The sequence below is a fragment of the Microtus oregoni genome, unplaced genomic scaffold, assembly GCF_018167655.1.
Source record: "Microtus oregoni isolate MIOR12 unplaced genomic scaffold, Mior012 000090F_ref0000504, whole genome shotgun sequence".
Taxonomy (NCBI): domain Eukaryota; kingdom Metazoa; phylum Chordata; class Mammalia; order Rodentia; family Cricetidae; genus Microtus; species Microtus oregoni.
In genome coordinates this window covers 4,369,276-4,433,516 of record NW_024544599.1, presented here as the reverse complement: position 1 = coordinate 4,433,516, position 64,241 = coordinate 4,369,276, and the positions used below count along the sequence as shown (strand labels likewise).

At 42.0% G+C, this 64,241-nt stretch overlaps 1 protein-coding gene across 2 annotated transcripts; it reads right to left on the bottom strand.

Moving 5' to 3' along the window:
* Positions 1–12,067: 12,067 nt before the first annotated feature.
* On the bottom strand, positions 12,068–38,270 carry Pi4k2b (phosphatidylinositol 4-kinase type 2 beta). 2 transcript variants are annotated; one of them, XM_041643769.1, is made up of 10 exons: positions 37,894–38,270; positions 29,927–30,063; positions 26,903–27,103; positions 26,189–26,320; positions 24,454–24,607; positions 22,954–23,012; positions 20,918–21,017; positions 17,144–17,277; positions 15,075–15,134; positions 12,068–13,978 (listed from the first exon to the last, which is right to left on the bottom strand). In XM_041643769.1, exons 1-10 carry the CDS (start codon positions 38,141–38,143, stop codon positions 13,805–13,807), a joined length of 1,401 nt encoding a protein of 466 aa, XP_041499703.1. In that variant the 5' UTR covers positions 38,144–38,270; the 3' UTR covers positions 12,068–13,804. The 2 variants fall into 2 exon arrangements, with proteins under 2 accessions (XP_041499703.1, XP_041499704.1); XM_041643770.1 differs by having other exon boundaries at positions 24,454–24,592.
* Between the last annotated feature and the right edge of the window lie 25,971 nt (positions 38,271–64,241).

The window sequence follows — 64,241 nt, the reverse complement described above, 5'->3', positions numbered from 1 at the left end:
GGAGAAAAAAGCCCACTCTTTATGATTAGGCACATGGTTTTCACCAGTTTACAACAGGCAGGCTTGTATCTAAGAACTGTGCCACTAGGAGCTTTTGTCACAGAAACGTTAGATTCAACACAACTGGGGAGGCTACAATATCACCAAGGTCCTAGTTTTCTAGAATTTTGCTGTGTGTATATCCCATCAATGACTGGAATGTTGTTATGAGAAGTTAACTACGATTGATTGACTATATAAATATTGGTTGAGGGGGTTATAATCATTAGTAAGTTATGATTGTTTTTATTGCCTAATAGTGTCTTTAGTTCATACTGGAAAATCCTGGGTGCACAGATACACTGAAAGCCTTGGGAGGATTCTGATGGAAAAACTGAAAAGAGACCTGAGTGCTGGAATGGACTCTGGCCATGTGTCCCATCATTCAGAGTGGAATCCTAAAGCTAAGACCCAATGAATTCAGAAACTCTTCCCACAAAGGCTCTGGACAAAGCAGTGAACTCCTACAAGCACCAGGAAGTCTAGCCCATCGTCCTTAGAGAATTACAATCCCTAAATCTCCTTCAAAAACCATGAATAAAGCCGAATCATTTTGTAGAGGATGTCTTACCATTGTTTCTATTTTCTGGTAGAAGGAGGTTGGTCCTGTCCCTCACAACCAGCCGTCAGTGACACTACAATCACATAGTGGAGGTGTGTAGCCACTACTGTGACACCCTTTTCCAGTCAAGACCCATACCTTTTTTTTTTTCTTTTTCTTTTTCTTTTTTTGGTTTTTCGAGACAGGGTTTCTCTGTGTCAAGACCCATACCCTGACTGCATTCTCTGCCATAGGTAGCTCTGCCTGTTAGCCTCCCTCAAGTCTTCTAGGTTCTTGGGAGAATGTGGTCTTCTCAGAAGTCTTTGCTTTACTACCCCAATCTCAGATCTGAGCCCTGATTCCCTGCTGAGTTGGCCAGGAAGCCCCCTAAATGCCTTTTCTCTGCTTTCCCTCTGCAGCCCTGAAGAGCTCCAACTGTGGAAATTTAGCTGGGAAGACATGGGACCCAAAGGGACTATGGGAGACTTCTGAGACCTTTGGAAACAGTGACAACACCGAAGAGCTACACACCCTGGAACTGTCACTGGGCTTTTTGTGGATGTGTTTTGATCGTTTTTGTGTTTAGAGTCAAGGTCTCACTGTAGATCACTGATTGATCTGGAATTTACTATTGCAAGCAGTTTGGCCTCGAACCTATGTTCATTTTCTTGGGGTTTTTTTTTTGGGAGGGGAGGTGGTTGGGGGGTTTGAGACAGGGTTTCTCTGTAGCTTTGGAGCCAGTCCTGGAACTAGCTCTTATAGACCAGGCTGGCCTCAAACTCACAAAGATCTGCCTGCCTCTGCCTCCCAAGTGCTGGGATTAAAGGCATGCGCCGTCACCACCGGGCTTATGTTCGTTTTCTTGCCTCGGTCTCTAAAGCACTAGGATTCCAGGCATCTGGCCTTTACCTAGCATGTCTGATGTGCTCTGCAAAAGTCCCAAGGAGTGGGTCTCCAGGAAGCCAGAACAGCCCCGAATCTGAGTCTAGGTCAGGGGCAGAGTTATTGCCTAGTGTGCAGGAAATCCGGTCTCCCACACAGCAAAACACAAACAACCCTGCAGATCTGGAAGTTTCGAAGAGCTCTTTTATTAAATCTGGAAGAGAAGGCCAGCCCCTTCTTCCTGCCTTCAAAGCCTTTCTGGCAAGAAAGCTAGAGAAAGGCGGGAGGAAACAGGACGCATATATGAAAGTGACTGTCGCCTTAAAGAGTATAAAATGGAAACCTTGAGATGAAGCCATCTGTTAGAGAGAGCTGCACAAACAGTGGCCGAAGGTGTTCTCCAAGATTCCTGCCCAGCTGGAACTCCCATTGCCTTCCTGTGAGTTAACCTTTAGGAAATACCAGATTGTTCTTCAAGCTGAGAATATGGTGGTAGGTTAGAAAGGCCCTAATCCAATGATTCTAAGGGTATCTGCCATGGTTTGAATGAGAATAGCTCCCACAGCCCATATATTTAAATAGTTCTTCAGTTGCTGGAACTATTTAGGAAGGATTAAAGGGTGTGGCCTCGGAAGAAGATGTGTCACTGGGAGTGGGGTTTTGTGCTTTGAAAATCCCATACCAAAGCTAGGCATAAGGCAGGCGGATCTCTGTGAGTTCGAGACCAGCCTGATCTACAAGAGCTAGTTCCAGGACAGGCTCCAAAACCACAGAGAAACCCTGTCTCGAAAAACTAAAAAAAAAAAAAAAAAAAAAAAAAAAAAAAAAAAAAAAAACAAAAAAACAAAGCTAGGCATAGTGGTACACATGTTTAATACCAGCACGTAGGAGGCAGGAGCAGATAGACATCTCTGTGACTTTGAGGCCAGCCTGGTCCTCATAGTGAATTCTAGGTAGAGAAACCCTGTTTCAAAAAACAAAACCAAAAAGAAAAGCCCACACCATTCCCAGGGTCTGTCTTGTGAATCAGATGGAAGATTTGCACACTGCTCTGGCACAATACCATGCCTGCTGCCATGCTTCTGGCCATGACGGTCATGGACTCTATTGCCCTAGGGAACTGTAAGTTCCAAATGAAATGCTTTCTTTTCTAAGGTGTCTTGATCACTGCATCGTTACAGCAATAGAAGAATTCCTAAAACACCTAGAAAAGAATACTAGAGGGCAACAGGGAGATTATAGAGCTCAAGGCCATGTAGAGACAGAGGTAGTCTAAGCTTAGAGTCTCTGTTTTGAGTCAGGGAACTGATAGGGGTCTGTCCTGTCCCTTTAAGAGACAAGCCCCACCCACTCCCCCCATTCCACCAAGGCAAGCAGATCTTCCTTCCATTTCCAGCCTGTACTCTTTCTTTCTCTGCCCAATCTCTCTTCCGAAGAGGTGGCTGAGGCCTCTTCTCTCTCCCTCCCCTCTCCTCTCTCCCTCTCTATTTCTCTCTCTGTGTTTCTCTATCTCTCCTGTTTCTCTCTCTCCCTTCTCCCTCTCCCCTTCTTCCCTCTTTCTCTCTCCTTCTCTCCCCCTTTGTTTTCCTTCCATAACCCACTAAATAAATGCTCACTCTGCATGGTGTACCTATCCATCTCTGTCTCTCACTGCTGAAGCTCCCCCAGACCCACTGAGGTCTCTCACCCGCCACCTCCCGGGGACCCACAGAGGCCTCAGGTAGTGGGGCCGGCTGTCCTTCCTGGCCTGCTGCTGCCCCTCAGGGAACTGCAGCGGTTTATCTAAACCATAGCAGTCAGGATGGGACAGATAAGGATATTTTTGCTCCCCGCAAAATGGGCATGGCAGCACAAGGCTGTACCTCCAGCATTTGGGAGGAAGAGGTAGGAGAATCAAGAGTTCAGGGTCATCCTCTGCTACCCATTGAGGTCAAAGCCAACCTACGTTAGATACAAGACCTTGCTTAAAAGGGGAGGAAGAGAAGAAAAGAAAGAAAAGAGAAACATGCTGCTTCAAATGGACTGTTCTACAGTAACTCAAGGAGGTTTGAAAATCATTGCTTTATAAAGAGGTACCCAGGGCTAGGAACCTCAGCCAAACCAGTATAGTTCAGGCAGGAGAAACAGTGGGGCTAAGTAAGAGGGACCTCAACCTACATCCTGTTCTCCCACATGTAAATTATAAATTATATAAACTTTAGGCAAGTATTCTGTCTTGAGCTTTTGTGGATGTAGATGGGATAATAACACACAGCTCTTCTGAGAAAAGAATCAAATGACATCACCTGTGTGGCATGCAGGCTGCTGGCTGGAATCAGAAGACACATTCAAGTGGGGTATTGAGGGAAGTTTCATAGAGGCGCTGTTTTCTAAATTGTGTGTAAAGTTAAACTAAACCACCACGAAGCCTGATTGACCTTGGCATTGTTGACAGTGTCACTTCCTTCCCATTCTACAGATGTTAATCCCACTGGGTCAAGAATAAGATCACTTGTATGCAAAATTCAAGAAGTCCTTGTTTTTTACTGCTGAGTAATACTCTAATATGTATATATTCCATACTTTCTTCATCCATTCTTCCGTTGAAGGGCATCTAGGTTGTTTCCAGGTTCTGGCTATTACAAACAATGCTGCTATGAACATAGTTGAGCATATACTTTTGTTGTATGATAGGGCCTCTCTTGGGTATATTCCCAAGAGTGGTATTGCTGGATCCAGGGGTAGGTTGATCCCAAATTTCCTGAGAAACCGCCACACTGCTTTCCAGAGTGGTTGCACAAGTTTGCATTCCCACCAGCAATGGGTGAGTGTACCCCTTTCTCCACAACCTCTCCAGCAAAGGCTATCGTTGGTGTTTTTTATTTTAGCCATTCTGACAGGTATAAGATGGTATCTTAAAGTTGTCTTGATTTGCATTTCCCTGATCGCTAAGGAAGTTGAGCATGGCCTTAAGTACTTACCTTACTAGACATGGATAGAGGTGGGCGGTCCTTGGACTTCCCACAGGTCAGGGAACCCTGATTGCTCTTCGAGCAGATGAGGGAGGGGGACTTGATGGGGAAGGGGGAGGGAAATGGGAGGCGGTGGCGGGGAGGAGGCAAAAATTCTTAATAAATAAATAAATTAAAAAAAAAGAAAAAAAAAGAACAAGATCACAACCACAATTTTTTTGAGCCAAATTTGAAGCAAGCTTTATTAAATACTGGCCAGGACCATGGATGTTCAGGAGTCTCAGAATATGGTGCTGGATTACATTAGTTAGGGGCTTTAAAAACAAAACTTGCGCGGTGGTGGTGGCACACATCTTTAATCCCAGCACTTGGGAGGCAGGGGCAGGTGGATTTCTCTGAGTTCAAGGCCAGCCTGGTCTACAGAGCAAGTTCCAGGACAGGCCCCAAAGCTACAGAGAAACTCTGTCTTGAAAAACCAAAACCAAAACAAAACAAAACAAAACCTGAGTCAGGTGGATCTCTGCATTTGAGTCCAGCCTGGTCTACAGAGTGAGTTCCAGGACTGCCAGTGCTACACAGAAATACCCTGTCTAGGAAAAAAAAAGAAAGAAAGGAAGGAAGGAAGGAAGGAAGGAAGGAAGGAAGGAAGGAAAAGAAAAACAAACCCAAATGGCTATGTCCTTTGCATCTTCATCCAATCAGGGGCAAGCATCCATCCTGACATACCTCCTGCCTAAGTGTGATCAAGCACACATCCTGAAAAAACATGCTTGTTTACAGAAGTGAAAACACTGGGCTTGTTATATGAACAGCTCCCAGCATTCCAGGAAGTCCTTAGACAACTGGGGCTTACCAGTTAGAGGCATTTTTTTTAACTAATTTTATTTTTATTTATTTATTTTTTTTAAAGATTTATTTATTATGTATACAGCGTTTTCCCTACATATATGCTGCAGACCAGAAGAGGGCACCAGATCTCATTACAGACGGTTGTGAGCCACCATGTGGTTGCTGGGAATTGAACTCAGGACCTCTGGAAGAGCAGTCAGTGCTCTTAACCTCTGAGCCATCTCTCCAGCCCCCGGCATTTTTGTTTTTTATAGATATCTTAAGCACAGTAATTTAAACTTAAAACATAAATTAGCCATCACATAGAGCCAAGGAGAGACAATAGCTTCTGGAAACTGCAGCAGGGCAAGACAGTGCAAGAGATTCCTCCATCTTGTCTTTTTCCTGGGATCATTTTAGGTTTGACTAGAATTTGACTTCCTGATGGAAAGCCCCTTGGAAAATTACTCAACTCAATTCTAGGAACAAGACGTCAAGATGCCCCAGCTAACTTTATATTGGCTTCTGTTAAACTGCCTGTTTATGCAAAATCTTCCTCTTAAGCTAACTGCTTATCTTACCTTCTGTTAAACTGCTTGCTTGTGCAAAACCTCCCTCTGCAATTGCTACTCGCTCAAGACAACAGAAGGAGGTTTTGCTTTTAAAAGCCCCTTATCTAAACATCCAGCTACACTTGGGTTCCGAATACCGGAGTGTAGTCCCAGCCAGCTGGAAGAAAGACTTCCAGTTGACTATAAACTGTGTCTGAGTGGTCTTCTCTGGTGGGCTCCCCAAAACCAAAGAGAATTATGACAAGGATAAACCTACAAGGTCTTCCAGAGGGCTCAGGAAACTATGACAAGCAAACAGGGCAGAAGCTTTGGGTAAAAATGACTTTGTAATGGGGACACACAGGCACACAAATGAGCATTGTTAAAATGTGTATGCTCTCCAAAGTGGTCTACTGAGACTGGAGGGTAAAGATTGGTCCTCACCTCTTTCTTCTGCCGTGTCTGCTACTGCCAGAAAGCAACAGAAACTGAGAAGTATCGAAGCTTTCAACACTGCAATGATGATCAGCCAGCCAGGACAGAGCAGGGAAGGAGGGATCTATAGGAGAATGGACAGTTTTCTGGGCAGCCTGGGAAACTAGAGCATAGCACCTGGGAAAATAAAAGAGCGACACCAGGCAGCACTTAGGGTAGGTACAGAAAAGTGTGTTTTCCCACATGCATGCACATTTACAATCCACATACCGATATGTGTACTGCAAACCCCAAGTCCCTGGCTCCACTGTGCATAGCTCCACCGTGGTCGTTTTAGCTTCATGGCTCAGTCAGAGGCCTTCTCCTTGGCAGTCCTTCAGAGCTAACACCAAATTCCTGCACCAATGCTGACAACTCAGCCTGCACTGTGGGCTTTTGAGATTTGACATCAGGGTCATAATACCTGCTGTGCAGACAAGTGAAGCAGAGACTGTCCCAGGAAGATAATGGCACTTTAAGTTAGCCATCTGGGGCAGTATGCACTCCCATCTCCTCGAAGGGAGCAGAGAGCAAGGGCGGCCAGATGCTGAATTGTTCAGCAACCAAGCCAGGCAGTTGCCACTCTGGCCTGAAACAGCATGCGGTTTCAAAACACTTCTCCGTTTCCAAGTACTACAAAACGTTCCCCAAACCACAGGAAGATGAAAGGCAGTGTTATTCACCCCAGTGGCAAGAGGCACCCACCATCTGGTTAGACCAGTTTCCTAGGCCTTGTTCCCTGGGTGTTTACATAACCCTCTCACCTCCGAGGCAGGGGAGGCTGCCTGTTTTTTGCTGATACTGGCTACTGTCGCTACTGTCCGGAGCTTCAGAAGCCTTCAGGTGAGACTTCTGCTGCAGGAGTCAAAGGAAAAAGAAGTATTTCTTCACTTACAGGGATTAGCTGCTACTTTCGTGCTTTTGAGATCACGTGCTTTTGGTGTTCAGATCTAAAAGACCAGCAAGAGGACTCTGAGAGGCCACAGACAACACAACTGCCAGACCCAGGCATGAGAAACCTGAACCAGAGATGTCCCAGCATCTCTTCCCAGTGACCGCAGGGGCCTTTCCTTTCCGGGTTAACTTCCATTGCTGGGTAAGAGAACACGTTGACAACAGCTTCGCTCTGTTTTGTCACCCTACTCCAGAAATCTACCTCCTCCAAGGATCTGCTTGTACACATACTTCCTTTTATGCAATAACCAAAATCTTAAGCACAAGATGCTTTCCTGCTAACTTCTTCAGTGATGGCCTGTGATGTGGACATGGAAGACGAGATAAACCCTTTCCTCCCTAAGATGTGTTTAGTCTTATCACTGCAACAAAAACCTAAGTAAGATGGTCAACAAGATCCCCCTATTTGCTTCTAGAACTTTCAGTTCTCTTTTATCGGTGGTGAGAAGGTCCCAGTACAAAGCCCAGGATGGCCCCTTTGAGCTGAGGATCCCTCTGCCTTTGACTCGCAAGGCTGGGATTACAGAAATTTTCCTCTATGCCTTTATAAACTTTCCTGGGTCTATCCATGTGGCTAAAAGCATCTGGGTATTGACTGATGTGTGCGCCTGTCTGTTATCTGGTTACTACCAGATGTATCCTTTGTTGAGAAGACTCTTTCCCTCTGAATTACCTTGGTATCTTTGTTAAAAATCAGCTTACCACGTGGTTAGGGTTTCCTTCTGATTTCTACTGGAAACACCAGTCAGTGTCTCTATCAGTATCACACTGCCTGGCAACAGCTTTCAAAGTTTTGAGACCCAGTAAATAAAATATTTCTTCCAACCATTTTCTGGGTATTTTGGCCAAAACATTTTCATATGCACTTCATAACTACCTTTTCAATGTTAACCAGAATTTCTCAGTATTTTGGGTTTAATCGATAAATTTGAGAAGCCTTTAATATTTCCCAGTATAAGCTCTCTGTTCATGCATTTTGTGTGATGGTAGGACTTGAATCTAGAGCTTTGGTCATGTAAGGTAAAGCTCCAGCACTGAGCTATAATCATCCCCTAAATCCCTATTTTTAGCACTCTCGCAGCCTGTTGTGGAAATCCAGTGTGTCTTCAGTTTGGGTTATTCCTAAGATCTAATGTGTTTGGATGCTACTGACAAATAGCGTTATTTGAATTTTTCTTTTTTGTTTTGTTGTTTTTCGAGACAGGGTTTCTCTGCTCAACAGTTTAATAGCCCTGGCTGTCCTGGAACTCACTCTGTAGACCAGGCTGGCCTCAAATTCAAGAGCTCTGCTTCCTCTGCCTCCTGATTGCTGGGATTAAAGGTGCACATCACCCCCATCCAGTGAAATTTTATTTTTCTAATTAACCTTCCAGAAATTACTTCATTAAAAAAAATTGTTTTTGATCCTAATAGATCTGTGTAGATCTTGAAATTTTCGGCATAATTAAGTCCTCTTCAAACGGTTAGCTAGCTGACTTTTACCCAATTGATGAGCTTGTTCCAGTGAGGTTCTGTCTCAAAAAAGGTGGAGCGCAACTGAGGAAGACATCTGGGGCCAACCTCCAGCCCCCGCATGCATACCTGTGCACATGTACCGGCACACACGAGCACGCACGCAAAGAATACAATTCTATCTCCATGGGCCCTTTGCAGTCACAGGGTCTTGTGAACTGTGAGCCACATTCTTGCACTCCCAGCTACTCAGAGACTGAAACAAAAAGGATGCTAAATCCTTTTTAAGGCCTGCCTGGGCTACGACAACATAAGCACCTTAGTGAGATCCTGTCAGTCAAATAAAACAAAAGCCTGGCATGGTGGTGCACACCATTAATCCCAGCACTCGGGAGGCAGTAGTAGGTGGGTCTCTGTGAACTCAAGGCCAGCCTGGTCTATAGGAGCCGCAGGACAGCCAGGGCTGTTTGTTACACAGAGAAACCCTGTCTCGAAAAAGCTGAAAATAAATAAAAAAGGGGCTGAAGACATTACTCGTGGAAAAGAACTTGCCTAGTATGTAGGAAGGCCCGGGTTCGAGTCTGAGACCACAGCAGTAGTAAAGGGGAGGGGCAGACTACAGCTAAGGAACACTTGGAGCTACTGCCTATTTCTCTGAAACCTGACAGGACTTGCGAGCTGGAGATGTTCGGCTAATAATCCAGGTATTTCAGCACTCACTGTGATGCTCTTGTTCTGGTCTTTTGTGTTGCCCACGTGTGTTCTATTTTATTTTGGAGGCATGCTTTTATCTCCAGTATTTCCTCTGAGCTCTGTCAGCTCTCATGGACTTGCCTCTGTGGCTTCCCCACTTCTCCTTTCGTCTGATTTTAGTGAGATGCTATTCTCCTTCAGCATGTTTTCAAATGCTAGACTGAACTAGGTACGGTGGCATGGGTACCTGAGGACCCAGCTACTGGGGAGACGGAACAGATCACTGAGTGCACAAGGTGGAGACGAACCTGGGCAGCATAGAAACACATTCCTAAAAAAACAGATTACTGTTTGTTATGCTTCACTGGTCAGCTTCCGTGATGTTCTCATAGTCTGTGGCTTTGTTATAAGAACCTGTGTTTTTTGCGAGCATGCTGGAAGTTGTAGGTCGTGTTTAACTGAAGACAGTTTCTTTTTTTTTTCCCCAAGCTTTCCGGGCAGGGGGGGTTGGGGAGTGTGGGCCTGGGCCAGGACTGTTTCTTGGCATCGCAGTTTCTTCTCTCCTTACTACAGTGCTTTCTTTGTCACTGTGAATTTGGGTTTACTTGGCAACTTCTCTCATCAGCACAGACCCTTTCCTTTACCTGATGAGATGGTTCTCTGCCCAAAGCCTACATCTCAGCACCGTTGTTCCATTCTGCAGATCCCTCTGCTGACTGTCAATCCCCCTCATCAGAGATCAATGCCGCCATCAGAGGCTCTGAGGACCATCACCTTTCTGTGACCTTCTCTCTGCTGCTCCTCCACAGCTGTTTCCACGTGATCTTGCTGATGGACTGAACTGCTCACACGCCAGGACTCAGGAATAACCTATTACAGGCTTTAGAGAGGGTGTAGAGGCAAACTCTTGCTTTGCTCTCCGGGTTGCTATGTGATGACTTAAGGAGACTCAAAAGTCACCCGCTGCTGCTTCCGTCTTGCCCCTGAGCATTTTCTAAATTTTAAAGTAATGTATAATTTTCTTTTTACATTACAACATATTACTATAACTATACTTGTTACAGACAAGACTGTTTATGCTATAGTAATGATTAAATTTTAAATTTCAGGGACCAGTCTTTCCTGCTTACTCCTGTGACCGTCTCATGCCTCAATCAACTTTCTGGGTGGCTTTCCTTCAGCAGAAATGCCTGTGCCCAGGCTACTTCCACTCCGCAAAGTCCCTGTTTATAACCAAATGAAGACAAGATCATGCTCAAACATGGCACTTTGTTGCTGGCTCTGGAATTTATGCACCACTCTACATCTCGCTGGCCAGAACTGAATCACCTGTTCTGCACTAACTGCAAGGAGGATGTGAAGGTACAACAGCATTAAGAATCTCTGCCCACATCTGGACAGCTGCCCAAGCGACCTAAGGCAGGCAGCTGGCTATACGAACCTTCAAGCTGCAGCCTGTCACGTGTTGGTCTGGACCCTGAGGATGTCACTTCATCAAAGTGGTCTTTGTTTTCCTCACTAGCACAGTACTGAATTAAGGACAATCATATCATTTTCATGAACAAGTCTAAAAATATTTCTTTTTCCGAGACCTCATTTCTCTGTAGCTTTGGAGCCTGTCCTGGAATTCTATAGACCAGGCTGGCCTTGAACTCACAGAGATCCGCCTACTTCTGCCTCCCAAGTGCTGGGATTAAAGGCCTGCACCACCACCACCTGGCTCAAATTTAAAAGTTCTAGTTACACACACCACTACTTCTACCTTTTGGCACAACAAAGGGTTAAACCCTATACCTAGTGTGAAAAGTAATGCTTTGCAGTATGTAGTTCAGGGGTCCAATCCTGCATGTGCAAGGCCATGGGTTCCACCTTCAGAATCACACGAGAAGATCCAAAGTAAGAAACAAAGCGTACTGTTGTAATTGAAGTGGGATTCCCCTCTGTATGCTGTAAACCACCAGATAATGAATAAAGCTGCTTTGGTCTACTGGAAGGGCAGAATTAAAAAAGGTGGGAAATATAAGCAGAGATAGAGGAGAAAGTAGGCGGAGTCAGGAAGAAGCCATGTAGCCACTGAAGAGGCAGATGCCCGGGAACCTTACTGGTAAACCATGAGCCTCATGGTAAATATAAAATAATAGGAATGGGTTATTTAAGATGTAAGAGCTAGCTAGAAATATGTCAAAACAAGCCTTTTCACCCTTAGTAACTTCCTGTCAGGTGTCTGCAACACAAAGGTACTAATAAAGTCATTGGCCAACCAGAGCTGCAATTAGTATAGTTTTTGTGTGATTATTTTGGGTCTGGGCAGCCAGAAAACAAACGAGCAGTCTCTGCCTACAGTAATTTAATGGCAGTGTTGCCCCACAGGCTCATGTGTTTCACTGCTTTATCTCCAACTGGGGGTGGGTCTTGAGGATGGTCACTTGGATAGGCCTTGAGGTTTTTTAACTCAGTCCCCTTCTTGTCCAGTTTCTGCCTCCTTACTGTGGGTACAGTGTAACCAGGTGCCTTACTTGCTTCCATGCTTCCTCACAATGATGGACTGAGTATCCTGGAACAGTATGTCAAAACAAGCCTTTTCACCCTTAGTAACTTCCTGTCAAGAGTCTGACCAGAGCAACACAAAGGTACTAATACGTATGCCACACTTTACAAGCATAACTATAAGTATTCTAGAAATATAATACACAGGAGCAAGGTAGCCTCAAGACAATGATTTTTATTCCTTTTGCTTATCACATTTGACAATATAAATATACTCATTTAAAAAATTCCACAGTTAAATAACAATTAAGTTCATGAATGTTTACAAAACACAGGCTAAGTACTTTCTCTTGTAATCTTTAAATATCTCAACCCTTCTAACATGGTCAGACATTTAAAAATATTGTTGAACTATTAATTTTAGACTATAAAACAGTAGCAATTTACTAAGTTCTTTGTTATAAAAATTAATATAGCAATTCTCAAAATACTGAAAAAAAAATCATTTTGTGAAAGCCATACCACAGCACAGGCAACTATGCCATCTCTTGCACAAGACATCTTAGAAAGGCACATTTAATGACTAACAGGTGGTGCCCTAATTTGATATTCCACTCAAGTTTCCATTACCTCAAACCTGAGCTAACAGAAGGTCGGAAGAGGTAGGAGGACACAGGCTTCCAACTGACCACTCGGGCAGTGGTGTGCTCACTCATCACATCGCCGAGAATAAAGACATGAAGAGGAGACTCCGAGTTTGCTAATTTAACCACCTGGATACACTTTTCATACAAGAATAGCTCCTTAAAAATCCTAAGACAACCAATTTACAAATGAAAGGTTTTGAGCCTGAAGCAAGACACCAAAGCTTTCTTTTCTGCAGTCACATTTTTCTTTGGGCTCATTTCCATGTACATGCCTTGGTGACTAAACAGCGCTACAAATTCCAAAGAGCACACAGATGCTCAAGATGCAATGAAGAACAAAGGTTTAAATCAGTGTGGATGGTCGGAGTTACCTTCCCTTCCAATTCAGAGGGGTCTACTGTTTCCCAGCTTTCTGACCCTGGCCCCCAACTGAAATTCAGTATACACTTAAGGGTATGGTTTACTTTGCAGGGATGTTCAACACTAACTGAAGTACTAAACTGATTAAGATAGTATTTTGAAGTACTACTTTTCAATTATTTGATACCATATGAGAAAAAAAAGGGAATTTTTTAAGGCAATGTTGTAATTTTAAAATATTGGAGATCTACCTTAATTTCACATTATTTCATTTAACTCTCAGTTATCTCCTTTTTTGAAAAGGAGGGGAGATTACCTTAGATTTTTCTCCCTCACTACGACAGAATAGTTCACTAGCAAATATACCAAAGTACAAAAATTATACGGTCGCTTGTCTGTCAGGCCCCAGTAATGGCCACCTTTGGGCACGTACTCCAGTTTTAAAACAGCAGCTTTCAAATGAAGCTTCATTCTTACTGTTTCCCTACTGACTGCTCTGTTAAGAGTCTACAAGAGCAGTTTCCGGCTTGGCCACCCTCAAAGACCTTTTGGAATGAATGGAAGAAGAGTCTTCTCATACTTAAAAAGTATATAATATGTTACAGTATTATCTTTCTCTTCTAATTGGAATTCTATGAACCAATTATAGTCATGCTAGCAAGTGTAAACCACAAAATTACTTTTTAAAGTAATAAAAACATAAAATACATTTTTTTCTATAAAAATACAATATAGGAGATATATCACTTCTTCCCTGAAATAGAAATTTAATATTTGGACAAAAAATTGTAAACTTTTGATTACATTCAAAATATAGTATTATTTTGTATATTAAAGACTTGAATTATTTGAGGTTTTGGCAACTAGTGCTCTCAGCAGCAGATTTACATCAGTGTAATATTTTATCAGCACAGTAACACCACACAACTGTTCCCCTTACATCTGCTACCATGATGAAAAGAACGGCTTCCTGCAGTGCACCGTCTGGGTGAAGGAACTGCCTAGGTGGACAACCCGTCCCTGGCTGCCGGTCTTACTGCACTCCACGATCACGCATGGCATCTGCACCAGCTGCACCGGACTCTTGCCGTCTCTCAGTGCCTGAGTGAGATTTAAGATCTGAAGAAAGACAAGAGACTCCCATCAATTTGGAGGAAGTACTCTAAGTATGTACCGTATATATGTATTTAACCATACATGGATGCCTGAGACAAGAATTTAAACAGTTCTGACCAACTGGGAAACTACTGCACATGCCCAGCAGCAGTGAAATCAGAGGTTTTATATGTTCCCCTGATGGAGAACTTAAAGACCGCTTCAAATGTCTGCCTAAACTCACTACTTCTGTAATCCTTTCCAGGTGGAATTCACACTAGCTTTTGAGGGTCTCTGCACTTTATCTCACCAGTTAGGTCTGATTTCATAATATTTACCATTTACACTACTGTGTATAATTCAATAGTCAGTGCAAAAACCAGACTCATCTTTGATACAACACAGTAGCAAACGGCTGTATTGTATTAAATATATGCTCTTAGGAAGAGGACATCAGTTTTGAGTCACTAAAGGCAGTTTTCATCTTAAATCTTCCTTTTGGAAGACAGCTGAACCAGATGGTGGCGCTTGTGAGTGAAGAGGACCTTCAGGTCCACGCCCACAGACCTAGGGCCTTTATCTCAGGCCCAAGTGCTTAGTGGAGAGTAAGACTGAGCTGAAATCACGTGGTCCTCTCAGTCAGCACCCAACCTTGCTGATGTAACTGCTCTAGAAAAGCCAAGTATGTTCCAGGTGGAAAATTACCTCCTGGCAGAAGAATCTGATATGGAAATGTTTGTGCAAGTGTTCTGAGGAAGAAAAAGGTAGGACACTCAGAAAATAGTCATCAGAATGGGGACAAATGGGGCTGAGGATGTGGTTCAGTGGGAGAATGTTTGCCTACATGCATTGTGCAACCCGATTCCAGATGGAGTGCTTTAAAGGTGCAAGAGGCAAGCATTTACGCTGAGCAAACAACTGGTTAAACAAACAGCACACAAGCGGGAAACAGCTGATTTATAGGGAGAGAGAGGTGAACTACTACTTAAACCAACATCAAGTATCATCTGAGCTATCTAGGCTCAGCACTACAGGGAGCATTAGGAGCTACACTTCGGTGTCACAGTGGGGGAAAGTTGGTAACTTTCTAAGCAGACATTCTTAATAAACAGTGACCTACCTGGCCTCTCATCACAGACATCTGACTTTCAAAAGCAGCTCTGTCAAATCCTTTGTCAGTCTGTTGCAGAAAGGGGGGAAGGGGGAGAAGGTTAATACAGTTCCAAACACCAACAGCTTTGAAACAAATACCAACTATTAAAACAAACTCTTCTATGTAGAAAAAAAAAAAGGCCATAAGAAAGTTTTCCAATTGAAAACAAATGAGAAAAGAGTAAATTTTTGTTTTTGTTTTTTTGAGACTGAGTTTGAGTATGTAGCCCCAGCTGCCCTGGAACTCACTCTGTAGACCAGACTGGCCTCAAACTCAAAGAGATCTGCCTACCTCTGCCTCCCAAGTGCTGGGATTAAGGGCATTTGCTACCATCACAGAGCAAGAAAAGAGTGTTTTAATCTGATGTACTTTTGGAAAGCCTTAGAACAAGAGAAGTTTTGTGCTTATACTCCAACTTGCTCCAGAAAGGATTTAATATGAACAAATGGGTTTATGCTTTTTATATTAATTAAATCCTAACAAGTCAGAAGACATACATTACAATTTAACAAGTAATTTTGTAAAAATCCAGCTTGAAAAAATTCTTGATTTACTAGTGAATAGTAAACATAATTTTACAAATGTATGAATTATAAAAACAGAATTGCTAATTCCTCTCTGTTATGTTAGGTTGTGCTGTAAGCAACACAAGAAGTAGTATCTGCAAATGAGGCTTAATACAGCGTATTTTTAAAAATTGCATTTTCTTTGACAAAACTAAATATTTTAAAAAGTAGTATATGGATAAATATTTGCTTAATTTTTTCCTCTAAGAACTAAGCATACACCTGTACTTCTGTAGCCAAGAGTAAGTTATTAGCACGCAATGAAAATAATGCTAGGGCTGGAGAAATGACTCAGTGATTAAGAGTACTGAGTACTGGGTGTGCCTGCAGTTTGATTCCTAGCACTAACTATCCAGGGGATTTGACACCCTCTTCTGGCCTCCTCTGGTCTCTATAGGCACCACACACAAGGTACACAAGACTTGTATGCAGACAAAACACCCACACACTGACAAAATAAATTTTTTGGGTTTTTTTTTTTTTTTTTTTTCGAGACAGGGTTTCTCTGTGGCTTTGGAGCCTGTCCTGGAACTAGCTCTTGTAGACCAGGCTGGTCTCGAACTCACAGAGATCCGCCTGCCTCTGCCTCCCGAGTGCTGGGATTAAAGGCGTGCGCCACCATTGCCCGGCTTTTTTTTGGTTTTTTGAGACAGGGTTTCTCTATGTAGCTTTGAAGTCTGTCCTGGCACTAGCTCTGTAGACCACACTGGCCTTGAACTCACAGAGGTCCTTCTGCCTCTGCCTCTCAAAGTGTTGGGATTAAAGGCGTGCACCACACTGCCTGGTCTAAATAAATATTTTTTAAACACTGGTATACGTTTATATTCCAAATCTGGGCAATAAACTTGACTTTTCTCAACATTAATTTCACCAAGAGTTAAATGATAAAAATAGCGTTGTAGGGATAAGTTTAAACTTAAATATGAATAAGAAAGCATGGTGTTTATTATGAACAAAAGGCTTATGTGTGCCCAGTGTGATGAAATCTCATCTCTGCTATTACGGCATTTGGACATGAGGTCTCTGAGTGGTAACCAAGTCATGAAGGTGGACCTCCTAGGAATGTGGCTAGTTCCCTTAGAAGCAGCAGTTCCAGAGCTAGCTTGCTTTTACAACACGTGAGAATGCAATGACTGAGAAGTCATGTTGGAAGAAAGGCGCCCAGAAGCTGACCATGCCCCCCGCCTGACCTCAGGCTTCCAGCCCCTGGAACTGTAAGGAAGGAGTGGGCACTGCATGAGTGGCCCAGCCTGTGGTCGCTTCTTAGAGCAGCAGACCTACAGTCCTAACATTCATTCAAAACAATACGGGCTGAGGATAGAGCTCAGTGGTCAAATGCTTGTCAGCATGCTCAAGATCCTCAGTTCAGTCCTTAGCACCACAGAAATAAAAGTGAAAAGTAAAATTCAATGTGGAAAACAATAATTCTATGTTCAGGAAGTCAGAACACCCTCCAAATTAAACCTTTACCTTGAAGAGTTCATAAAGATCTTCACACAAATCTTGTACAAAGTTCATGTCAGAGATATAGGGTAGAATCAAGTTTCGGATTTCTTCAGAAAAAGGAACTTTAGCTTGAGGAAGCCAAGCCCAGTGAAACGGGTCTAGTGGAAAATAGATGTTAATGAGTAATGAGTAACAGCTTGTTCAGACTCACATTTATCCCGGTCTTTCCTACAATTCCCAGCCTCTCCCAAATAAAGAAAACTGAAATTCATAAAATACAACCATCCTTTACAACACAAGCTGTTCAGATTCCAGACTCAACTGGCCAGTCAGAGTGACAAGGCACAGGATGGTCTTGTCTGAAGGTGTTCCATTTCTGGGCTTCACACAGTAAAGAGATGGGACTTGATAATGAGTATTATTCATACAGCCCTATCTCAAAATCCTGTATCAGAACACATCACATTTGGGGCTATGAAACTGGTGGGAACCTGTAATCATTCACACACCCAGATCAAGTCCCATGGATCACAGCGCCTGCCTTCTCAGCTGAAAATGATCAGGAATTGAGGAACTTGTAGTTAGAGGAAGCTCTAAAACTTTAAATAATTGGGAGGTAAATAAACGGCTTTAAAGGATAAAAAAAGCATTCATGAGTCTGAGACTGGGAAGCAGTTTAGCAATAGACTCGTAGACCAGTGGAATCTTCTGGAAAGGGAAGAGGCAGGGTAGATTTCAGAATCACCAAGTGGATATCTCTGCTTGTCCAGGGAATGTGAAATGCCCCTCACAGAGTCCTGTGTGAACACCTGGCATGTGCTGGTGATGTCTGGAAAGCCGTGAAACCTTCTAGACATGGGGCTTATGAAGCTGAAGTAGGGCTACAGGACTGGGGCTGGGGAATTATAGTCTGCAGCTTTTTGATGGGTTAAAATGCGAAGCATCTGTTCCCCTCCCTATATATATATAGCTTCTAACTATATAGCCCTATCTAGCCTGGAACAGTCATTTAGACCACGTTAGCCTTGAGCTCAGAGATCTGCCTGCTTCTGCCCAAGAGTGCTGTGATTACAGGAGGACCGCCTCACAGGGACTGGCTGGCCTCATGCTTTTAATGTTTCCTCCACCATCCATTTAGGGATGGACTGAATCCCCTTAACCATGAGCCAGAATACATTCCTCCCCCTGAGACGGCTTCAATATGGCATCTGGTCACAGTAATGAGGAAAGTCAACTGCCCTTAGATTCATCCCTTATTTCTATCTGTGGCTTAGTACAGAGTGAGACTTAAACTGAGTTTTGCACATATGGCCCACATTCCTTTAAGCTGTTTCTTCATTCTCTTAACAATTTCATTTAAAAAGCTCTTATTCTTTGTCTATTTCTGCTTCTAATCCCTGTCCTTCAACTTCCACCGTCACCATTCACCTCCACCACCTCCATGCCCCTGAGCCTGCCTAAGGAACTCTCACAGCCCAAGAGAGTCAGAGTGCTTAACCTGAGAGGAGCCATGTCTCACCTCTTTTGTCAAGTTCTTCCATTGTGGCTTTGTGGACACCATTTTCTCAAAGTTTTTTTTCTGTCTTGGAAGGAAGGTACTCCCCATCTCTGCTGGCTTTCTCTCCCTATTTTAATGTTACTGTTCCCCAAGACTCTATTAGTCCCTTTTCCCTTCATTCACTAGGTACTCAACAAACTTTATTGAGTATTTTTTTTCCTGGCATTGTGTTAGGCAACGGTGTTTGTTCTTCATGACTTCCCTGGATGACAGTAAATAAAGCCAGGGCTTCCACTATAAAGACAACAGTTAAAGCATCCCCACACCCTTAACACCAATTCTTCTGCAAGCTCCAGACCCTTGATCCCCAACCAAACATTTGGCAAAACTTCCCGGATATTTTATAGGAAGTTTACAAACCTACTACTTTAAAAAAGTAATTTGCATATAGGTTTCAAATGGTTAGTGGGAAAAATAAAATGCAACCAAGGCATTTCAAATCAGTTTCACAAAACATAGGAAAAGAAAAAAAGAAGCAAATTAGAATCTATGGTAAATTTAAAAAAAAAGTAAGAAAAGTCCAAATTTATTGACACTTTAAGCTACCCACTGAAAGACTCAGACTGGGTTAAAAGACACCATCTGTTGCATTATGTCATATAACTAAAACAAAATGGTAGAAGTTAAAAAAAAGTATAGAATAAATACCAAGTAAATGCTAACAAAATGAAAAGCAGTGTAGTAACACTACAACAGAAAAAAAAATAAAAGCAAAAAAACAGAACAATAAAGTGTATTACATCTCACACAAATGAACTCAAGAATATTAAACCCTGGGCCCTTTGCACATGAAACACAAAGTCACAAGATGGAAGAAGAAACTGATTTTTAAGAAATCAGTTATAGCCAGGCGCTGGTGGCACACGCCTTTAATCCCAGCACTTGGGAGGCAGAGGCAGGCAGATCTCTGTGAGTTCGAGACCAGCCTGGTCTACAAGAGCTAGTTCCAGGACAGGCTCCAAAACCACAGGGAAACCCTGTCTCGAAAAACAAAAAACAAACAAACAAACAAAAACAAAACAACAAAAAAAAAAGAAATCAGTTATGACCTCTCAAAAGTTAACAGATTAAGTAGTTAAAACCAAGTGGAGGGCATTCTAGGACTAATAACTAACAAGTTTTAATGAAAAAATAAATGAAACATTGTACCCAAACATATTCTTTCAAATATAGCCCTTTAAATGGATCATGCTTATAATAACAAAGAAATTAAAAGTGAGAAGATATTCATATAGGCCATATTTATACATCATAGCGTAGTACACTGGAAAACAGTACTAATAAACAAATGCCAAAAATCTACTTATTTAGAATTTTTGTTTTGTTTTCAAGACAGAGTTTTTCTGTGTAGCTGTGGCTGGCCTTGAACTCAGAAATCTGCCTGCCTCTGCCTCCCAAGTGATGGGACTAAAGGTGTATGCTACTACTGCCCAGCTGGAAATTGTTTTAATATAGAATCTTGAGATTAAAATATTTCTAAATGTCTACAGAGTGAGTTCCAAAGCAGCGAAGGCTACACAGAGAAACTCTGGCTCAGGAGGAGGGAGGAGGAGGAAGAAGAGGAGGAGGAGGAAGAAGAAGAGGAAGAAGTAGTTGTTCAAGATATGGACAATTTTATTTTATTTTATTTTATTTTTTTAAGTATAACAAGTTGGTCAGGGGCCTGGATTTCTTTTTTTTTTTTTAAATATTTATTTATTTAAGTACACAGCAGGCCAGAAGAGGACACCATATCTCATTACAGATGGTTGTGAGCCACCATGTGGTTGCTGGGAATTGAACTCAGGACCCTTGGAAGTGCAGCCAGTGCTCTTAACCTCTGAGCCATCTCTCCAGCCCCCTGGACAATTTTAAATACAACCAAAATGTCCCAAACTGGCTTCAAATGTACCAAAACTAATTATCCACAGCAGGAAGGGCAACTAAAACACCCTACGTGACATGGGAGGTCTGAATCTTGCTAAAGGAATGGAGCCCAAAACATCAACACACAACTCTACTAAGATCTGTTAGATCATTCTTATATTAACACCTTAGACATCACAAGTTATCAAACCCATTTCTAAGACTAAAGCCAAACAAGGTCATTCGAATGTATACAAACAATAAGTAGCAAGACCTTCAAAGCCCCAGGGGCTCGAACTGAGCCCTAACATGTGATCAGACTTGATCACATTTCCTCTGCTATTTCCATCTGTCAATTCTGCACCCTTTCCATCTGGGAGAACTCTAATACTCACATGCTCTCCATTCATCAGGATGTTTAAAGGGAAATGCTAGCCCATTATCAATTGCAGCTATTTTAATAAGCAATTCTTTATCATCAATCCAGTTTGAGTCCTAAACGGGAGAAAAATGGCAGATAATAGATTCTACAAAAATATTTTCAAAGAATCAATGACTCACAATTATTATTGAGGCTTAAGTGCATGCTCTCTTGAAAATTTATAAAACTAAAATTAGGTTTTCATAAAAAAAACAAAACTATACAAGAAAGGAAGAGACAATATAAACAGTAAGCATTTCATTACTGCTATATTTTAAAGTTGGAATTACAGATTTACTTAGTAAATTATTTTTTTTCCTTTCAGAAGACAGTTTGAAAATACTAAATTTAGAGAAAGAAGCTAAACAACCCATTGCTTAAATGTTTTATATTTGTCTACTGTCGCTTTCTTAACAGCACTATTTGACTTTATGTACATGGGTATTTGCCTGCACACACATCTGGTGCACAGAGACCAGAAGAGGGCGGCAGATCTCCTGGAACAGGAGCTACAGAGTGGGTTGTGAGCTACCAAGTGGGTGCTAGAATTGAACCCACATTCTCTGGAAAAGCAGCTGTGATCTTAACCACTGAGCCATCTCCAGCCCCCATCATAGCTTCTGTTGCTTAGCTGACCTTTAAGATGCACCTGTGTTACTTTATGATATTGCTAAGTACTGTGAACACAAAAATTTTCAAATTTCCTGGATAAATGCTTAAAGTATAAACATCTCAAAGTGATGCAATAACTTAAGTGATAACTTGAGAACACAGAGATTAAATATTGAAGAAGTTATTTAAACATTCTACAACATACATTTTTTAAGCTTAAAAAACCTGTCCTAAAAGTGTATCTAAAATTTGAACGTGTGAAGGTTTGAATGAGAATGGCCCCCATAGACTCATATGTTTGAATACTTGGTCCCCAGTTGGTGGAACTGTTTGGGAAGAATTAGAAGGTAAAGCCTTGGAGGAGGTGGGCTTTGAGGTTTCAAAAATCCATGCTAATCCCAGTTAGCTCTCTGCCTTGTGCTTGTGGACCAGGATGCTACTGCTCCAGAACAATGCCTGCCTGGCTGTCATGCTCCCTGCCGTGACGGTCATGAACTCTAATCCTCAGGAAGCCCCTAATAAACTTTCTTACTATAAGGTGCTTTGGTCATGGTGTCTCTTCATAGTAAAATAAAAGTAACTGAAGCTAGGCAGTGGTGGTGTGCGTCTTTAGTCCCAGCATTTGGGAGGAAGAGGCAGGCAGATCTCTGTGAGTTCGAGGCCAGCCTGGTCTACACAGCAAGTTCCAGGACTGGCTCCATAGCTACTGAGAAACCCTGACTCAATGAATAAATAAATAATAAAAAAAAATTTAAAAAAGTGAGACAGATACCCAAGGTTAATAGCAATGAAGCTGAACTATCTAGTTCTAATACTGTGGTGCATCTATATAGTCTACTTTGTAAGCTTAACCCAGTTTAAATACTTTTTAAAAAGTTCAAAGGAAATGATTCACAAGCATTTTATTATGTAATGTTGTATTACCTAACACTGAATCAAAATACTCAGAAGAAACGGAATTAGTAGATAAAAACATGTCCCTAGATATCAGAAGGTACAGACGGTATTTCTACAAATGTCAAAAGCTTTACAAATCCTGAGTGGATGTCAGACTTGGTCTCCAATACAAACAGACTCAGGAAGGGAAGGAAAGAGGGCACGAAAGGGTTCTGCTCTAGAAGTATAGTGCAGAGCTGGGGATATGGCTCTGCTGGTAAAATGCTTGCAGCACAAGCCTGAGACCCTGAGTTTCACACCCAGGACCCACATGAAAAGTCAGGTATGACAGTCACACCTGTAAAGCTAGTGACAAGGAGGCAGAGAACTCAACAGCCAGCCAGCCTAGCTTACTAGGGAAGCTCCAAGGAAATATCATGCCTCAGAAACAAGGTGAAGAACAATTTCAAGAAATGTTCTATAAACTGAATACATACTTTTTACTCACTAAGTTTTCCTTACCTCACTTTTACTTTTCTTTGACTTTTCATATTTGATTAGCCAATTATCATTTCCTCTGTCTTTCAAAAGAAACAAAAGTCTGTTAGTTGATATTTACAGACATTGTGGCTTCATACTAATGAAAACATCTAAGCCCGTAGTCTTTTGAGATTTTTGTTGGTTTTCTGTAGCACAGATTCATCACAGATGTGCTGGCTAGTCTTATGTCAAGTTGACACACAAACTAGAGTCATCTGAAAGGAAGGACTCTCAATTGAGAAAAATGCCTCCGTGAGATCTAACTTTAGGGCATTTTCTTAATTTAGTGATTGATGGGGAAGGGCCCAATCCACTGTGGGTGAGGCTACCCCGGAGCTGGTGGTCCTGGGTTCTATAAGAAAGCCAACTGAGCAAGCCATGGGGAATAAGTCAGCAGAGCCTCTGTGTCAGCTCCTGACTCCAGGTTCCTCTCCTGCTTGAGTTCCTATCCTAACTTCCTTCAGTGATGAACAGTAATATGGAAACGTAAGCCAAATAAGCCCTTTCCTCCCCAGCTTGCTTTTTAGTCATGGTGTCTCGTCGCAGCAATAAAAACCCTAACTAGACAACAGAAAGTTCTGATTTACAACAATTTTAACCACCTGGTCAATATAACCTGACATTTACTAAAACTTTTCCCTGTGCCAGATTACTGTTCTAAGTGCTTCACCTATATGAACTGATTTGACCCTCAGAAGCACCCTGTACAAGTCAGGGCAATGGCTAGATCAAGGTTAATTACAATCAAAGAGAACGTCTTTTTGCTTGAGGAAGAAAGCATATTTATGCTGGCTGCTACACACATTCAAAGTAGCCTCACCCAGTGTAAACATCTGACTACTCTGGGCCAGCTTTAATATTAACCTAAGACCATTTAATTAAGAAAGTCAAATTGAGAAAATTATATGATGCTTTTCAGAAGCTAATATAAGTAATGAAAAACAAACTTGAAAGTAGCAGTTCCCAAGCTGTAGAATGCATAAGCATCACCATGAGTCCTGGTGCAGCACAGGCCTGGCTCCAACTTGTAATTTCTGTGGAGGGTGGTAGCTGAGAAGATGTATGTTGGATAAGTTCTCATGAAATACTGACCCGAGAGTCCAGGGAACTGCAGTTTTGTCCCGTCTACACAATTGTTCTCTCACAGTACAGCACAAACAAAAAGCTTAATGTTTCACAAACAACATAATGCAATATTAAAAGAAGAATCTCTTCATATCAGTGGACAGCAATTCTAGTCTCTGGCTTTGTCCTGCTTTTAGGCAACTCCACCTGAGGGAACAGGAAGTGTTCTCTGTGGCCCTGTATGAGTCAGGCCCTCAACATAGGACTACATGCCCAGGAGGTCAGAGCTTCCTCAGTTCCCAACACTGCAGAGGACTCAGCCTTGGGACTCTTGAAGCAACATTTATGGCTTTGACTTCAGTAACGAGAATCTGGTTTACAACTAACGAGATTGAACAAATGAGAGAACGTTAATACCTGTATTTCTGATGATGTAATCCAAAATCACCAATCTTTCAAACTGTGACTGAAATTGCTTTCTAATGTTTTCAGGCAGAGGCTCAGCTTCAAACTTCCTAAGCCAATACTCAGCCTCCTTGTAATCTTCCACAAACAGCTGAAAGGAACCAATCTATAATTTCAAGAACTATAGTTAGAAAGGAAAGTACAAGCACAAAGGCATTATTTTTCAAATTTCTCAGCAGTACAGTCACAGAATGCTACATGAGCACATAAGAAAAACAGAATTTAATACTAATCCAGATAAGCCACACTTATTAAGATCACTTAACAGCTTAAGGAATCACAGGAACACACAGCAACAGGCTCAACCTAAGACCTTTAGGGAGTTAGTTTAGGAAATTAAAAAAAAAGAATAAATATATGCCCTGAAGGTGACACCTGAAGAAGGCTACTTCCTAAAACTAGGTATCAAAGTGACTTTAACTGAGAGGCCACACTGTACACTGTCTTGGTTATTTTATGACAGTGCAATTGTATCACCCAGGTAGCGTTTTTGTATTCTTTCCATAACATCAAGTACAAAAAATAAAATTTAAAGTACAATGGATTCTTTAGGCAGATCAGAGATCATATAAATTTTAAAGATTTAATCAATTGATTGTAGCCTTTCTAATGACTTTTTGAAGAGTCTTTTCCTTGAAGATATGCCCAATTAAAAATGCAATTTTATTATTAAAATTACTAGTTAATACTAAAGAAGTTGATGTCAGAATACAAATTTCATCAGTAGATGACATACAGGTAATGAGCAACCTATTCTGCCTCACAAATGCAAGCAAACAAATCACCATAAAAAAGTTTGTTCCTTGGCTTAACATGCTAGTTAGAAACTTTAACAACTTCTTAAAGGTTTCTTTTGAGCAGTCTTGTTTAGTCATATCTATTTTTAGCACATCCAAGAAAATAGCAAAAATGTTCAAAACTGACTTTCAGGAATGTAATTAAATAGAAAAATAAGTTAATTGTGAGTATCTACTCAAATTCTTTAGATACTTACATAGCAACAATAAAATTGTAAATCAAATATATTTAAAAAAATAAGTAATGTAGAATTTTCTAGAATGCCTCTTCCATTAGTTCTCTGTACCCTTGCTTAGCTAGCTGGCAAAAGGCCCTTAGGTTTTAATAAATATTAAATCTGTATAGTAGTGAACACATGCAGAACTACCATTTACTAAGTCTTCACTATGTGCCAAGTGATGAGAATTTCTTCAGTTTATCCTTGCAACTTAAAAGGCAATCGCAGCTTTATGAAAACTGGGATTGTTTTCAGAAAGGCTGGAAGTGGAGCCCAGCTCTAACTCCAGACCTGTGCTTTTCACAGTAATTTTACAAAGCCTTTCAAACCACATCTTGACTCCTCCTAATTCAGTAAGTTCCACCCCATCCCACCTCAGAAAGGACTAGATCCAAAACCTTGCATATGCATGCCAGGCACATGCTTGCCACTGAAAAGAACTCTATTCTGGGCATCCTTTTCCTACCCCCTCAGAGCTCCGTGGACCAGCTTTATCAAACTGCATCGAAACTGCTTGTTACTATGAGCTCAAGAGGAAAAGGTATTCTCTTTTTTAAAGATTATTTCCAGTCTACAGCAGGATGCCCAATGTCTAGCTACACGCTTCATCCCCGGGGTTTAGGAAATAAATGTCCAATTGCCCTGAAAGCAAAGCTTATTAGAGTAACTTACCTTAGGAGGAAGTCCTATTCGATGAAACTTTTTACCTACTTTTGGCACTATCTCTAAGGCATACTTTTTGCCTCTTGATTTTGCACGGTCAATTGCACTGTAGTTAAATGTCTCACTGACAAGCCAAACCACCTAGAAAAATGGTTAGAGTTTGGATTATGGTATTTCCATTCACATGGACCATCAAATTCACTCTAATGCTGTAAATGAGCAAGGTCTAACCCTATAACAAAGCTCCTAGAGAATCTAAAATCTTTACAAGAATTTTAAATGGCATATATTTCTTTTTAAAAAAAGATATAAAAGCAATCCAAAGTTTCCAGTGGAAAAAAAAATAAGAGCCTTGAAATCTAGAGCTAAGGATGGACATTTTAAGGAAGGAATCAAATAAAATTACATAAAGGTCCAAAGGAAGACAAGGGCAGCATTGTGGCCACTTAAGTAAGCAACTGTCAGCAGGATCAAAAGGGTCTCCAGGATCTACCCCTGGTCCTTTCCCCTTTCTGTCAGCATCCTGTGACCTCACCGGAGCAAGAGACATTCTCTTGACTACTGTATGGTTATATACCAGAGTGCAAGAAACCAGCTGCTCTGGGTTCCTGACTTATCACGAGGGGAATTCACTAGGCTCTACCATTGGAAGTTATCGCTCAAGTGTCCACAAACAAGTGAACTCTAAGTGCAGGCTCAGCCTGACAGCAAACTCTCCTTTACCTTCGTTTTAGGTACAATGCCCAGCTGAAGCTTCGCATCTACCAGGTAGGCACCAGCTTCAGAGAGGTACCCCTGGTTAGGAAGCAAGCAGCCTCTGCCAAAGCAGCAGGGACAGCAAACCTTGTGGACATACTTGGTCCACTTTGGGTTCAGCTGGCCGTAAGGTTCTTCTGATTTGGGTTTAAACACACCAATAATATGCTAGGGGAAAAGGAAAGTAGAAATCCTATTAGACTTTTATGGACAGGTGGATAACAATCTACAAAATGCACTGCAATAAATAAGATTTACACATAACCTTTAAGTACTAAGATGACTGATTTCAATCACACTGTAAAAATTATGCTCAATTTAAAATCATTATTACATTCTATCAGTATTTTTCAAACTTTTGCTCTGTCAAACCTTAGAAATTAAGACAAGGCTTCTGCCATTTAACCAGATTAATTCCAAGTGTTTTGAATTACAGCACTTTCAAATTAACACTGGAGTCTGCCCCTCCCCCCCCCAACACCATCCCACTTCTCTCTTTATGGCCAGGTTGTCCAGGCTAATTTCAAATTCACAAGCTTAAGAGTTTCTCTTGCCACAGACTACATTTTATGTAAGCAGTGTTGTGTATTACTTAGGATCTACTAAACATTCACACATACACTTACTCACTATCTCCTTTCCTGCTGTGCTAAATATTTTTAAAAAGCAAGGAATCCACTAGAGTTTACCTCCAGTACTCAGAACAGTGCCTGACACATAGTAGGTGCTCAACTAATTCTTTTTTTTTCTTTAAAAGATTTATTTATTTATTATGTATACAACATTCTGCCTCGATGTATGCCCGCACGCCAGAAGAGGGCGCCAGATCTCAGTATAGACGGTTGTGAGCCACCAGGTGGTTGCTGGGAATTGAACTCAGAACCTCTGGAAGAGCAGCCAGTGCTCTTAACCTCTGAGCCATCTCTCCAGCCCCTCAACTAATTCTTAAGCACGCAAAAAAACAACATAAACTGAATGACTATGCTATCAACAGTTCATACCTAAGATTTTTTTTATTATATTTTTCTTTCTTTTTCTTTTCTTTTTTTTCTTTTGGTTTTTCGAGACAGGGTTTCTCTGTAGCTTTGGAGCCTGTCCTGGAACTCGCTCTTGTAGACTAGGCTGGCCTCAAACTCACAGAGATCCACCTGCCTCTCCATTATATTTTTCATGAACCCATCTTAAGCGTTTCCTAGAAAGAAAAACTTTGGCCATGGGTGGTAGAACACCTGTAATCCCAGCACTTACTGGGTTAGCAAAGACAGGGGAATAGTGAATTCTGGGCCAGCCTGGGACATGTAGCAAAACTCTTCTGGTAAGAGGAAAAAAAATAAAGAAGAAAAAAAAATTATGGGTGTCCAAAAGTTTCTACAATCATTAGTACTAATCTAATAAAATACACTCATTAAATTTATGGCTCAATTATCTCAGACAAGAAATCAAAATATAATTTTAAACATTTATAATGTAATAAATTCTAAAAAAAATTAACTTGAGAAAAAGAACAAATTAAGAACTCAAGCCTGGAAGTCAGGCTTGTGACCTGATTTATGATTTACTATGATCCCTAGCACTTGAGAGGCTAAGATAAGAGGATTCCTGCTGCACAATGAGTTCTAAGCCAGCATGAGCTACAGAGGAAGTCTGTCTCAAAACCAAAAATTATCATCAACAACAACAAAAACTTGGAATAAAGACTGACAGTACCTGCAAATGACAAATATGTATATTTTATTTTTAAGAAATAGGGGTGGGCCGGGCGGTGGTGGCGCACGCCTTTAATCCCAGCACTCGGGAGGCAGAGGCAGGCGGATCTCTGTGAGTTCGAGACCAGCCTGGTCTACAGGAGCTAGTTCCAGGACAGGCTCCAAAACCACAGAGAAACCCTGTCTCGAAAAACCAAAAAAAAAAAAAAAAAAAGAAATAGGGGTGGGGGCTTGCCTAGCATGCATGAAGCCTTGGGTTCTAAACCCAGAACCCCATAAAACCAGGCAATACAGACCCATCAATTCAGTACTTATGAGGCAGAAAGAGCAGGTTTTTACCAGCACAGGACACATGAGATCCAAAATTTCTTACTTCCCCATCAAAGAAATGTAGGTCTGACCATGCATATATGTCTATACCCTGATTTTTTGTTATTTTTTTAAACAAATAAAATTATGCTTTAAAAAAAAAAAACCACTTTTTTTTTTTTCTCGAGACAGAGTTTCTTTGTGTAGCCCTGGCTATCGTGGAATTCACGGTAGACCAGGTTAACCTTGAAGTCAGAGATCTGCCTCCCCAAGTGCTGGGATTTAAGGTGTACACCACCACAGACCGGCTAAAAATCACTTTTAAAATATAACTTCAATTATGGGGGTGGGGGCTCATGGAAAAAGAATGGTGGGCTATGTACCACACAAAAATATTTTAGAAAAGACAACACCATTTCTGAAAAACTCCGGACTCAGTGGAAGAAAGTAAATACCGACTTTTCTTTTCCACTCCAGAATCAGAGTTCATTTTGCTTTGCTACACTCCAATGCCTTCTAGCTTTGTCGTGCTTCTTTTCCTTGGCATAATACCAGGGAAATTTTCCTTGGGCAATAAACTATACCTTAAAAAAAAATAAATCAAGCATTGGGAAATGACATTAGGCAGGTTTTAAAAATCTCAACTTTCCCTGTATTTGGTTAATATGGTCACAGAGGTATAGAGGGGGGACTATGAAGGTGCATTAACAGATTCACCTGTAAATATGGGTATACAATAAATGCTTGATTCAACCAACAGAACCAAATAGAAAACATCAGAGCAGAAAGTTACAACTGGAAACTAACAGCTCCATTTCTATATTATTTAGCAATTAGTAAAACAAAACAGAAACCACCGACCTTTATTTTGGAAAAGAACAAACAGATGTAATAGGAAAATATTTCCAGAAACTCAGACATTTTACATTTAAAGTCTTGTCTTCCAAAATGTGCATAATACATGTGAAGTTCTCACCCTTTTAGAATCCTTCACAAAGTAACTTCCACTTGACCCTTGAGAGATTCTTTCTGGCAAAATTCCAGTTTCTATTGCTTGCTCTGCTCTCAGTACAATATCAGCAAATTCTGGATCTTCCAAGAATGTATTTATCTCTGAAATAATAGCAATCACTGTGTTAGACCAGCTGCGTGGATGCACAAACTATGGACCTGTGTGAGTGGCTTCAAGACAGTAAGATATGGAAAAAGGAAATCAAACATCAGATAGTCTGTGTGTGTGTATCCTGTAGGGGTACCTGTGTGTGCATTCAGGTGTACACACATGACAGTCAAAGGTCAACCAAACAAAGGACTGGTATACATGTCCCCCTTTAAAATTTTTTATTTGTCGCTGGGAAGTGGTGGTGCACACCTTTAATCCCAGCACTTGGGTGGCAGAGGCAGGTGGATGTCTATGAGTTTAAGGCCAGCCTGGTTTACAGACTGAGTTCCAGGACAGCAAGGGCAGTTACAGAGAAATACTGTCTTGAAAAATCAAATAATAATAATAATTATTATTAGTTTTTTCTTTCTCTTTTCCTTTTTTTCTTCTTTTTCAAATTCATTCTTTCTCTCTTCCTCCTCCTCTTCTTTTTTAACGTATATGGGTATTTTGCCTGCACATACCCTCGGAGGCTAGAAGAGGGAATTAGATCACCTACATGGGTGCTGGAAACTGAATTCAGGTTTTCTGAAAGGTCAGTCAGTGCTCCTAACTGCCAACCATCTCTTTAGCTCCCTCCCTTTAAATATTTATTATTTAGTATGTGTGCATGCTCTCATGCGTAAAGCCAGAGAATAACTTTGGGAATCTTCTGTTCCCATCACATGGGTCCTGGGGATTAGACTCTGGTGGTGAAGCATCCTTAGGCCCTGAACCACCTCGCCAAACCCAACTTTTTTTTTTGGAGAATGGACAGGGTCTCTCATTGGGAATGGGAGCCTGTCAATTAGCCTTGTGAGCCCCAGGGATTTGCCATCTCTGCCTCCCCAGCCCTAGAATTACTGATGCACTTACACCAAGCCCTTCTTTCACCCTCCTTCAGCAGATGATGGGAAGCCGTAGATGTATTACCCAGGTCTAGTTCATGCTCCCCTCTTCTCCTTATCAACACTCACCATTCCCAGCTACCACCCTGAACTCTCACGACTGTACCCAACATCCCTTCTTAGCTGCTAAAAGACAGCTCAAGGTTCACTACCCCCTCTCCCAAAGATAGTCACTCTGCCCTATTCCATTCCAGGTCCAGTTGCTTGGGTCAAAGCCCTTGGATTCATCAATGCTCTCACACTCTTAATCTCCACATTTGACCTATAACAATCCATCAGTATCCAAAGCACAAACTCTTATAACCCCTACTCCTACAATGAAATCAGCCCTATCAACTCTTTCTTAAGTTATATCAAACCAACTCACAATCATATCACTTATTTTTAATAAACAGCCCAAGGGTTTCCTATGTTACTCTAAGCAAAGGCCAAGTCCTTATTGCCCCCATTTCCCCTTACTCAACTGCTGCTAATCTCTACTTTATTTGAGCATTATCTCCTGATTTGTTTTGTGAGCTCTGAGAAGACAAGGATTTCTTTCACTGCTGTGCCCCCAGAACTTGCACAGTTTCCAGAACATAACAAGCACTCAATAATCACCTGCTGATGAATTAATAATGAATCATTTAGAATGGGAAGACAAGCCAAAAGCCACTTCCACTTTAATTTGGAAGGTACTTCAATTCTCTATGTACATCATTATGAAAATTCAAAACACAATCAACTTTCTTTAATTCAGACAAACAAAACTGCTGTTTACTATTTTCTAAAATCTTTGCTGACAAAAATATTACAAAAAGGGCTATTTGGACATATTTTACCTACTCAAAAGAATAAACAAAGTATTTTAATAAAGTCTATAAGACCGATATGCTCATTCAAACAACACTGTCCCTTGAAAATCCTTACGAATGAAGCAAGGAACTTTAACCTTGGTGACTCTGGATAGAAATCAGCATGTGGTGGGCATTTATACTTATCTGAATAATATAGGCACCAGTAACCATTATCATTAGTCAAATTGTATTTCCTACACTTCAGCAATTCACAGGTTCCTTTAAAAAATATTATTTTATTTCTTGGGCATAGGTGTTTGCCTACATGCCTATATGTGCAACATATGCATGCCTGCCTGGTGCCCGAAGGTACAGAAGACAATGCTGGATCCGCTGACTTGGAACTGGAGTGATGACTGTGAGCAGCCATGTGCTGGGAGTCATACCCAACAGAACCATCTCCCCAGTCCCAATGGACCAGTTCTTAGAGATAAAACTATTTTGAAAAGGTGTTTATTTGTTCTTAGTGCTGGGGTACCTTCCAAAATATATCACCAGCAAGTAATCTTGAGAGGAGTGTACACAAAATGATATCAAAGAGATATTATCTCTTTTTCTTATGTTTTTTTGTATGCATGAAAACAAATACAAACCTCTTTTTCCAGAATGGAGTCTCTATCATAGACCTGCCACCTGGAGCAAATCCCACGTCTACTTACCCATGTCTGTGCTAGTTTTTCACATAGTCGAGAATCACTTCACATTTCCCTAAGCCTTTTCCTCTTCACTACCTTCCACATCAAAGTGTTCAGACCTAGTTTCTTGCCTGTTTCATACCTCGTTTTTCTTTTGAGATTGAAAAAATAATGTTGTATTGCTGGGCAGTGGTGGAGCACACCTATAATCCTAGGATTCAGGAGGCAGAGGCAGGTGAATCTCTGTAAGTTGGAGGGCAGCCTGGTCTACAGAGGGAGTTCCAGGACAGGCTCCAAAGTTACACAGAAAAACATTGTCTCAAAAAAAAAAAGTTTTATTTATTTTAAGTGTATTGCTTGCATGTATGTATGTGCACCAAGTACCTGGAGCCTGCGGACCTGCGGAGCGCACTGGAGCCCCTGGAACAGGAGTCACAGATGGCAGTGAGTCTGACACTTATGTATTGGGAACCAAACTCATCAAAAGAGCAGATGGTGCTCTCTTAACCGCTGTGCCATCTCCCCAGTTCCATGCTTTGGTTTTCCATGATTCCTCCATAAACAGAGCTTCCAGAACTAAGACATCTATTGCAGAACAAAGACACTCTATTCTCAATGCCAACTTTAAAAAAGAGGCCTTCTAATACTGCATTATTTACTTAGGATCCTACCATATGCTACTAATTTATATTAAAATGATTCAACTCTTAGACCACTGTGGTCTTTCCCATCTTCAACAGTTCTTTGGCTACTGCATGTACATTGCTACTATTAAATGTTACTGAATTGATACAAGAGATACACTTTGGAGTTTATCACACATACTCTCTTCCTTGCTGTCATGGAACCCACAACCTCTCTCTAAATATTTAGTAATTTGGTTTCAACCAAAATCAGATCAATCAAGAGGCATTTCTGTACAATAAGCCAGGATGTTTCCAGCCTCTTCATGAGACAGTATCCTCCCCACTGGACATGGTCATTCTCTTATTTGAAGATGGCCTGGATTTATCAACACAATCTACAAAGGTACTTTTATGTAATAAATTAATGAATGAATTTATAACTGGGCCTAATTATCATTAGAGAAAAGTCTACATCTTAACTATTTTCAAATCAAAGCAACTGGTTTTCAGTAGCTAATTTTTCATCAGCTGTGTCCTTGGTAATTACTGTCTACAATTCCCCACATTCTAGTGGTTTAGATACGCAATGGTAATGGGTTTAACTTGGAGAACACCCACAGATATTACACTGCTTTGTGCCTAATGTGCTATGGATGATTTGCTTTGAAGGCTTGTTGCTGACATCTGGTTTGAGTTCCACTAGTAGAAGACATAGTTAAGTGTATTTTCTTTGGGGGAAAAGGTATGGGAGGGACTGAGCTTAGAGCCCTTTGAGTACCACTATATCACTACACTATACTCCTGGCCCTTGTAATTTTTTTAAATTAAAATTATGTTCATACTTTAAAGGAATAAACTGTTACTTTTATTTGTGCCCATATCAGAAAATTTTCAAAATTTTCTTTTTTTCTCTAGAAAAAAATTTCTTTTGATTAAGTGTTTATAGGTTTGTGGTGGGGAGTTATGTGTATTTGTGAGTGGAGGTGCCTCCGGAGTCCACAAGAGGGCATGAGAACCCTAGTGCTGTGAATTGCCCTAGCTGGGTGCCAGGAACTGAACTTGAGTCTACTACAAGAGCAGTAAGCTTCTTAACCACTGAGTCATCAATTTAGTCTGCAAAATATATTTTCTATGGAGAATCCCAATTTTACCTTTGCAACACCTTTTGGGTCACCACAATGTAGTCAAGTTCCAGTCTTACTGAGGCTTCTGATTTTCAAAGATATCCACGCAGTTTATGCTCGGATTGTCTTTACTATCCCACAGCAAACCAAGCCACCTTCCCACAACTCACAGCCACTGTTCACGTTTGAGACTGCAACAAAATAACTAATTCTGGGAAAGCATAGCACCTCCTTCTGATATCTGATGTAGAACAAAGACTAGCACATGGAAGGCCCTCAGCAAATCTATCCAAAAAGTTAACAAAGTATACATTTGACCATACCAAAGGCTATTGTGGGTGCTCTGGACATTACAGATTCTGAAAAAGTTATTGTGTTACCCTTTGTGGTTAGATGAAAGTAAGCCAGCGTGGTAACTTCATTTAAATAAACCAACAAGAACTCATCTTATTCCTCTTTCCTACATCTTACCCACTAACTAGAATTCCTTCTAGAAAAAGTGCAAATGAGTTTGGTGAATAAACATACCTCAAGGGTTTCAACTGGTGCCACTCCCCTGATCTTATCTAAGAGCATGCTCCAGGCCTTCTGGGAATCCTCAGCTTTCTCTGTCAGGTAACACACATAGCCCATCAAAACTGTGTTAAGTGACCATAGGCTACAAAGCTATGTGGGCATCCAGCAGTCAAACACAGGCCATCATTTGATATAGCTGACTATCGTTTTCTCAAGGCCTACTTTCTATTAGTGCCCAGGAGATACTCAGATATTTGATAAGCGATGTTCATTTCTATAATAAATGGATAATAATGGCTGCATATATTTTTTTGTCTTGTAGGTAAGAGCCTCACTGTATTAGGCCAAGATAGCCTTGAGCTCACTATGTAGCCCAGGCTGGCCTTAATCCAGTGTTTGAGCCTCCTCGCCTCAGCCTTCACCGTGTTCTTATTACAGGAGTGAGTCAGCCCACTCAACTTGGAATAGCTGTATTTTAAGCACAACTGAGCAATAATCTTCAGTACCATAATTGTTTACTTTCAAATCTCAGTTCTGGGTGGACTGTCAAGACACAGGAAACGTATTCTTGTAAAATTTGCCCTAAAGAGTTAATTATTAGCCTCTTGATCCTTGATCAGGCAACACCTACCACCCCAGCTATTAAGAGTTCCTTCCACTGAAATAGACTTCAGAAAGTTACATTTTGAGTCTTTATTTACTTTTTAGATTTATTTATTTTATGTGTGTGACTGTTTTGCCTGTGAGTATGTATGTTTCTAATGTCATGTCTGGTACCCATGGAGGTCAGAAGATTGTATCAAATGCCAAGGAACTGGAGTTACAGAAAGCTGTGAACCGCCATATGGATGCTGGATCTTCTAACTGCTGGACCTTTTCTCTACCCTATGCTTCCTTCTTTCTAAAACCCTTTTATTTATTTTTTTATTTTCTATTTTATTTCTTTATTTTTTTGAGGAGAGAGTCCTGCTATGTCCTGCTATGCCAGCCCTGGCTAGCCTGGTACTTACTATGCAGCCCACACTAGGCGTGACTGTCTTTGCTTGTCCTTTTGCTTTGCCCACCCATGTGTTGGGATCACAGGTTTGTCGAGATCACAAGTCAAGCTTGTTAAGCTGGCTTTCCTATGTGGGAATCCAAAGTAGGACTCATTTCACAGGACTAGTTATGTGACGTGCAGGGAACCAAGCCCAGCATGTACAACTGGTACACCGGTACTATTATCTCTATTACAATCTGATTCCCTGATTGGAGTGACTGAATACTGACTTAACAACACTATAGTTCATGCGACTTCCAGACTTTGCCAACTACATTATTAATATAAGGATAATAGGTGTACGGCATTCTCCACTGGCTTAAATACATAAAGTCATAAAGTTCCTGTTTATATAAACAAAATAGTTAAAACACCACAAATGTCCATATTGATCTAAAAAGCAAGAATATCTTGAAATTAAAGGTGGTTTCATGACAACTGAACGGTAGGTAAAAGAACAAAGCAGTTAATGAATACTATTAAAATCCTATTTAAGAAAACCCCACATAACCCCCAAAGTAGAAATTCTTTTGTAACACAGAGTTCTACAGCAAAGAGAACAAAGCTCAGGACCTGAAAAACAAAAAGAAGTAGGCTCAGTCTGAGTTTGCACTTCCTGGAGACTTGACTTTGTGCAAACGACTTACTTCTGAAGTTCTAGGAGCTAACTGGTCATTACAGTTGTATTAATTTTCAACTCTCACAGTAAAGATGAGGGTCACCGGCAACCCCTACCGTGCTGCTGTGAGAACTAAGATGTTAACATACTGTCAACTGTGATTTAAAGATCATCACTGAGAATTCTGACAGCCCACTTGCATTCTATCATATTCTAGTCTCTTTTTGGCTTTTTCTACCACATTTTTTTTTTTTTTACCACAAATAACAGGAGAGAAAAAACAGACCCAACCCTGTCAAACAATAAATGTACTTTTAAGATCTTAGGCTCTATTAAATCTAACACACAAAGTAACTCTGGGGCAAGACAAGGCAAGCAGCAGCCATATGATCTCAGTTCCATCACTGAGCGGATTTTACATCACATATGGCCAAAGTGTCCACTGTGGCCGGCTGAACCAGGGTTCGCTTGTGAAGATGGGAATCTTCACATTTCTTTGCTCAACTCAGTGTTGTTTTACAAACCCATCCATCAGCTAATGTCATGGGAATGGCAGACAGGCATTTAGTGCATTTGAGAGACGTTTCCTTTAGGATGCTTATTTAGAGTGTTTATGTTTGAACAAAAGTTCAGTTAGAACTCTTGACTTGCTCTGTCCATAATCCTTTCAAGCAACCCAGCACACTCGAAGGTCAAGTAAAACGTAGCAACTTCTACGAAAATAAGCAGTATTAATAAAAAACTACCTTTCCTGTGGCATTTCTATAAACGGTCACATGGAATGATGCTCCTGAACAATGCATATGCCACTTCTTTGGATCCGTCCTAACACCAGCAAGTAGGAGTTTTGTTTTCAGAAACAAGCCTGTCTAGACTCCAGATGGATCGCATACAAACCTACCCCGGTTCAGCCAAATGAGTCGAACTACACTCCACCACCCCAAACTCACCACACAGATATCCAGGCCTGCAACAGCATGCCTAAATTTTAGTTTAAACATCACCTGTCAGCCTCTTTTTCAAAGGTAACCAGTCCACTTCAAATCAGCCCACATGATGCTGCAAAGGTGCTTTCTTTTTAAATGCACAAATATACTTTGCAGCCGGCAAAGTATATTTCACCAGCCTCTGCCCCCTCTGGCTAACGTCACAATAGCAGCATTTAATAGAAAGTTTTCAAACTTGTCTCAGCGGCAACTGGTCATTCTTTCTTTATGTCTCTCGACTTTCATCCGCCTAGTAAACTCACGAACCCGAGGCGTCCGACTTTCTGGATCGTCGTGAGTTCTCAATTCAGAACTGAAGTCCAAGCTTGAACCAACAACTTACGTCACAGTCTTGGGTGAAGTTTCCCTCAATGTTTGGTTCCCACTTGGACTAACTCTCTCGGGGAGGCTAAACAGTGAGACTTTACTGATCCCTGTCCGCCTGCCACAGAGGGAAAGGTAAGAGTAAACTGAGGCAGGGAGAGGCGGGCTGCGCGCGCACATGGGTCGCACCTGAGCCGGAGACGCGGGACCGGTCCAGCTCGATGGATAAGTTCGTGGAGGTCGACGCGGCCCCGGAGGCCAGCGGCCGCTCGTCGGTGGCGGGCTCGCGGAGGACGGCCGCGCCCTCGTCCGCCTGCAGCCTCATAGCGCTGCCGGGCGCGCCCCACCGCGGCTGGGCCCAGGCGACCCGAGGCAGCAGCGGCTCCCGCTCCTCGTCTTCGTCCTCCGAGGGGCGGGTGGGCTCGCAGTGCTCCGCCATGGGCCCCGCGGGCGGCTCGGGCGTTCAGGGCAGCCGGGCTCCAGGATGGGGCCTCAGCATCGCGCCAAACCGCGCCACCCGACCGCACCGACGCCACCTCACCAGTCCACCAGCCCGCGCCCGCCCCGCCCAGCCGCCGGCCACGCCCCGCCCCTCGAGCCCCGGGACGCCTGCCACACGCCTGCGCAGAAAGACCGGGGGTGGGGCAAGCGAGGGCGGGGCGGGGCAGGTCTCGGAGGGCCACCTGTGTCTCCGCCCAGGGAGGTGTTTGTGTGCAGCTGCTGGGACTCTTCCGGGGAGCCAGGACCAGTGTCGGTTCTGTAGAGGTGCATCCCCTCCAACCTAAATACTCCTCCTCTATTGCTATATACATTATATACATTTATTTCACTAACACTTTCCACTAAAAGTTCATGAACACTGGTGGCTTCTCTTCGGACAGAGCCTAAATGGCCCTGTACTGTTACAATACTCCATGTGTTTTATGTATTTATTTGACTAACGCCTTACAAAAGAAGATGTCCAGGAGAGCAGGGAGAGTCTCTTAGACGTAACGTGGACTAAGTCCTGTTATCATAATCTGTACATTGTATGCATTTATTTGATACTACCACCGAGCAAGGAGTTTCTGTTCAGACATTCTTGATAGTGCTAACATGTAGTTTCTTTTGTTTTGACTAATCTAAACTAAATTGTATCAATGTTTAGAAATCTTTTTTAAAGGCCGTATTTTGGCTGTGTTAATTTTTTGTTTTCTAGTTCACTGATTTTTTTTTTTTTTTTTTTTTTTTTTTTTTGCTTCTTAGTACTCATTTGTTTCACTTTTCTTTTTCTAGTTGTTTAGTAAGATTAAGATGTTGACTGGGGCGGCTCCTACCTTTGAAATACAATGCCTTTAAAGCTATGAGTTGCCCTCATAGCTTTGCTTTACCTGAGCGCCACTGTTTCTAATACAGTGTGCTTTCATTTTTGTCTCAGCTGAAAGAGTTTCTAATTACTCTTAGGATTTCTTCTTTGACCTACTTCTTTGAAATATGTTATCCTCAAGTATTTAAGGGCTTTCTAGAAGTGGTTATTTCTAGTTTAAGTATTGTTCTGGTTACTTTTTGTCAACTCGGCACAAAACAGCATCACATGGGAAAGGACCCTCTATTGAGAAATTGGCTCCATCAGATTAGTCTGTGGGCATTGGGGCATTTCTTAATGATTGAAATGGGAGTGTCCCACCCACCGTGAGTGATGCCATCCCCTGGGCAGGTGATCTTGTGCTGTATAAGAAAGCTGAGCAAGCCATGGAGACCAAGCCAGTAAGCAGTCTCCATGTATGATCTTGGCTTGAGTTCCTGCCTTCAGATTTCTGTTTTGAGTTCCCACCCTGGCTTCTCCCAATGATATATTGTGATGTGGAATTGTAAGCCAGAGAAACCCAGTTTGCTTTGGGTCATGGTATCTATTACAGCAGCAGAAAGCACATTAGGGCAAGTGCACTGTGAACCACAGAGATGCTAATGTATGGCATTCCTTAGCCAAGCACGTTGTATGACTTGGCCAACATCCTGTGTACATTTTATTTATTTATTTATTCATTTTCAAAGATTTATCTATTATGTATACAACATCATGTGTATGCCCACATGCCAGAAGAGGGCGCCAGATCTCATTACAGATGGTTGTGAGCCACCTTGTGGTTGCTGGGAATTGAACTCATGACCTCTGGAAGATCAGCCAGTGCTCTTAACCACTGAGCCATCTCTCCAGCCCCTGTGTGCGTTTTTACAAAGAACATATATTCTAAAGCTGAGGGGTTTTTATCTCCCAGTTGATTCTATAAATAATTTAAGTAATGACAATGTTGTTAAGGTCACCCATATGGCCACAGACATTTTCAGCTGGGTGCACTATTGAAAGGAAGTTATTACGGTCTTTATTATTATGTATATGCCCTTTTTATTTTGTTGGCTTTTTATGATTTCCTAATAATTTTACTTTTTAATTAAAAATTACATTTGTGTGTGTGTGTGTGTGTGTGTGAAAGTCAAATAACAACTTGTAGAAGTTAGTGTTCTCTTTCTAGCCTACAAGTCCTGAAGAATAAAACACAAGATTAGTGGCAAGGCTTGTTCTAGTCATGATTTGGCCTTCCTAACAATTATTCCGAACTCTTTTTCTTATCTCTAGTTGCATTCCTGCCTTGAAGTCTGTTTTCTATATTAATATAATGAGCATTCCACCTTTCTAAGGCTTACTCTTTGTCTTAGATAAATACTTTTCTACTTTTCATCCAAATATGTCTATTTAAGTTTTGATGTCTCTTGCATATAGTTTTCAGTTAGTTCGTAGTTTTTAAATTTAGTCTGGTAATCTCTGTGCTTCAGTTGGCGCTTTTAGTTCATTTACAGAAAATGCAATGATGACACTGATGGATTTAAATCTACCATTTTGAAATTTGTATCTTGTTTGTTCCATCCTGTTTTGGTTGAGTCTCCTTTTGCTTTCTTTGGTGTTAATCCGGTATTTCCCATGAGCACATCTAAATCTTACTCCTGGTTTTCTGCTAGTACGTTTATCTTAACTTTTAGTGGTTGTTCCGGGGCTTAGCGCTTACATCCTTAAATTATCTTAATGTATTAAGAGCTTATATTTTGCTAATTGTCATAACACACAAGAACCTTGCAAAAATGTAGCTCCATTTATCTGCCATCTTTTTTTATTGCCATGTAAAATACACCTGCGTACATTATACACAATGTACATATTTTTTGGCTTTAAACAATCATTATTTTAAACAAATTAAGAAAATAATTTCTAGTATTTTATACTTACTATTTGTAATGTTCTTCATTTCTTCTGGCCTCATGCTCTACCTAGTACCATTTCCCTTCCCAGTGAAGAACTTAACAGAATGAGTTATAACGCAGATCTGGGGATAATATCTAGGGTTTATTTATTTGAAATGATCTATTTCACCATCACTTTCCAATGGTATTTCCTGTGGGTAGTAGATTTCAAGTTGATGTATTGCTCATCTTTCTCACCACTGTGAACACCTGACAGAAACAACGTGAGAGGAGGGAACCATTTTGGATTATGGTTTCAGAAGTTTAAGCCATCATAGTGGGAAAGGCCTGACAGGAGGGGCCTGAGGTAGGGACTCCTCAGGAGGGGAGACACAGGGAGCAGAAACCACAGCCCATACCAGGAGCACCGCCACCTTCAGAGGCCCTCACTTCAGGCAGCCAGGCCTAACTTCCTAAAGGCTTGACCACCTCTCAAACCAATGCCACCAGTCTGGAACAAACTGTGAGCTGCGGAGGGTGGCCATATGCCAACCACAACAGCTGATATTGCTGTCTTCATCTAAGTCCAGCCCTAAAAATGTCGCACAGTGATTCTGTGGCCTTCGTATCTCTGAGTCCATCTACCTGTCCAACTTGTACTATGTCACTATTTTTCTGGATGGTTTTAAGATTTTATCTTTGTCTCTGATTTCAAACAACTACATCATAGTGTGGTTTCTCTTTAACTGCATCTTGTTTGGGTTTTGCTAAGGTCTTCTTTGGTGATTCACGGTGTGGGTGCTGGGAATCAGAACCAGATTCCTCCAGAGGAGTACCCAGTGCTCCAAATTACTGAGCCATCTCTTCAGCCCTGGCTGAGATTTTTTAATCTGTAGACTTATGATTTTAAAAAAATTGGAGAGGGTGTCAATGCCAGTTTTTTTCACTCATTTTATCTTTTCTTTCTGAAATACTTATTGTGTATATGTAAGACTTATGAATATTGTCCCAAGGCTCTGCCTACATGCTTTTAAAATAGCTTTTAATCACTTTCCTTTATTTTAGAAACTTCCCTAAATCTATTTCACATCCAATAGTTAGCCAATAAAATAACTCTTCAACTCATTACATTTTATTTTATTTTTTATTTACAGGGGAGGGTTTTCAAGATAGAGTTTCTCTGGGTAACTTTTGATCCCATCCTGGAACTTGCTTTGTAGACCAGGCTGACCTTGAACTCACAGATTTGCCTATCTCTGCCTCCCAAGTGCTATTATTGATTAATGGTGTGTGTCACCACCGCCTGAAGAGTACATTTATTTTTTAAATTCAAACCTTATTTTTAGTTATAGAATTTCCATTTAGCACACATTAGCTCTATTTCTCTGCTGAGATTCCCAAGTATTCTTAACTAATCGCAACTGGGTATTTTCTTGAGTCCTTGAAAATGTATAATGACTGTGTAAATGGCATCTGGGCAGGTTGGAGTCAGTTTCTACTTGCTTCTACTTCTTGACTAAAAGTCAAAATTTTATAGTTCATTTTCTTTTATATGTCTGTTAAGGTATACAATATATATGTGTGTATATATGTATGTATGTGTATGAATGTATGTATGTATGTATGTATGTATATGGTCCCCTGGGTGATATGCTACGGAGCCTCTGCATTCTGTCCTCTCTCTCAATGACTGCTGTTCTAGCAGGTAACCAACTTCTCTGGAGTCAACCTTCTGATAATGTCTTTCAATAATCCCACTGCTGTTTTCTTGGACTCCTTGCATAGTCTTCCATGCAGCAAGGATATATATGCAAAATTTAGGGGCCCTGTACCTCAATAAGTCCTTTCTAGAACTTCCCTCCTGTATTCTAGCTGCTTTGAGAACACAAACCACATCCCACGCGTCCTTAACCCAGTAAGACGGTAGCTTTTTGACTGAGTGCCAGCTGCCTTGCACAGGGCACAGTAGAAAGTGCCCTCAGGCAAAATGTTTGAGCATAAATCTCACTTGTTATGTTAACATCTTCTAAAGAGTAGCCATCCCTTCCCTTCCCGCCTGCCTGCTTCTGGCTGGCTGCCAGCATATTCAAATCATTGTTTTTAGATTTTTGTCCAAAGTTTATAATTTTGATCTATAAGAGGGTTAGTCTGATATAATAATCTCCTATGACATATTTTATTATGAATGCATCTTTTAGTGAAATGAATAGTGTTGTAGCTGCCTCAGTTCATGGGTTAGTAGAGAAGCATTACCTCTTAAATGGGACAAGATGCAGTAGAGAAGCATTACCTCTTAAATGGGACAAGATACAGTATCAATTCTGCTCATCATTCTATTTTCTATAAACTTATATACCGAGAAAAAAGTCTTTCCGAATAAATAGGTGGATTATGGAAAATATTTTTACTAGCAAAATCATGACAATTAGCAGGGTGCTGGTGGTGCATGTCTTTAATTCTAGCACTTGGAGACAGAAGGAGGTGGATCTCTGCCTTTGAGGCCAGCCTGGTCTACAAAGTAAGTTCCAGAACAGCCAGGGTGACACAGAGAAACTCTGTCTTGAAGAAGCAAAAACAAAAACTAACGAACAAGCAAAATCATGACAATCTTTGTAAAAAACAAAAACAAAAAAATCCAAGATATCAGTTAAAAGAAATTTTAAAAATGTTTTTGATCTGTCATCGGCCCTTTATCTTGGCTCCCTGGACACTAGGCATACATGTGGTACACATGCAGGCGAGACATTATATACATTAAATACAAGGTTTTTTAAAAATTGAATAGTGAATGAGCAACAGTCTCACAGAAATATTAAAATTTCTATTTCTGAACTCAGTGTTAAGAAAATAAAGTGTCTTGGGAAAAGCTATAGCATAATTATTAATGATTTGATAAATTTTGTTGCTTGATAAGAAGTTTAAAAGCCTCTCATTATGCATCCAAGAAATTGAGTAAGTAAATAAATGAAATAAAAAGGATGTAGATGAAGGAAGCTAGAATTGCAGTTGGTTGTGAGCTGTCGTGTCGTTGGGCGCTGGGAAGCAGGCCCAGGTCCTCTGGAAGAGCAGTCAGTGCTCTTAACGCTGAGCCCTCCTCCAGCCCCTCCTTCAGCATTTTACTCTTGCAGACGTGCTTTTACATGATAATAAGCTTTACATACAGTTTTGTCAAAGCCTTTGGAATCACAGATTTGTGTCATTCCCTGTATGGAAAACATCTAACTTGTGAGTTAATTAGCAGTTCTAGTCTACACTGTCAAACCAGCCAACCAGGACAGACTCGCTTTCTGTTCAAATAAGCATGTTAAGTATATCCCATTGTCAGACTATGGCTACATCCTGGTGATAGGGCACTTGCTTAGATTGTATGAGGGCACAAATTCAATCATACACACACACACACACACACACACACGCCCCTCTCTGTCTAGCTCATTGTGCCAGCATCTCATATTTGAACTCCATAAATTCTAAAACCCTTAGTTATTCATATTGATACTTGCACTGCTTTGTTCCCATGGAATATCACTTAGAAAGGAACACACTCTTTTTAAAAAAAAAAAAATTATTTATTATATATGTGGTATTCTGTTTGCATGTTTGCCTGCAGGCCAGAAGAGGGTGCCAGACCTTATTACAGATGGTTGTGAGCCACCATGTGGTTGCTGGGAATTGAACTCAGGACCTATGGAAGACCTCTTAACTACTGAGCCATCTCTCCAGTCCCAGGAACACATTCTTTACCATAGTCAAGTTTAGAGGTTGTACAACGTTTAAATGAGTTTATCTATTACTCCTAAAACCTCATTCTGTAATGCATTGTAATGTGTATTAGAAATTTTGCATTGCTATAGCTAAAATACCTGACAGAAACCACCTAAGGACCAAACAAATAAACAAAACGAGGTTCATGGTTTCAGAGGACCAACAACAACAAAAGTTTCAGTTCATGGTTGCTTGGTCCCATGAGCTTGAACACAGCATGCATGCTGATGGCCAGACCACTTGGGAGCAGTGAGCAAAAGAAACAGCCAGGATAATATAATCCTCAAGGACCTACCCCCATTTACCACTTCTTCCAATTAGGCCACACCTCCCAAAGTCTCTAGCACCTTCCAAAATAATGTTACCATACGGGGGGGCCAAGTGTCTAAAACATAAGCGTGTTGTGTGACATTGTAGAGTAAAACCAAATACACAGTAAGAAAGATCATTGTCTTAAACATGGCAGTGTCCATAAGGAGAAAGGGCAAGGTCAGCATCTATTCAGATTGGGGGGTGGTCTAAGGGAATATAGAGCACTAATAAGAATTAAGATGGGCAGAAAGAGCAGGGTGAGGATTCAGAGCAGGGTGGCAAGAGATTGAGAGACTTTAGGGCTCTGACTATCTTCAGATTGGATGGAAGTAAAAAAAAAGAAATACAAAGGAAAGGAAACATGACTGCTCCTAGGTATGTGGGAGGAGAAAGTTTATTATAAATATGTGGGAGAGCATAGCCAGTGGCAGGAACTCGGGGAGAGTCCACAGTGAACATGACCCTGAGCTGGGCCATGTGGGGAGAGGGGAGAGCAGGGAAAACAGGTACAGCAGCTAGGAGGCCCATAGGTACAGAGTTAGTTTATACCTGAAATTAGTTCTTTGTACTTCACAAGTATGCAGAAACTGGATTGTGCTCTCCCAGGGATTTGACCTCTAGTTTTCCACTATTGTTTCCTGAGAATGACATCTTAGAACTAAGTGAATGTGTTCTATGTGAGAGGAGATTGGAAGAAAAGGAGACCTGGTGAGTAGTGTCTGCATTGAGCATCTACAGAGTGGCGGCCATGTAACTGGCCCTGCTTGATTCATGTCACCTCTGTCTTCACCCCAGCCCTGAAAGGTTTTTTTAAATCACCATAGCTTTATAGATATGTGTGGTGAGATAGAATAGTTGTTTATGTAAAGATGTGCTGTGCTTGTTTAATTATGTAAATATGTGTTGCTTTTTGTTTATGCTGCATTTGTTTAACAATGGAAAGATGTGTTGCTGTTTCACCTTGCCTGCCTAAGGCACCTGATTGGTCTAATAAAAAGCTGAATGGCCAATAACAAGGTAATAGAGGAATAGGCAGGACTGATAGGCAGAGAGAATAAGTAGAAGGAGGAAATGAGGCTGGGTGAGGAGAGAAGGAGGGAGAAAGAAGGAGACACCAGGGGCCAACCAGCCAGGCAGCCACCAGCCAGCCAGTCAGAGAAGAAGCAGGCAGGTAGGAAATACAGAATTAAAGAAAGGTAAAAAGCCCCAGGGCAAGATGTAGATGAAGAGAAACAGGTTAAATTAAGTTATGAGAGCTCACTAGAAACGAGCATAAGCTAAGTCTGAGCATTCATAACCAATATAAAGTCTCTCTGTCATGATTTAGGGGCTGGCTGTTCGAGAAAGCCTGCTACAGATATGAGGATTCTAAAGTTCATAGAAGCTAAATTGTGAAATAACTTATCCATCTTTTCATAGCTGGTGAGAAGAACTGGGATTTGAGCTAGTTTCATGGCCTCCAGAGCCCATGTTATATGATTCCTTATATAAGTTCCTGAGAGAACTTAAAGTTTCCTAGTATACTGGTTAGTTTTTAATGTCAACTTTACACGAATTAGAGTCACCTGGAAACAGGAACCTTTACTTGCCTTCGTCTGATTGGCCCGTGAGTGTGTCTGGATTTATGATTGATGGTGGGGGGAGCCCGCAATGAGCAGCACCTCACCTAGGTACACGCAGCATCTAGGCAGATGAACCTGGGCTGTGTAAGAAACCAAGCTGAGCGAGCCAGTAAGCCGCATTCCTCCATGGTTTCTGCTCCTGTCCCTCTTCTTGCCATGTTGAACTGTGACTGGGAAGTACAAGGCAGTTAAACAATTGACTCTTGTGTAGGTTCCGGTCATAGTGTTTATCATAGCAACAGGAAGCAAACCGAAACACAAGGATACACACACACACACACACACACACACACACACACACACACACACAAAATCAGTCTAAGCTCTGATTGGCACATTGACCTACCATAATGTGGGAAAGGGCACCTGCCTCAGTTTCCTTTCCTCTTGCTGTGATAAAACACCCTGACAAAGGCAACTTAAGGGAAGAAGAGTTCATTTGGCTCACAGCTCCAGGTTCCAGTCCTCCACTGAGGAAGTGAGGTGACACACTCGACCATGATTAGGAAAATGAATGATGGTTATACATGCCTGAGCTCAGCTTGCCTTTTCCACCCGTACACAGTCTAGATCCTATATCTAGGGACAGATGCCACCTACATTCAGGGTGAGTGTTCCCACTGAATTAATTAGAATGAGAAAATATCTTCGTCTGGACTTGACAGTACAGTTTTTCATGAACTCACAGCAGTTGTGGACAGCACACGATCAAGACTCTAGTCAACATCACAAAACATGAACCCCCACCCCTAGCTGAGGAATTGTTTATTGGTAGTGGATGGCTTCTGGGAAGGGAGAGTGAGTTAGGTCCCCATGAATGGATGGGTCTATACCTGTAAGTGTATGAGCAGCACAAATTGGACTAGTGAGCTATAAAACAAAACGAAAAAAAGGACTTGAAGTTGGGCAAGTGGGAAGAGGAGTGGGTCTCGGAGGAGCTAGGGAGGGCAGTGGGAGTGGGATCAAAATACATTCACGCATGTATCAAATTCTCAAAGAAGTCATACAATTTTTTTGTAGCACAAATTCTAATTGTTTTTCATAGTAAAGCTTGGAGTCAGCTATCAGGGGTGAAAGGTGAAGAATCAGAGAAGCAAAGCCACCAGCCACTACAGTTCTTACCTCTACCAATGTTCAGTATCAATGATCACCCAAAGGGGATGATCCTGTCCTACAAATCCTCAGAGTGCGTCCTCAGACCGACTGAATACTCAGTCAGCATCTGAGCTCCTGTCTCCTCCCACCTTATATTCCTCACCCCCCCCCCAATATCATTCCTATCTCCACCTTCCTAGTGCTGGAATTAAAGGTATGGGATCCCAAGTTCTGGGACCATCTTTGTGTGAGCTCTGTTTCTCTTTTAGACAGATTCAATCTCACACAGCCCAGGGTGGCCTTGAACTCACAGAGATCGCTGCCTCTGTCTCCCAAGTGCTGGGATTAAAGGTGTGTGTCACCACTGTCTGGTCTCTGTGGCTTACTAGTGGTTTAGCTCAGTACTCTGATCTTCATGCAAGCTTTATTTGTTCGGTTACAAACAAAATATCACCACAATTAAAAAAAACAATTTGTAACTTTTTTTTTTTTTTTTTTTTTTTTTTGGATTTTCGAGACAGGGTTTCTCCGTAGCTTTTGGTTCCTGTCCTGGAACTAGCTCTTGTAGACCAGGCTGGCCTCGAACTCACAGAGATCCGCCTGCCTCTGCCTCCCGAGTGCTGGGATTAAAGGCGTGCGCCACCACCGCCCGGCTCGGCTGTAACTTTTTTAAAGGAAGAAAATTCCTCACTGGCAGGCCCACAAGACAATTCTTCATTAAGCCTCTTTCCCAGATGGCTCTACGTGGTGTCGATTACAGTGACACCAGGCTACAAAGGAGGGTTTGTGCTGCTTTGAGCTAACTGGACCATCTGCTGGTGCCGCAAGTCAGGGGTCTGCCAGATAGAATTCTGATCAGACTTGGTCATGGGTTTGGGATGTAAGGCTGTGGTTAAAAGCATATGCTTTGAAGTCCACTCGTGGTGAAATAGATGAGAAGCTACGTGGTATGCTATCGGGCTGATATGTCACTCTATGGAGCAGTGGAAGTTCTCAACACACACACACACACACACACACACACACACACACACACCTAATTAAAATGTTCCAAATTTCTAACAGTCAAAGTTCTTTGTTAAAAATCGACCCATGAAACACCACATACTGAATATATTAAATTCACACTTGAATGTCCTGGGCCTCATAGCAGAATTCCTTCCTCAGAGTGAGTCCGCCTGGACTAGGCGAGGATGCAGTGTACAAACTTATCCATAAGTCCAGACCTCTCTGAACCTCCTAGAGAGCTGCCCCAACTACAGAAACATGCCTGGCATGACACCTTCTCGGAACTGTTTCTTTGCTAGGTTTTCTCAAGCTGGCCTCCATGTAAAGGTACTTCGTTGGCCCAAGGAAGTTCTGCCGATTGGAAGGTATCAGTTCTGACCCTGTGGAGACACTTGAGCATGAGTGAATGGTAGTTTCTAGTCCCTGAGTTCGACCTTTGAACTCCAGCAATATTATAATAACTTTTAAAAGCCTCACATGCTGATGCTATTTTTAACTTCTAATCTCAGAGTTGGGGTTGTTGGGCAATAAATGAGATGCAAAGGAGCATCAGAAGTACCGCCACAGCCCTTCCTGCTTGAAGGAAAATTGCAAATGTCATGTTAGGCTATTAAGTAATTGTCAATGTGTACTTGACTCTGCTAATGATTTAGTTTACACATCCTTCCATTACTCCATCCTTCACCTCATTAGTCCTACTTCTGAAGTAGCTCTTAAATCATCCACTTTTCTTCCTTTGTACCACTCCCACCATAGTCTACACTGTCGTGTCCCCTAAGAGTCATTTATTATCATTATGAAAGTACTTACAGCAATGCACTCTCCCCAGATGTGTGTGTGTGTGTGTGTGTGTGAGAGAGAGAGAGAGAGAGAGAGAGAGAGAGAGAGAGAGAGGAGAGAGAGAGAGAGAGAGAGAGAGAGAGGGAGGGAGAGAGACTCATGTAGCTCATTTGGTCTTGAGCTCAGCATATCAGCATATAACTGAAGATGGCCTTGAACTTCTGATCTTCTTGCCTTCCTCCTCCTCTTCTTAATATTTGTTATTATTGGAGATTGACTGTGCATTCCCCAGGCAAGTGTGGGAGTTTGTGGAGTTGACTCTCTCCTTCTACCTTTACATGGGTTTCAGGAATGGAACCAATGTCAGCAGCTTTGATTGACAGTACTGCTATCCTCTAAACCATCCTGCTATCCCCCATTCTCCGCTTCTTGATTGTGGATGCAATATGACCAGCTGCTTCAAGTTCCTGCTGCCTTGATTTCCCCCATGATAAACTGTGTGCTTGAACTGCGAGCCAGTGTAAACCCTTTCTCCCTTAAGTTGCTTTGGTCAGAGTCTTCTATTACAGCAACAGGGAAAGAGACTAAGACAACAGGTTAGCGTGATGCAATTGTAGAATAATCTGCTTACCTCTCCATATTACCAACAGGGTCCTAGGAACCAACAACTGGTTAGTTCCCTGCTCTCCTTCATTAGCCAGGCCCGGACTTCTCACATAGAGGGTTCTCACTAAACACCAATTTAATGCCTCTCTTCCAACTTTTGTGGTCAAAGTAGTGGTCTTAGCAATGTCAAACCCTCTACTCATAATTACAGTAGTGGAGCTGGCCCATAACACTCGGCTCCTGTCTGTAAACTGGGGTCCTTTCCACTCGATGCCCTTTCTTCACAGAGTCTCTACATGCGGTCCATGCCTTAGAGGTGTGGGGACTCAGGGCCAGGTCAGAGGGGATTTTCTTATTTGTTGTAACAACGTTTCCCTATATAGTCTAGAATGCCTTAGAATTTATAATCCTTCCTCCCACCTCTGCTTCCCGTGTGCTAGGATTACAAGTGCGGACAGCTACATCCAGTTTGCAGGATATTACTGCTTTTGTTTTGTTTCTCAGTTTAGTTTTTGAAACTCTGCATCTTGATCACACCTATCTCTTACTCTTCCTTTCAACTCTCCTCATCACATCCCTTCCCAGCTTGATGTCCTCCTTTATTCCTTTTTTCTTTCTTTTTTATTTTCTTTTTGAAATTTATTTATTTATTTATTGGTTTTCTTATTATGTTTTCTGACACAGGGTTTCTCTGTGTAGCCTTGGCTGTCCTGGAACTTGCACTGTAGACCAGGCTGGCCTCGAAACTCACAGAGATCTGCCTGCCTCTGTTGTTCCTTTGCGGAACTACAGCTCCCAGCGTTCCTCTGGACCACAGACACATTTCCCAGAAGCCTTTGCATTCCTCGTTAAAAAGCGAGGGTTGCTACAACCCTGTCCCCTTTTCCTCTGTTTCCCGCCTCTCCTGTTGTGTTAGCACACCTTTACCTGCCCGTTGTTACCCCTCCCCCATTAAAAGTGCACCCACGTGGGACCTCCGCGTGTCTGTGTTTTCTTCCCCGTGTAACGTCTTTACCCTCTAACCCGCAGACAAGAAAGCCAGTCAGAAATTAGGAACAACAGCCTCTGCCTCCTGAGCACTGGGATTAAAGACATGCACCACCACCAGCACCTGGCCATGTCCTCCTTTAATATTTATTTATTTATTTATTTATTTATTTAACTCACTGAGTCCAGTTAGTGCTGTCCATATGCGCTTGACTGTGGAGTCATCCACTGAGGTGCTGGTGGCCATATTCTCAAAGAAAAGGTACTTTTCTCTCCCCTGCAGTCATCAACATTTTATGAGACAGGGCCTCAGATAGCCCAGTCTGGTCTGGAACTCACTGTGTAGCTGAAGGTGATGTTGAACTTCTGATCTTCAAGCTACCAACTCCCAAGTGCTAGGATTTCAGTCATGCACCACCACATCCCATTCATGCTGTGCTGAGGCTCAAACCCAAGGCTTCGTGTATGCCAGGCAACATATATACTTTTATATACCCAACTGTTTGCTTTACTATTGGCCAGCAGAAGAAAAATAGCAAGCTCACGTGCCCCAGTATTGTCCTATCGCCAGTGCTGCTCCTGCTTGTGTCCACAAGTGACCTTCCCCCTATACATGTCACCTTGAGCTGTGACATTACTTAACTGTAATGCATCATTCATGCCTTCTCTTTCAAGTTCCAATCTCTCTTCCTGCTACTCAACTGATTCTTCCTTCATATTTTCTAGGTCTGGTTTCTGTCCAGGCAGAGCTGGCTGACTGCTTTCATCAGTATTCTTCCTTTTTGGATAGAACTTGTTGTGCCTGACTACGTCATAAATTAGCCCATAGACTGTGTGTGTGTTCATGTGGAGACCAGAGAACAGTCTTTGGTGTCTCCCTCAATCAACCTCCACCTTCTTTTTGGAGCCAAGGTCTCTCACTGAACCTGGATGTTGACAATTTGGCTGGATTGGCTTGCCAGCGAGCCCTAGGGATCCACCTGTCTGCCTCTCTGCACTAGGATTATGTGCACTTGCCTCCGAATTGGGATTTCTAACCATGTCCTAGGGATTTAATTAGGTCCCCATGCTTGAAAAACAAGTCCTTTCTGACTGGACCATCTCCCTATTTCCAAAGTGCCTATCTCTACTGTTAATTGATAATGAGAGGCAAGGGCAGGAAGCAGGCAGATCACACAGAGCAGAATATACTTTCTGCATAGAGACCATGGGGGCACATTTTTTTTCTCTTTCCTTGTTCCTTAGTATAAGGTATATAATATCATTGGCCTATCCAGGATAGTAGAAAAAGATAGCCAGAGATTTTGTTAATAGTCATTCTTAAGCTGTGTTCTATTCCTGTAGTAGACTACCATAGACTGATTAATTCATGAAGAACAGGGGTTTATCTTATATATGGGTCTAGAGATTGAGAAGTTAAAGAACACTTGGTGACGACTTTCTTGCTATGTCATAGCACGGCAGAGGACATGATATGTGATAGTGCAGGTGGAGTCTATCTTTGTCCTATCAAGCAGCTAATACGTCGTTGGATCCCCATCTTCACAACCTCATGGAGTCCTGTCTTCCAAAAATCCCAACCCACGTACCATTAACGTGAAGTCAGGGATTAAATTTCTAACACATGAATTTTGGAAGACACATTCAAATTATTTCAGTGTCTAAAGCAGTATCTTAGGCAGGCATAGTGGCATTCTCAAAAGGCTGGAGCTCCCTAATTCCTGGCTTATGGTAGTTCCCGATTTTCCACTTCATGTTAAAGGGTAGGGGGTAAACCATGTTTGAGTGGGAGGAAGCAGATAGAGAAAAGCAACCTGAAAGTGGCAGGAATAAAATACCTCTAAGACTGCAGTCTAATCTGATTGGACTATGGCAAACGGGTGAGCTCGAGGAGGGCTCTCGAGTGATGTCTATAGAAACAGACAACTCAGTTTTGCTCCTTCTCCTTGTTCCTAAAAAGATTTTAATCTAATCTCATAGAGTAGAAGAAAATAACTCCATGCTCTGAAAATAAATTTCCCCAAGGAGGCCATTAAGGCAGCCCCTTTGTTTCCTGTCATACTCTGAATCAGTTACAAGGACAAACTCTATTTGTTTGGGTACATTAATTTTGCTCAATGGCCTTTCTCTAAAATGAGCATCAAATTGATGGGACCGGACCTCAGTAAAGAAGAAGTTCCAATTTTCTCTGGATGGATTGTCCTGGACGTGCTGTGGGAAATTATTATTAATGGTGATTCATGTTTACTATCCAGTGAGCATGAGAGAAAGATGGAGCTTGGAAAGGCATCCGTGTCCGAGTCAGCATGGAGTACCACGAGCAAATTTGAGCAGTACCCAGTCTTTGAGTTCTGCTCTAGGAGTCCCCTTGGGCCTTATTTGGTGACTCCTATCTGGTTTTTCTCCGACTGTGTTGGGTTAGAGACTTCAGGAAAACAAAGAGGGTTTTCATTATGAGTCAGTCAGAGTTGTGTTCATGTAAGCAGCTTGTGCGCATGAGCTCGCCAGTTTCTCCTCTGTGTTTCTGTCATTGGACCCATAGTGAGCAGTTCATTATATCTCTCCCCTAGTTGAGTTGATGGTTGAGGCCTAGAGACCTGGCCCCTCCATGTTTCTGATAACATTGAGATTTCAAAGGACAAATGAAACAGATGTATGTGTTAGGTGCAGAGTGCTTTTTCCAGGTTAAAAGGTTGAGCACAGTATACTACAAACGGGGATAATAAAAAAAAAGAGAAAGAGATGAAATGACTTCCCCTCCCTGTGCTCATTTAGAACCCTGCAGTGAGTAGACACTGGGGGTTCACAGGGCAGCTTTCTTCAGCAGTTCTCCAACATGAAAGGCCTTAGCATGGTATCCTTTATGTTAATCCTAGCCCTTAGTCCTTCCTCTCTCTCTTCTGTGGAAATAAACAAGACCAACTAATGAAAATAGAACAGGGCTGTCTGCTAACTGCTGCTCCAGCAATGGAGGATGGTGCTGTCACTTAGGCTTGATGGAGACTTGGTGGCAGCCTAGGACCAGAACACTTTGTGGTGCTACAAAGGCAGCAGAAGCAGCCAGGCTGGAAGGTACTGGCCGTCGGGAGCTGAAGGTGACTGACTCCTGGGCAGGGAGAGCATCCTGCATAATTGGTTTAGGAAACACAACTGACTTTCTCTGATTGCAGACAAAAACCAGGAAAGATGTCAGGTATTCATAACATCCTGGCTGTTTATCTGCAAGGGTTGTTTGGCTTTGAAGTCTGTTTGCTAGAAGTAATGGGCCGTTTTCTATGGGCTGTGGGCCAGAGTTCATCGTCTCCTGTGGTGTGGCCATTGTTTGATTGTTTATTTAGTCTCTCACTTCTTTTCCCTAGGTGGTGTGGTTCTGAACGTGTTAATTCTGGAGTCCTCTATCTTAAACGCTTCCACTAATAGCCATTACTTCTGCAACCATCACCGTACATCACCACAAACTTTTCATTATGAAATATCTCACAGGCACTAATAACCAGTTGGGGTTTTGGACAGACGTGTGTGGTGCGCATGCACATATGAATGTTGACATATGTGTGGATGCATTCATATGAAGGCCAGAGGGTGATGTTCCTGTCCTCCCCAGTCATTCTCTGCCTTATATATCAAGGCAGAATTGTCTCTTGATGAACCCAGAGCTCACCAATTTGGCCAGTCTATGTAATCAGCTTGCCCCACAGGGATCTCTTTTCTCTAACTCTCTGGGCATTTAAATGCATGCTGGTGGATCTGAACTCTGGTCTTCCCATTTGCATGACAATATCTCCCCAGCCATTGTTAAATAAAATGCATAATATAGAGTTAAGTAAAAGGAAGCAGTTTCCTAAGTCCTCACCAGCCACATCCCTGCTGACAAGTTACTGTTTTCTATGCAAAGATGACAGAGTGATCCGAATGCTTTGTACATTCAGAACTTTCCTATAAACAGTGTCAGTATGTGTTTTTCCCATCAAGGGTTTGCAGAAAGGGAAAGTATTTTTTTCATTCAACCCTTACTCCCCAAAGCTCATGGGGTGTGTTCAGCATATCAGGTTGATTAATCATTAATTGAATATTTTATACTGAATCACAGGAAGCTACCTTTTATGAAGGCCAAAAAATGATCAAATAACGGCCAGTTTGTAAAATTAACCCTGTGGGTGTATGGATGGGAAAAGGAGGGGGGACTGTTAATGCCTTTAACTGTTGTCAGTTCCAGTCTCTGTAACTGTAACGATTTAAGCATCAAGGTTCTGAGTGAACGTGTGTGGCCTCTTCACTATAAGGGAAAAAAACCTGATTTTTTCTCTCAACTTAGTTATGCTTTTGATTCACTCATGACTTTCTTTAGCCAGTTGCCACATGGCATTGTGGGTCCTTTTCACTAATGCGTCCATCAACTATTTTATGAAACAACAATCTCTGCCATGAGTGGACGGACCACTGTCATTTTTCAACTGGGTGGGCTTCAGTTTAGGACTTTGGTTAATGGTTTTGAAGTACACTAGAAACATCTTTTTCTTTCCTGATTAAAAACATGTATGGAAGAGCAGAACCTGCACCCCACCTGGGCAGCACCCTAGAGCTGACCCTACTGTTAGGGGCACAGGTGACCCAGCCCTGAGTCCGAAGAGCAGAAGAGCTGACCTGGCCCCCAACCTCATATGCCCCCTCCGGCATTCAGGAGAGAGGAGCGCTTTGCCTGGGCAAAACAGTAAAGCTGGCGCTCGTGGTATGAGTCTGGTGACCCGGATCTAAGGACCTGAGCGCAGGAGAACTGACCCTGCTCCTTCTGCAGGCTGCATTGGTGAGCTAGCTGAGGCAGTGCTGGAGAGCTCACCCAGGCAGTGATGGTGAGGGAGAGCTGGTGAACGGATGAACACAGCTACCACCCAGGCCCAGAACCAGGGCTATGAGTTGGCCCACCCCAACGTCCATCTCATCTATGAACGGTTGGAGAATGTGGAGGGGAAGAACCTAGAGATCCAAAACAGCAGGATCTCCATGACATGGGACAACAATAGGATATCCAAGAGGAGCCCCAGTGAGAGCACATTATTGGTGGCATGGAGGTCTCAAGCCAAACCAATGACTCTTAGCAATGAACACTTGCAAGAAAACATGAATGGACTCCAGGGTAAACTGTATGACTCAGTGGGACACACTACAGCTTCCACGACAAGATTTTCTTCTCCTTTTTCTTCTCTTCCTTTCTTCCTTCCTTCCTTCCTTCTTTCCTTCCTTTTTTCTTTTTTTTGCTTTTCAAGACAGGGTTTCTCTGAAGCTTTGGAGCCTGCTGTGCTGGAACTAGCTCTTGTAGACCAGGCTGGCCTTGAACTCACAGAAATCCACCTGCCTCTGCCTCCCAAGTGCTGGGATTAAAGGCTTGCTCTCTCCTTTTTATTAAATTTTGTTTTGTTTCTTTGTTTTGTTTTGGAGGCAGAGGCAGACAGTTCTCTGTGAGTTCAAGGCTACCCTGGGCTCCACTAGATTGGTCCAGTCTCAAAGAGAAACAGAGCCAGGTGGCGTTGGCTCACACCTTTAATCCTAGTACTAGAGGAGGTGAGGACAGGAAGGGGTATGGCTGAGCAGAGAGAGGAATATTAAGGCAGGAGGAGACAGGACCTCAAGACATTCAGTTTGAGGATTTATAGAGAGAGGTTACCCCATTCAGTCTGAGGATTTCATAGAACTAGTGGCTGGCTGCTCTGCTTCTCTGATCTTTCAGCTTTCACCCCCTAATATCTGACTCCTGGTTTTTATTAAGACCAGTTAGACTCATGCTGTGTCATAGCTTTTGTTTGTAGGCCTCTATGATAGTCAGTTTTCATTGTCACTGTGACTGGATTGCGAAGAACCCATGACATATTAGTAATGCAGACCTCTGAGTGTGTATGTGAGGCCATCTCCAGAGACGATTGGGTCTGGAGGGTTCCAATGTGATAGAGGACTGACAGATTCGTAACATGATGGTGTTATTGCGAGGCAGTATGGGTAGGAATGGGCCTGCTCAGAAAAATAGGTCACTGAAGTCATGTCCCTTGAACTGTTTCTCACCCTGACCCCTTCTTGATTTTCCTTTTTCTCTGCTTTTTGGCTGCCATGAGATGGACACTGTCTGCTTCACTTATTCCTCTCTATGATGGACAACCATCTCTGAAATCACAAATCAAATCTTCCTTCCCCCAAGTTGTTTCTGTGAAATATTTGGCCTTAGTGTCAAGGATGCAGTCACTGATTAGCATAGGAAAAATGATGTAATCAAAAGATATAAGAGGCAGACATGATGGTACACGGCTTTTAATCCCAGCCCTCAGAGGATCCCTCTCAGTTGAAGGCCAGCCTGGTCTACAAAGCAAGTTCCAGGAAAGCCAGTTTGTTGCACAGAGAAACCCTGCCTCAAAAACAAAACAGAAAAAGTTATGAGATATCCAGGCATGGTGGCAGGGTGACACACACCTTCAACCCCGGCATTCAGCAGGCAGAGGCACAGGGAGAGGCAGGCCTGGTCTACATAATGAGCTCTAGCCCATGGCTACATGGCAAGACCTGCTGCCAGTATACCATGAAGTGCTATTTTATAGTAAACCTTTTTTAAATGAGCGGGAGAGTACCTGAAAATACTAATATAGTATTATTATAATAGTAGCACAATAGATGTGTAATATCATTTGCAGTGTTATGTGCTACACGTTTACATGATTGGCACTACAGTAGGTTTGTTCACTCCAACATGTGACATTGCCATGACTACCACATCACTAGACAGGGTGTTTTCAACTTCATTATAATCTTATGGAACATTCATGGTACATGGGGTTCCCTTGATAAAATGTCACACTGTGGTACATGACTGGAATGCTGTTGTCTGTTGTCCAGAACTGCCTAGGCCGTCTGTTCACAGTTTACACCCATTAATTCAATTAAATGAAGCAATCAAAAGACATTATCTCCTGAGTACCTTCTGTAAACTGTAAATATATCATTGTACATTAAAATTTTTTCATTCTTTTTCCTTTTCATTCCTTCCTTCCTTTCTTTTTTTAAAGATGGTCTTTCTCTATAGCTCTGGTTAGCCTGACTAGGCTGGCCTGGAACTCATATTCACCTGCCTCTGCCTACCAAACACTGGGATTAAAGGTGTTTGCCACCATGCTCAGCAACATTTTTTATTATTATTTAAAAGGAGAGGGAAAGGAAGAGGAGAAGAAAGAAAAAAGAAGAGAAGGAGGTAGAGGAAGAGGAGGAGTTAGAGGAGGTGGAGGAGGAGGAGATGGTAGTGGAGGAGGAAAAGAAGAAGAGAAGAAGAAAGAAGAGAAGAGGTGGAGAAAGAGGAGGTGGGTGGTGGAGGAGGAGAAGAAAACAACTCAGGCAGATTCAAGGAGATAAATGTAAAAAACAAAACTCCAAAAAAACCACCAACAACAACAGTGTTTCTTGTGGAGCGAGTTAAACCAGAGAAATTTTGTAGCTCTTTTGGGCAGCTGGCCTAGAGCACTTGTCCACAGCATCAACGTAATTCTCTCACTTTCCGCCATGCTAATGTATTGGCGCTGAGAAACATTTTTAAAAACACCCAGGCATGGGTCTCACCTGAGGCAACTGAGTTGTAACCTTTGGGGTGGGGCACTAAAGAATTAAACTCCCTCCGGGATTCTGAAGCAGAGCCAGTACTGAAAAGCGAAGCCTGGAGAAATACTTTTCCAGCTCAGCACCTGGAGTTCTGCCAGGGAAGCAGGACAGTTGCTCTGCGTGGGTGGTAGTGGTTCACCGAGCTTCCCTCCCTCTTTCTGGAAGGTGCCGGGGTGTGAGCTGAGTGCGCTGGCAGGTGGATAGCAGATCCGCCCTCTGCCACCGAGAAATGGCATGGCCAGCATTTAATACCTTTTACAGTTGCAATAAAATCGCTTTTATAATTGAGTGCTTCTCAGGGTACAGAGTGTCTTCAAGAGCATTGTCTCCTTGAAATAAGTGTACACGCAAATACAGATTAAAAGAAACGAATGCTTATCATGGGGATAGTAGAAAGCATAGAAATGCTTAAGGAGGGCATTTCAAGCCCAGCAGCCTCCGCAGGAGGCTGAGGAGGAAAGGGTCACTGAGCCCAAGAGTTCAGGGCCGGCCTAGATAAGTACCAAGAACCCTGTCTCTTAAAAACAACACCATTTTCAGTTTGAGACCAGCCTAGTTTACATATCCAGTTCCAGGCCAGCCAGGGCTACACAAGAAACCCTGTTTCAATACCCCTACTAAAACCCACTAATTTTAAGAAAGAAATTCTCGAATCCTATTACCCAAAGGACACCATACCTAATAGTTTATATAATTCCAATTGTTTATAATGGATTAAAAAATTTTGTTGCAAAATTATGTGTTCATTGTCAAACAAAATCCAAATACACATTACAGAAGACAAAACATACCTGGGTTGCAGAACATAAAGAAGTCAAGCTGGAAATAACACAGAAGCTTCCTCCTGGCTTGGTAGCTGGTCCTGGGTGGTGTTAGGTAGGCTACTTGGGAAGAAAAGTCATCAATGGTCTTATCCAGCAGGGGACCCTGAATGCTACAATGCTGACCTGCAGGCCAAGCTGATCCCCCTGATGCAATATTGTTGTAAAGGTTATGGGCTTAACCAACCACTCTCTAATTAGATCAGAGGCCTGTTAAACAGTAGGAATTCGTGCCTGGTACCGAAAAAACTGTCGAAAGTACATGGCTAAGGAGGTTGTAGGCCCTAGAGGGGAACCTATTACTGTTGTTTTGCTAAGTGGACATGTTATAAATATGTGTGTGTGTATCCATAGAGTAGTGCTGCTCTCTGCTTTGGTCAGAGACACGTCTTTTACGGTGGGCAGTACTTAGTGCAGATTCATAACTGGAAAAGATGCTGAGATGAGATGCTTATCCCTAAAAGAGACCACCTATGTTAAACTCTAGACGACTCAGGGGACTTCTCAGAATAAGGGACAGGAAATATCAGAGCTGGAAGATGGGGAGGGGTGGGTGCCGTGAAACACGTCTTCTGGGCAGGACCAGCCTCTTATTCTTGTGGACTCACGGCAGCTGCTACCTTCTTAAAACCTAAACAAGATCAAGCTGTCAACATTCTAGCCTGGCTGGGGCAGGGACCCCTGAGGCTCCACGCCTAGTGAAGGAGATATTGGTGGCTGCTTGCGGAAGGATGATTTTCTTTGAGGGCTTGTCTGCCAATGATCCAGTGGCTGGCCCCATACCCGTGTGCACCTGGCCAATACTAACTGGACTCAGCAGGTTAAAAGGATGTGGAGGTGGGATGAAGTAGTTCCAAAACCAAGAAAAAGGAGGGGTGGGGTGGTCCTCCTAGTGGCCATGCATTTCATTTTGTTGTTTAATATGGCAGAAATAACTTCCCAACTTCTCAGCATGTGTATCCTCTGTGTCTACTGACTGGGCGGCGTGATCAGCCCAGGCCCCAGTAGCAAGGATGGCTGAGACCATAGACCAGAATTTTGGATTTCAAGAGTGAGAAACACCATGAAGCCTATAGGGAGTAAGGAAAAATTGTTGTCAATCCACACCTACAGTGCCAGCCATAACCGTTGGCAGTATTTTAAACTTGGGTAAGTAATTCGCTCCCATTGCAGCTTTCCCATCAGAAAACCAGAGACAGTAACACTTGCTTTGAGGACTAAAATCAGTATTAAGTGAAATGACTAACATTGGGTGTGGGGACACATAATAGGTATCAGGGAATGCTAACCCTCTTTCTCGGTACTCATCCTACGCCCATGGTGCTCCATCTTCATAGAGACTTCACTAAGAATCACATAAGCAAGAGGCCGGGGAAAAAAGCAAAGGGAGACAGAAAATGCATTTCATGTTATGATACAAGTCTGTGCAATTTGTCGATGATGTGGCCGGAGAAATCATAGTTTATTAGTCCAGGATGCCAGAGAGAATGTGGACATTTGAGTCAGTTACAGGGAGATGGATTGCAGTTAACCAAATTGTGCTGCTCCATATATACATAAAAAAATACGATCGGGCAAAGGATATTGGATACCAAATGGGCTTTATTTTTAACTGTTTGTTTTAATAGTTCATGAAAATATGGTGGTGCTTTTTATGGCTGTCATGAATTTTAGGCTTATGAGACTTCATGGTGGTTTCTAGTGCTAAATCTTTTTAGTAAAGCAGCAAGAGACTTAGTGTTTAGTTGTCTCTCTATCCCTCTTGGCTGCTGATTCCTCTTGCTTCTGAACTCTGCAGAGTGTGAGGGTACATGAATAATGTGATTGGTTCAGGACTTAGGGTCTGGGGAACAGGTTAATCCCTAATGAACTTTATTTTCCTTCTTTGGATTGAGTCTCCTTTCTTCCATGCAAATCTTTCCCCTCTCCTGTGTAAGGCACATGGTGGGTATTTTGATTTTGGGATGTCTCAAGGGCAGATGATATGTGGGTCACAGAGTAGATAAATACTTAGCATTGGTAGCTAAGTCCTCTATATTCTAGGAAGACACAGATTTGAAAGGTTACAGTCATTGATCTGATTTATAGAGTGAAGTTTCATGTGCTGGAAGCTTGGAGGTGATTGACACTTTAAGAGAAGTGTGGTTGGAGGCAGTTAGGTCATTGGGAACATTGCCTCTTAGGTTTCAATATCAGAAATCCAGCTTAACTTCTTGACTATAAAAAGAGAATTGATTGGCCCCAATGACTAAAAATGTCTAGGTCACACTGCCTTCAGACATGGTTTGATCTTGAAGAGTGGTTCTCAACCTCCCTAATACTGTGAGCTTTTAATACAGTTCCTCATGTTGTGTTGACCCCAACCATAAAATTATTCCATTGCTATTTCATAACTGTAATTTTGTTACTTTTATGAATAATAAATGTAAATAAATAGCTGTATTTTCTGATGGTCTTAGATGACACTGTGAAAGGGTCGTTCAACCTCCAAAGGGGTCACGACCCACTGATTGAGAACTACTGATCTAGAAGGGTTAGTTTGCATGTCTCCTGCCTGGCCTGATTTCTTCTATTTTCATCTTCAGAGAAGCCAATCCCTAGTTCTGACAGAATGCCTCTCAGCACTTAATCTTAGCAAATTCAGCAGGAATAAAACAAACAAACACCATATATGAACTTTTTCAGTATTTCCAGAAAAAACTATCCACTCTAGATAAAAGTAGTAAGGTCAAAGGTGACAATGAGGCAGCCAATGTCAGTGTAGGAGGGCAATGGTTGACAGTTGTCATCAGACTGGCTGTGCTACGTCTCATTCTTGCTAACTATTTGGAGGGGAGAAGTGGCAACTGTCTGGTCCTGCTGGCTCGCTTGTAGCATCTTGTTCCTCCTCACCTTTATTTCCCTTTTATGCCCCTGGAAACTCTCAGATAGTGTCTAGGTGAGAGGTGATGTTGCTTGGGGCAGTTAAGGTTGGTAGAGCGCAGAGGATGAACCTGTACTTGAAGTGACAGAGGAGGACGTGTGATGTGGCTCTTTCTGTTTAGTCCGTGCTCATTTGTTAGAGGCCATGCTGAGCTGCTTGGGTGCTTCTGTCTGAAAACTGAGGGAACAAATGTCCCTGCATGTCCTCAGTGAGAGACGAGAACGCTGATCAGGTGATGGAGTTCAGTTTCACCCTGGAGGCAAGTCAGTGAACAAGGTAGGGTGGTTCCCACGTCAAAAGAAAGGTCAGCCCCTAAGGTCTTCAGAAACAAACCTGTAGGACACCAGGAATCTCCTCCTGAAAACACCCCCAAATCACTGGGAGGGAAAAAAAAAATCTCTGAATTGAGGCAAAGGCTTGGAAGTCTTCTGGACTAAAGGCTGTTTGTATTCTCCTTAGAATTGAGTGTTGATCCTGAAATTTGTACACTGGTCTAAGGAAAACCAGCATTGTGGTCAGTGTGGAGGTGGCCAGGATGAGCCTTAATATATACTGATATGTCTGTGCTGTAGTTCATTGTCTAAAGCCTCATGAGGCTGTGCACTTGCTTCTGGGGTAGCAGTGAGTAGGTGGTAAGATCTTTAAGAGATGGTCTAAGTGGAGGTCTGTCAGTCAGGGAACTTCACCTTCAGAAAGAGAATGATGCTTTCCTTGGGTCTGGGTCAGGCCTTGTGGGTCTGGATTAGTTACTGAGAGGATGGACTGACAGCAAGCCTGGTATCTTCCTAGGACCCATCTTCTTACATGTGTCTCTACTATGTGATGTTATCCTCCACGAGATCCACACCAGAGTCAAATAGATGTAGGTGCCATGTTTCTGGACCTCTGATCCTTTCTTTTACAAAGTATCTAGCCTCTGGTAGTTCATTATAGCAACACCATGCAGGCTAAGACAAAGTATTTGTAAAAAGGAAAAGATGTAATAAGTATGAAAATAAGGAGATGCCTAATGTTAATTTGTGTGATTGTAGCAATTATTTTGCTATGTATATTTATTAAAACATTGAATTGTACATCTAAAACATTTACAACCCAAAAGGCTAAAAACTATATATTGCACATGAGCCTCGGGATAGTTGTAAATGTGACCCAACATAAAACTGGAAGCCTATTTAAAACATTGATGTTTTGTTTTGTTTTTGTCTTGTTTTGCTGTTGTTTATTTTGCAGTTCTTATGCATGAACTTTTTAGATGATATATTGCAATGTCAATAGGTTGGACACATCTGGTTTACTTCTAAAAGTACAAGTATTTGCATAGAAAAAACATTTCGATGGCTCTATATCAAAAGTAATAACAGAGGGTATCACCCTTTGGGTAGTGTTTTCCAAGATACTTGTTTTCTTCTATATATGTCATTTAATATTTGATTTTTCAGCAACAGGCATATATTACTTTTATAAGTAGATGAAACAAACTCTCTTTAGTGCTGATTTGAAAATATCCAGAAATGTCAGTCTCAAGAGATGGACTTTGGAGCCTGGTAGTAGGTTATTCATGACACAGGTAAGTCATACAGCACAAAGGTTATCCCAGATAACAGGGCAACAGTGTTTGTTTCCTGTCCCAATTGACCTAGCTAGGTGCTTGTGCTGGTGTCCTGTGTTATGTAGAAGTCAAGGGGCTTCCTAAGTCTGCTTTGCCTGTTGAATTGTTATGGATGTGTATATATATATATATATATATATATATATATATATATATATATGTAG

Coding starts and splice junctions, on each gene's coding strand:
- Pi4k2b (XM_041643769.1), bottom strand. CDS start 38,143: ATGGCGGAGCACTGCGAGCCCACCCGCCCCTCGGAGGACGAAGACGAG. Junction 30,064..37,893: donor GTCCCGCGTCTCCGGCTCAG/GTGCGACCCATG, acceptor CTATTATTTCAG/AGATAAATACATTCTTGGAA. Junction 13,979..15,074: donor TGTCTGTGATGAGAGGCCAG/GTAGGTCACTGT, acceptor GTCTTTCTTCAG/ATCTTAAATCTCACTCAGGC.